Raw genomic sequence first — 72,089 nt, forward strand, 5'->3', positions numbered from 1 at the left:
TTATAGGAGTGTTATGAATGCAGGTTTGGTTCCCTGTTGAGTCCAAAACATACAGGCGAATCAACCTGTCGTTGAGTTGGTTAGGTGGACAGTGATATCCCCAACCTATCAGGGTTCAAATCCTGGTGCTCGCATTATTCCTGTATTTATTTCAGGATTTCCGGCGATGCGCTTACGACGGGAGGAGACGTTCCCGTCGACGACGAGGCGCCTACGGTGACTTCGTAAATCTCAAGATGATATGCCGGCTCGGTCTCTCGGAGGTGCTCATAGGGATAGGGTGTGCGTGTGTGTGTTCATAGGGGTGAGTGTATGCGCGTGTATATGAGCGCTTGTGTCTATACTGATGCTCAAAAAAAACACACAAGGGCGTACGAAGGTAATCTGCAAGTAGGGGCACACAATAATGCACGCACGGGCAGGGGAAGGGATCAAAGCCGGGCGCAAGACGGACAGAGATGCCGAAACGAAATTATTTGGTCGTCCAGGGAACAGTTTGACTTGAATTCCACATGACCGTGCGACCAGTTCCGTTCCGTTCAGCGTCAGCGTTCACATTGTGGAAACGTGGTCGGATGGCCCTACAGAGGCCACCGGATTAAAGATGGCGGGGGGCAGGTGCAATGCGATGCGATGCGTCCGACCGTAATGCCATTCCTCTTTGCCTTTCTTTGGTTAGTCGCATTCGGATCTTGAAAAGCGAGCGAACGAGCAGTGCAAAACCTGTACCCCGGATTGGAAAAGAAGAAGCAGAAACTGTGCAATTTTGTTGTAGCTTTGTGTGGGCTGTGGCATGGCACGGCCTCTGTTTTTGAAAGAAAAAAGAACTTCACGTAGCCGTGGGATCTGAAAACCACCAGATGAAGAAGCAAGCTCTGATCACATATAATGGGTCTGTGCACCTGAACCATTGCTTTTATTGCACTAGGCGCGAGATTAGGGCGGCCTCAGTGATGAATGATCTTCCACTTCCAGCTAACCATGATCGTCTCCAATACACTACTACTACACGTGCCGCCGATCACTCGCCGATATCAGCTCAAAAGCGCCGCACGGCACGAAAGAGCAAAAATTCCCCCTCCGCTTTATTCGCCGGGATCGGCCACTTGGGATGCCAAAAGAGCCTCTGCTTTCTAGTAATGTTTTTGTTAGCAAATTTGTGGATGATGTTGATGGCGTGGCCGCATGGCGGGACCGCGGAGGGAGGGCCCTTGCAGGAGGAGAAGACTTCGCCGCGAAGCACCTCGACCTCGGCTCAGGCGGGCACCCAGGTGTCGTTGCCTCGTGGCCATGGGGTGGGCTGGGGAGATTGCGCGCCCACCAGCCAATCAGCGCCTGTGGAAATGCCATGCCACCGGTAAAAATAGGAGCACGGGGATGACTTGTCAACGACGAACGCAGTCGATGCGGTGCAATGCAGGAGTAGTTGTTCATCGGTTGAACCCTGACACTGACGACCCGGGACGACGGATGATGCAGCCTCTGATTACCTTTTGCTGCTTGTTGTACCACAAGCTTGATAATTTGGTTTTGTTCATGGTGTTAGCTTTAATAACTTTGTTACTGCTGTTTCGTTATCCTGTGATACTGTAACCTCGCCAATCTTGAGTGAATGTACCATGTACTCTGCGACGGAGATGCAGAGAGCGGGCTTGTTCAATGAATGTACTCCGCGACGGAGATGCAGAGAAGAAATTCAAGTGCAGAAACCGGAGTACAGACCATAGACAGACAACACCAGAAAGACCAGAAATTCATGACAAGTTCATCACTCAATGGCAATTACGTACAGTAGCATATACAACACATACATACACCCACAACAAACGATCCAAATCACTGCGAGACTACGGACTCCACATGTTGGCCAAAAGCTGCTGCGGAATCACAACGGAATTCCATGCAGCCAGCAAAAAGGAAAATGTTATTCCCCTCCAACACCCCCTATCGTACCAGCGAACCCGACCACCAAATCGTCCACCCTCATCCCGCGTCCCAACAGAACGGCTTCCGGCTCAAGAACAAGAACCGGACCTGCAGCAGCAATTCTTGATTCTTTCTTTTCTTCAGAGATCATCAGATCCATCCCTCCTTCCCCAGGCACGGGCCGGGCCGGATCAACCACCGGGCGCGACGCGGCGGCCGCCGCTGCCTCCTTCCTTGGCCCTGGCCTTGCCCTCCTTCCGCTCGCCGCCGGCCGCCTTGCCGAAGAAGCACGGGAAGAGGCACGCGAATATGCCCGCCTTCACCTGCCCGCGCCTCGGCAGAGGCCGCCTCGAGTCGCCCTGCCGCTCCATTGCTGGCCGCCGGTGATGCTGCTGTTGCTGGCGCCTTCTTGCTCCGAAAGCCAGGAAGAAGGGTCGAGAGAAGGGCGTGTGAAGGAAGGTTGGCGTGTGGGCTTGTGCTTGTGTGCGATGTGAGGGGAGTGACCGCCAGAGTCGCGCCCTTTTATAGCCAAGCCAATGTACTGGGAAGAGTGAGGGCCAAGGTTCCTTGGGGTGCAAGCAGTTCGAACTCCGTCTTCTGGAAACTTTCGGGTCTGCGCCTCGGCAGCCCTGGCTCGAGTCTGAACCTTGAGATGTCACTGTACTGACTCTACTGCCTGCCTGGGGCAAAGCTTTCTGGATACGCTACCTTCAGAGGTGATGAAGATCTAAATCAGATACGCGCCAGCCTGGTGTGTTTATCCACTGTTACTAGTCAGCCCAGCACTCCAGCCCGGTAGTACATACATAACTCACCAGCAAGCAAGCCTGGGTAGAAAGAAAGAAAAAAATATAGTACTGTATGTGTTTTGTGTTGGCTCGCTGCAGGATTCTGTCTGAAAAATGGTGGTTCTGAAGTTCAACACTCCAGCTGGAATGATATAGAAAACTACGCCACTGCCTGCCTGCCTACGATGAGTGGATATAGTTTAAGCACTAACCTACCCATGACCATGGCACTAGAAGAAAATATAGAGATTTTCTCGATCACAACTTTCAGCATCGACCGTTCAGGCCGGGCTCTCCGTTGGCCATGGAGATTGCAAGTGCCCAAACACAGCACAGGGCATAAAATATGATAACCTGCAGGAAAAGCTGTACAATAATGCACTGGCAGCGAACTAAAATACAGCGGCAGATGTACGAGATGTTACAAGGAAAAACTATTTTGTACGCCCGGGGAGAAGTTGACTTGAATTCCACACTGACCAACCTATATATTCTGTTCGCATTGGGGAAAAAGTCTTCGCTCTCTCGGGATGGACAAATTTTCTCTTCACATTTCAGAAGTGTCTGGAATCTTTAAGGCAATGCACGGTAACAAAAGTAATAACGAGAGATAAGAGAAGCAGGAAAACATAACTACTTCAGTAATTAGCAATCAGTTACTCCTCTTGCTTTTTTGAAATGTAAGCAGCATATCTGAATATTTTCATTCTCGAAAATTCATTTATATCTACACAAAACCAAACTGTAGAAGCTCTGGAAATTTAATTGACTGTCTTGGGGAATGCTAATTTCTCAGTGTTAATTGTAGACCAGCATCGCCACAATCCACAGGAGAGCAAGACCTTGGCCATCACTCAATGTTTAAAGGATGAGAAGTCCAATTTTCAGAGGGAAAGATGGAAATGCCTTTGTCTGACCTGTTCCAAGATGCTGGATACAGATCTGACGACCGGGTCTTAAACGACAAGATGAGATGGTCCTCATCATGTTTATTTTTTATGCCGAATTCCGTCTAAGAGTCTAACTACAAGATGTAGACACCACTCTGTTTTGATGCCTCCAATGTAAGCGGCAAAGCCTAATTATTTAGGGGATATATAGGAAATAAGGTAAGTTGAATTGCTTTACATCTGAGCAAGATTCCTGCTTATCTGGTGCTTATTACTATATGAAGCTAGTGAACTGGCCTTTTGACTTGATTTGGCGCAATGAAAACGTGCTTCTCTTGGGTTCCATCAGATTACTAGATGCTTTGCACATGTCCACTTGCTCAAGCATTACCAACACTACAAGCTACCCATCACTAACTAATAAACTAACATTAGATGATCCGTTGGTCACACCTGATGACCTGAAGTTACTAGGAAGTGAGGACTATGAAAAATTCACATCGGGAGCATAATCATGGATGCTGATCAGCATATTATTCTAGGTGACCCAGTATTTCTTGGTTATAATGGAAGATAAAAGAGGATCCAATTGATGTACAAGTGAAGAAAATCACCAAAATGAAGGAGTACTCTATTATGATCTATTAGAATGTGCTTGAAGCAATACAGAACCATGATATATTTGGTATAGTACAAACTAAATGTACAATACAGACTTCCAAGTAGAATCTTCGGCCTACAGCTCACCTGTTATCTGTCACTTCAGCAGTTACTTGGGTGGGACAACCAATGTATAGATTAGCAATGCCGAAACGATGATAATAGCCCCTACCAAGGTAAACCTTGGGCTTGTCCACAACATCAAGTTAGACCTCTCAGCTCTTTTGATTGGATCGACTTCTTCTGACAATGGATACTCACTGCGCCGTGGGTTCCAGGTCACATATTTGTTCGGTGAGAACTCCGAGAATAGGGTCTTCTTCCCTTTCTTCTTAAAGGTAGACCAAGCCTTATCCCAGTCGGTTGACGATGAGTCACCTGAAAAGTAAGACAAAGAAATGATTCAACCTGCAAACATGTTTTCATCGTATACAAAATTCGGCAATCAAATGTGGATGTTTTCACCGGCAAACAGTGTGATGATTATATCTCTTTCAAATAAACTTTGCCGACCTACAATTTCCAGTTACGTCATACATCATCGCATATCAAATTCATATGTAGCTCAAGAAAATCCCCCAATCAAGTTGTTATATGGTGTTTGGTACTTAAAGAGGTTGAATGTTCAGGAGGTTCCTTTTCTTCAAGTGGCTTGGGAGTCTGCTTATGTTACGAAATATAACATGCTCTGAGAACGACTGAATACTAGGGTCATACTTCAACAAAGTATTGTTGCTCTTTATGACACAATGCAACAGAGGAATCACATATCTTTTTCTTTCATTTCTCTGCTGGATAATAGTACTGGAGTTCAATAAGGGAGCTTTACAATAATTGATTTACTCTTCAATTTTGTCAATCTAGTTGTACTGGATGTTTCGTCGATATTTTTTTTTAACTCTAGACATTAAATCGTGTAATTGACAAAAAAAGCAATGATTGGACCTGGAAAATTTCCCAATATATTGGCCTTCCAGGGAAAGGGCAGAGGGGGAAAACCTTAATGCATAGCAAACAGTTAGAGTATTAACTCTGGTGTTTGTTTCTTTGTATTTAGTTATGAAACCTTTTACATACTGTTTCACTGAGTACTTTTTTATCGAAGTGTTCTATTAATATCTTATAACAGTAGGATGTCATAGGTTACTGTTCCACTTCAAAATAATATTGAATGGAAGTGGTGGTCCACTATCTGTTCTGACATCTTCCTTTGGTGCCAAATTAATACCTATCACAAGGTGCACATATTATCAGTAACCTGTTATAACAAACTATGCGTAACAGGACCTTTTAAATCTAACCCAAAAAAGGAACTTCACAATCCACCAGTTATTATCCATCAAATCAAATATATAACCAAACAAGGGCAAATATCCAGTATTGACCAGTGAAAAGAAGAAGAATCTTTCATCATATTTGAATCTAAGAAACTAAGATCTCGTTCATATGGATTATGGATAGAAAAGATATGACAAAGTAAAAATTTATGAAAGAAGAACCACTGTGATCTCCACTTTGGTCTTGAAATCAGGGCACACGTTTGTACTTGGTAAAAGATATACCTAGTACGGTGAAGGAAAGCTGTGCCGTGGCAAAGACTGATGATGAAGCATAAATGACTTGATCAGAGAAATCAGGCATAACTGCAGGTTTGGTGTTGTTGGAGAAATCAATACAGTATTGTTCGCTGTCACTTGTTTGAAAAAGGAGGTAAATAGATGCCGACGAAGCGAGAACCTATTGCTAGATCAATAAACGACCTGTATAGAACACTAATGAGAGACAACCTTAACACCGGCCTTTATTGTAGACGCAGTTGTGAACATGCAGTGACCTGCGAGCGCACACATGAAGAGAGCACACCTTTCGGTTGAAATAAAGGAAGCAAACATTGCATTTCACTTCAAATCTTACTATGTTAGCACATGAAATGAGGCATTCAGACTGTTCTGCAATCTGTATGGTCCAGTAAGCAGATCATGTCTGAACGAGTAAAGTGAGCATCAGCAGCTTGAATTTCTGATGCAGTGATCGGGCTAATACTATGGTATTCTAGAGGGGTGACACTATCACTACAACACAACAACCGTGAGACTAGTGGCAGAGCTAAGCGGTAATTAAGTAATCAACAGCGGCATTTCATCAAACACCTACACGCTACAGGGAGCAACGAGAGACCCAACAGATGCTAGTATGGTGTGGTGTGCTGCTCATACCTTCGTCCCTGCCGCGCTTGTCCGGGGAGCCTCGGGAGCAGCGAGGGGCGAGCGCGAGGGCAGGCCGTCGAGCCAAGAATCTCCCGGAAACCAGTAGTATCCCCATGGCCCCTCCCCGTCCGAGATTCTACCGACCAGGAAGGATTCTTTCCCCGCGGCCTCTCTGCTTATCGCGGTGGGGGCGGGGCGAGGAGAGGAGGAGGCGTGGCTGAGAGAGCGCTTGGAGTCGCCTGGCTGCTTGCGTGGACGCAAGGAGGACGGCGACATGGCAACCGTGTGGCTCTCCCTGCACCAGAGAACCCTCACGTCTCCGGTACGGTGGCCGGCACGGGTGATGCAAAGAAAAGAAAATTTGCTATTCTAATTTGTTGTTTTCCGCAGTTGTTTTCCAATTCGAAACAACCTGCAAAGGTTTCTGAATTTTGACACCTCCACTATTTCTTCCTGCGATTTCTTCTGCTCCTTTTTCTCTTGTCCGTTTTTTTCGGAGGTTTTCTTCTGCTCCTGACTCATGAAAAAGGAAAAGTCTTTCTATCAACCGGCTGACCCCGCTCTGAAATAAACCGCTTCGCTTGCTCACCACGTGGTTATGTGGATCACGCACCGCTTTCTTTCCCTGACCTTATCCCTTCCTCAGCTACAAACGGACGGTCTCCTCTTTTCTCTCCGTCGTCTCCCACCTCCTGATCTCATGTCTCTTCTTCGCTTCCTTTTTTGCTGCAAGCTTGCAAGCCGCCGCGGCCTAAACCTGATTCTCGTCACTCCAACGCTACAAAGGAGCGGCGCCGCTCGCCATGTGCTGCTGCAAGCCGGAGGCACCTGTATTGCGCGGCCAGCAACCGTCCTGCAAGGTCGACACCGGCTTCTCTTTTGCTACCCCGAGTTTGCCGAAGACACAGGCGTTGTGCGTGACGCGTGATACTGCGATGGGACGCAGGGCCATGCTGTCCACGGCCGCCGGGTGGTTTGTGCGGAGATGGAGCCTCCGCTCGTGGCCGCCAGCGCTGAACATCGCGGGCGGCAGCCATGGCCGGCTAGGTGCTCCTTGGGTAGCTTGTGCTCGTGGCCGCCAGCGCTGAGCATCGCTTGCTGCCAGTGTCGGGCGCTGTAAGCGCGAGTGGCTTGTGCTGCAATGGTGCTTACATGTGTGGCCACAGGCGCCGTGATGGAGCATCGCATGCGTCCGTCGATGCTGTGATTAAGCATCGCAGGCTCTGCGACGACATCATGCTGCGACAGCGACCATGGCCATGCTGTCAGGCATGCTTCAGCCATCATGGGAATGCTTCAACGACGACGGACGGTGTAATGCTTCGACAACCACGGCCTGTTGCGACGGCATCGACGATGGCCATGTTGCAGGCGTGCTTCAATGGTCGTGGCAATGCTTTGACGACGACGACCGCAACAATTGCTTTGGTGCCCATGGCAAGGCGTCAACGATCACGACCATGCAACGAGACGTGCTTCAATGGTCGTGGCGATCCTTTGACAACGACGGCCGCAGCAATGCTTTGATACCCATGATGAGGCGTCAACGACCATGGCCATGCAACGAGACATGCTTCAATGGTCGTGGCGATGCTTCGATGACGACAGTCGCGTCAATGTTTCGACAGCCATGGCGACGAGGCATGGCATGATGGAGTCGACAATCGCGACATGCAACAAGGTATGCTTAAAAGGTCGTGCCGATGCTTTGATGGCCACGGCAATAAGGCATCGCGCGTCGACGACCTCAGCCATGCAACGAGGCGTGCTTCAATGTCATGGCGATGCTTCGACGACGACGGTCGCGACAATGCTTTAATGACCATGACGACAAGGCATGCCGTGATGGAGTCGACAACCATAGTCATGCAGCGAGGCGTGCTTCAATGGTCGTGGTGATGCTTCAACAGCGACGGTCGCGGCAATGCTTCGACGACCACGGCAACGAGGTGTGTCGTGCATCGACGACCGCGGCCATGCAATGAGGCGTGCTTCAATGGCGTAGCGATGCTTTGACGATGACGGCCGCTGTAATGCTTCGACGATAGAGGCGACGAGGCATCCGTGCATTGACAACCGCGGCCATGCAACGAGGCGTGCTTCAATGGCGTGGCGATGCTTCAACGTCGACGGTTACACCAATGCTTCGACGACCACGACAATGAGGCATGTCGTGAATCGATGACCGCGAGCATGCAACGAGGCGTGCTTCAATGGCGTGGCGATGCTTCGACGACGACGGTCGTGGCAATGCTTCGACGACCACAGTGACCAGGTGTGCCGTGCATCGACGACCGCAGCCATGCAAATAGGCTCTGTTTGGTATAAAGATAATGTAACATCCCAAATTTTCAATTTAAAATGTTATACATTAGATCATCATTGCATATCATATTTTATTTGCATTTTGGCTTGATCCTAGAAATCTTACGCAACTCAAGGACCCATGAAGAGAGTTGGGGATTTCGTTATTTTCATATTTGAGTTTTCTCAAATTTTTGAAAATAGGATCATTTGATTTAATTATTTTATCTTCAATACTTCCAATTATAAAAATAAGTGAGAGGGAATAAAATGACTTTCCCAAAATAAAGGAATATTGAGGATTTAATAAAAAAATCAAATAAGATTTTATTTCGGTGTTTTCTCTCTATTTTATTTGAATTAGGAAAAATGCGCGTTTTTTAAAATTGCATTTAGGCCCCAAATAAATGTTCACCTTGTCCGACTTGATTTCAGAAGTCGGGGAAAATTTATTTAGGAATTTTTGGAGTCCATTTAGTATTTCTTTTCTTTCCTTTTCTGCACGTCCAAATTTGTTAAAAAAACGCGCCACCGACCTAACCGGGCCATGTCCGTCTAGGACTCCTGGCCCGGCCGACCTTATAAGCCGGGGGAAGCCGCCCCTCAGCCCCCACCCCGCACCCCGCCGAAACCCTAGCCCGCCTGAGCCGCCGTCGCCGCAGGCTCGCCGCCCGCCCGCCGGAGCCGCCACCGTCGCCACCGCCGGTGGTTTTCTATGAAAAACCGATCGGTTTTTCGTTAGAACTCGCGGTTTATTTTTTTAGATTTGTTTTTTTCGGTTTATTTATTTAGAGGACATTCGTCCATACGTTCGTTTTAACGAATGATTTTCGTCGTTTAGCCACAGACAGCGAACGTTCGTTCGTTAGCCTGTTAGTCGTTTTTCTTTTTCTTGGATTATCCGCGATTATTTCTGATCCGATTTTCGTTTCAGTTTAACTTTTCGCTCGTTTGTCGGAATGAGGCGATTCAAGCGCCTAGAGTCTCGTTTCGAAACGCTCTTTCCGTTTAACCAAATCAAACAATTTTTTGCTTCTGTAAAATTTGACTTAGATCCAGATTAGTAGACGAAGCTCGTTTCTTTCGCCGTTTGACTTCCGTCGCTTCGTTTGATTTGTTTCCTTTTTGCAAACCGGAGTTCTTAAGTTGAACTTTCTGGTTAGATCTCTTATTTGAGTTTTACCTGTGCATTAATTGAGTACTTATTGTATGCTTGTTTGTTTGTTTGCGTTAGAGTACCCGGAGTGCGCCGCTTGCTACTTCGAATCTCTAGGATTCACGGATCATTAGCAAGGCAAGTAACACTTTGATCATACCTCTTACTACCCAGTTTTTATTGCATTAGATCAATCCTCAAACATTGCATGATTAGGATCTAATTAAATTGTGGGTTTTGGGAAAGTAGATGAGGTAGTACATATTACCTGTTTTATTATCAAACCCTTGGGAGTTACTTCTATGTTTGCATATATTGCCATGCTATGCTAGTAGACGTGGATTGGGTGAGTGTATCCATGACAGATGTGAGATTGATAATTAATGATTTATTTAAGGTGGCAACTTTAATACACATCTGGGTGGATTGAGGCACCTGGGTATTACAGCGATTGCCTGTTTTTCTTTATGGGCCGCCACCCAGGCTCAAAGGGATCATGAGGTTATTCATGCTAGAAACTTCCGTGTGCAGTCACAAGCTACTATGGGCTCTGGCATAGTTGATTAAGTCGTGCGAACTCTTACAGTGGTAGACTAGCAGATGTAGGGGAAAGTAGGTGTAACGGTCTACCTGATCGTAAGGTGCTAGCGCTTCTGAAAGACTATGTCTCGGTCATCCGTTTCTCAAACACCCTGTGGTGCGAGAATTCCAACGGAGGAGATCGAGTCTTGTGGGGAAAAGTGCGCAAACCTCTGCAGAGTGTATAAACTAATCACGGTTAGCCGTGGCCCCGGTTATGGACATCTTGAGTATCTAGTACTTGGATTATCATGTGAATCTCATCATGTGACTTTAATTAATTTTGTTGGGTTTTAATGATGATGCTTATTTGGGATTGAGAGGGTGTCTACATTCTCAATGTTTAACAACCACAATGATAGTTAAATAAAATTTATTCCTTTGCAGTAGAGAAAAATTGGCTTTACGCAAAACTGTAACCATAGAGTTTTCCACCAGCCATATATGCATGTAGTATAGCCTATTTCTGTTCATTGCTCTCTATGTGTTACATTGCCAGCATATTCCATGTGCTGACCCATTTTCGGGCTGCAACGTTCATGTTGCAGCCTTTTCAGACGACGAGTAAAGAGCTTTAGGTCGTGGTTCTATACTCAGTGATGCCGTTGGAGTTGATGGACTCACTTATCTTCCAAGCCTTCCGTTGTTATCGTTATTAGATGGCCTTAAGCCATATTATTTGTAATAAGTTCTCTTTTGAGACACTCGTTGTAATAAGTGTGTGATTGCTAATCTGTTATAAATCCTGCAAGTACTGTGCGTGTCAGCATTACTGATCCAGGGATGACACTGAAGCATAGAGATCGGACCGTTTGAGGTCTGGTCGCTACAAGATGGTATCAGAGCACACACTGACTGTAGGACACGATCACTAAGATAAAGACCTAGATCACTACTCACTCTTCTCATTTCTGACTTCTCATATTTTCTACTCTTTTAGGATGGCGGATGCAAGGAACAAGTTCATGCAACCGGATGAAGATACACCCTTTGGATGCCACCTGAAGGAAGTCACTAAGTACCTGAACATCGGAGTACCAAGCTTCACTGGGACCTACAACGCCACTTTACCCGAGGAGGAGCGCTGGATGATTGAAGTTCAAGTTCCAGGAAGGACATTCATGCCAGTCACCGAGCCCATAGAGTTTTCCTTTGATGCACCAACCTGGAGTCTAGAAAAGAGCATGGCAGCCCACATCACCATGGGACGTATTGGAGAAGTTTACCGCGATGATCTCAAGGATACTATCTACCAGATTTTTGGGCGCCGAGATGAGCATTTGGAGATGATCAGCACCAGGAAGGATAGATCAATCACAGCTTTTATCCAGAAATTAAACTAGCACATTCGACGTCAGGAGAACCAGATGTGCGCAGACATGATAGATCTGAAGAAGGCGATGACAAGAATCACGGAGCTGGAGGAAGAACTCAAGGCTACACGTGAAGATTATGAGGAGGAAATCGTCGTACTAGTGGTGAAGAATGACGACCTGATTAAGAAGATCGGAATATTCATAGGAGACCCTACACCAGTAGAAGAAGACGAAGAACCCAAGGAGATTCGCCCGGAAGACTACATCATCATCGACGACACCGACTCTGACCTGAGCGATGATTACTATGTTGACGAAGCTGGAGCAGATATCATGGAGTCTGCAACCGAGAATATTTCTAGTAGACCACCACATCAGTAGTAGTATTCCACCATGTAAATAGAGTAGTCCGAGCACTTTCGCGATAGTTCTAGATCGATTGTATGCCTTGATTGATTGAGTGAAATGCTTGTGATTGTCTCATGTGCATATGGGTAGTGTTTTCTCTCTAGACCTCTCTTTATTCTTAAATCTCATCTTTTCTAAACCCATCAGATGCCTCCGAGACGTGACAATGGATTTGCATTTCCACCGGAGCTCACTCAGTTGATCTAGCAGCAGAATGCGTTGATGCAGTTGCTAGTCCAAAATCAGAATTAGGGGAACAACAACAACAACAACAACCCACCACCACCTGTTGATCACTTAACCCGTTTCCTTAGACTGAATCCGCCGGTGTTCTCTAGTAGCACCGAGCCTATAGTAGCAGATGATTGGCTCCGCAAGATTGGAAGGGAGTTAACCACTACAGGATGTACTGATACTGAGAAGGTGCGGTTTGCCGCACATCAGTTGGATGGACCAGCAACATCATGGTGGGAGAATTACATTGTCACTACCCTATAGCCACGGTGACATGGGACCAATTTCAGCAGGCTTTCCGTACCGCCCATGTTTCAGCAGGAGCTATGGCCATGAAGAAGCGTGAGTTTCGCAATTTGCGCCAAGGAGGACGGACAGTTGGCCAATACGTGGATGACTTTAGTAAGTTAGCACGTTATGCCCCGGATGACGTTGTTACGGATGCAGCTAAGCAGGAGAAGTTTCTGGAAGGACTGAATGATGAGTTAAGCATGCAGTTGATGGTAGCAACTTTCAACAACTACCAGGAACTGGTAGATCGTGCTCTTATGATTGAAGGGAAGCAGCAGCAGATTGAGAACCGCAAGAGGAAGTATAGACAAGGGAAGTACAATTCAGGAGCTCAGCAGAAGCCACGTTTTACCCCGAAAACGGGAGGACATTTTCAGCATACCCATGGAGGAGGAAGTTCGCATAATCATAATGACCCCAAGAATGGTAATGGGAATGGGGGAAGCAACGGTCAGAACCATACCAACCCATCAACCCCAGCCAAGAGAGACCTGAGCCAAGTCACTTGCTATAAGTGTCAGAAGACCGGACATTATGCCAATGAATGTCCTGAAACCCAGAATGGTAATGGCAATGGAAGATCTGGGAAGAAGCCAAACCCTTTCAACAGGGGACAGGTGAACCACGTTAACGTGGAGGAGGTTGAAGCCCAGCCAGATGCAGTAATAGGTAAGTTTTTGGTTAAGTCATTTACTGCAATCGTTCTTTTCGATACTGGTGCATCGCATTCATACATATCAAGGGGATTCGTGGATAAGTATAAACTGCCCACCAAGGTTCTTAGAACACCCACGTTAGTAAGCTCACCAGGAGCGGAGTATATGGCCAGTAAAGGATGTTTTCAAGTGCCATTGAGTATAGGTAGGCATGTGTTTCCCTCGGATTTAATCATTTTGGAATCACAAGGTTTGGATGTAATTCTGGGTATGGATTGGCTATCGATGTATGGAGGAAACATCAATTGCGCCAGTAAGTCGATTTTGCTTACCACCCCAGAAGGGAGAAGGATCAAGTATGTATCACGACATGTGCCGAATAGGACTCAAGTAAATTCCCTAACATGAGTTGTACAGGAGGAAGTACAGGTGGTAAAGGATTTTCCGTATGTGTTTCCAGAAGAGTTGCCAGACATGCCACCGGATAGAGACATTGAGTTTTTGATTGAGTTTTTGCCAGGCACATGACCAATATCTAAGAGACCGTATAGAATGCCTGCAAATGATTTGGAGGAGATTAAGAAGCAGATTAAGGAGTTACTGGATAAGGGATATATTCGCCCAAGTTCGTCACCTTGGGGATCACCAGTACTTCTAGTGAAAAAGAAGGATGGATCGTTAAGGATGGTTGTTGATTATCGAGGATTGAATGAAGTGACGATCAAGAATAAGTACCCACTGTCGTTGATCAATGATCTGTTTGACCAATTGCAAGGAGCAAAGGTATTTTCCAAGATCGATTTGCGATCAGGATACCACCAGTTGAAGATTCGAGAGCAGGACATACCTAAGACAACTTTTACTACGAGGTACGGGTTGTATGAGTATACCGTTATGTCATTTGGTCTGACTAACGCACCTGCTTATTTTATGAACATGATGAACAAAGTGTTTATGGAGTTTTTGGATAAGTTCGTCGTAGTGTTCATTGATGATATTCTAGTTTACTCGAAGAATGAAGAAGAACATAAGGAACATTTGTGTTTGGTACTTGGTAAGCTCAGAGAACATCAGTTATACGCCAAGTTCAGCAAATGTGAGTTTTGGTTGAAGGAACTTGGATTCCTCGGACATGTTATATCCGGAGAAGGAATAACAGTAGATCCCACCAAATTTGTCACTGTGACAAATTGGGAAGCCCCAACAACACTTGGAGAGATCCGGAGTTTTCTTGGACTCACAGGATACTACCAGAGATTCATTGAAAATTTCTCGAAGATTGCAAAACCTATGACAGAGTTGTTGAAGAAGGATACCAAGTTCAACTGGACTGAGGAATGTGAGTCCAGTTTCCAGGAGTTGAAGAAACATTTGGTTACCTCGCTAGTGTTGATTCTACCAGATCAGCGCAAGGATTATGAGGTGTATTGCGACGCTTCACGTCGAGGACTTGGAGCAGTGCTTATGCAGGAGGGAAGAGTTGTTTCGTATGCTTCATGACAGCTTAAGCCCCATGAGTTGAATTATGCTACACATGATTTGGAGTTAGCACCCGTAGTGCACGCCTTAAAGACGTGGAGACATTTTCTCATCGGAAACCATTATGAGGTGTACACGGATCACAAGAGTTTGAAGTACATCTTCACACAGAAGGAGTTGAATCTCAGGCAAAGAAGATGGTTGGAGCTCATCAAGGATTATGACATGAGATTGCATTATCATCCCAGAAAGGCTAACATAGTAGCCGATGCGTTGAGCCACAAGAGCCAGGTCAACACACTAATGACTGGAGAGTTACCAAAGGAGTTAGCCGAGGATCTTCGTGAGCTATGTTTGGAGATAGTTCCGAGAGGCTATGTAGCAGCATTGGAAATTCAGTCTACTCTGATGGATAAGATCAGAGAAGTTCAGAAGACCGACAAGGAGATTGCCACCCTAAAGGAGAAGATGGGCAAGGGAAAAGTTAAAGGTTTTCGTGAGGATGAACACGATACCTTATGGTTTGAGGACCGTGTTTATGTGCCTAATGACCTAGAGATTAGGAAGTTGATTCTGCAAGAGGCCCATGACTCACCATACTCGATTCACCCAGGAAATACTAAGATGTATTTGGATTTGAAGGATACTTTCTGGTGGATCGGAATGAAGAAAGATATTGCGGAGTATGTAGCAGTTTGTGATGTATGTCAGAGAGTAAAGGTAGAGCATCAGAAGCCAGCAGGATTGCTACAATCATTGCCGATACCCGAATGGAAGTGGGATAAGCTAGGCATGGATTTTATCACGGGTTTACCCAGGACCCGTTCAGGCTATGACTCAATATGGGTTGTAGTCGATCGTTTGACGAAGGTAGCTCATTTAATCCCAGTGAAGACTACTTACAGCAGTGCCAAGTTGGCTAAGATATACATGGCCAGGATCGTATGTCTGCATGGAGTTCCGAGGAGCATTGTATCAAATAGAGGAACCCAGTTTACCTCAAAGTTCTGGAATCAGTTGCATGAAATTTTGGGTACCAGGATAGAGTTTAGTACAACTTTTCATCCTCAGACAGATGGACAGACCGAGAGAGTCAATCAGATTTTGGAGGACATGCTGAGAGCTTGTGCGCTAGATTATGGATCTAGTTGGGACGACAATTTGCCATACGCGGAGTTCTCTTACAACAATAGTTATCAATCCAGTTTGAAGATGGCCCCTTTTGAAGCCTTGTACGGAAGAAGGTGCAGAACACCATTGTCGTGGGATGAAGTTGGAGACCGCCAGTTGTTTGGACCGGATTTGATTAAGAAGTCTGAACAGAAGGTGAAGTTGATTCGCGATAGGCTCAAGGTAGCCCAGTCCAGGCAAAAGAGCTATGCAGATTCTAAACGCAAGGAGACAGTTTACGAAGTCGGAGACAGAGTTTATCTTCGTGTATCCCCGCTTTGAGGAGTTAAGCGCTTTGGAGTTAAGGGAAAATTAGCGCCACATTTTGTGGGACCATACAAAGTTTTGGAGCGTATGGGAGAAGTTGCTTACAAGTTGGAGTTGCCCGAAGGATTGTCAGGAGTTCACGATGTGTTCCACATTTCCCAGTTGAAAAAGTGCCACACAGAGATGGCTAATATACCGCTAAGAGATACAGTGCCGCTGGAAGCGATTCAGTTGGATAGTGATTTGACCTATGAGGAGAAACCAATTAAGATTCTCGAATATGCCAGCCGAGCCACCCGCAGCAAGGTTATCAAGTTTTGTAAAGTTCAGTGGAGCCACCACAGCGAGAATTAAGCCACCTGGGAGCGAGAGGAAGATCTGCTGAAGGACCACCCTCACCTATTTTCTAGCTAACCCGAATCTCGAGGGCGAGATTCATCAGAGGGGTAGGTTTGTAACATCCCAAATTTTCAATTTGGAATGTTATACATTAGATCATCATTTCATATCATATTTTATTTGCATTTTGGCTTGATCCTAGAAATCCTACGCAACTCAAGGACCCATGGAGAGAGTTGGGGATTTCGTTATTTTCATATTTGAGTTTTCTCAAATTTTTGAAAAATAGGATCATTTGATTTAATTATTTTATCTTCAATAATTCTAATTATAAAAATAAGTGAGAGGGAATAAAATGACTTTCCCAAAATAAAGGAATATTGAGGATTTAATAAAAAATCAAATAAGATTTTATTTCGGTGTTTTCTCGCTATTTTATTTGAATTAGGAAAAATGCGCATTTTTCAAAATTGCATTTAGGCCCCAAATAAATGTTCACCTTGTCTGGCTTGATTTTATAAGTCGAGGAAAACTTATTTCAGGATTTTTGGAGTCTGTTTAGTATTTCTTTTCTTTCTTTTTCTGCACGTCCGAATTTGTTAAAAAATGCGCCACCGACCTAATCGGGCCGTGTCCGCCTAGGACTCCTGGCCCGGCCGGCCTTATAGGCCGTGGGAAGCCGCCCCTCAGCCCACCCCGCACCCCGCCGAAACCCTAGCCCGCCCGAGCCGCCGCCGCCCGCCCGCCCGAGCCGCCACCGTCGCCGGTAACCGCCGCCACCGCCGTTGGTTTTCTACGGAAAACCGATCGGTTTTTCGTTAGAACTCGCGGTTTATTTTTTTAGATTGGTTTTTTCGGTTTATTTATTTAGAGGACGTTCGTCCGTACGTTCGTTTTAACGAACGATTTTCGTCGTTTAGCCACAGACAGCGAACGTTCGTTCGTTAGCCTGTTCGTCGTTTTTCTTTTTCTCGGATTATCCACGATTATTTCTGATCGCGATTTCTGATCCGATTTTCGTTTTAGTTTAACTTTTCACTCGTTTGTCGGAATGAGGCGATTCAAGCGCCTAGAGTCTCGTCTTGAAACGCTCTTTCCGTTTAACCAAATCAAACAATTTTTTGCTTCTGTAAAATTTGACTTAGATCCAGATTAGTAGACGAAGCTCATTTCTTTCGCCGTTTGACTTCCGTCGCTTCGTTTGATTTGTTTCCTTTTTGCAAACCGGAGTTCTTAAGTTGAACTTTCTGGTTAGATCTCTTATTTGAGTTTTACCTGTGCATTAATTGAGTACTTATTGTATGCTTGTTTGTTTGTTTGCGTTAGAGTACCCGGAGTGCGCCGCTTGCTACTTCGAATCTCTAGGATTCACGGATCATTAGCAAGGCAAGTAACACTTTGATCATACCTCTTACTACCCAGTTTTTATTGCATTAGATCAATCCTCAAACATTGCATGATTAGGATCTAATTAAATTGTGGGTTTTGGGAAAGTAGATGAGGTAGTACATATTACCTGTTTTATTATCAAACCCTTGGGAGTTACTTCTATGTTTGCATATATTGCCATGCTATGCTAGTAGACGTGGATTGGGTGAGTGTATCCATGACAGATGTGAGATTGATAATTAATGATTTATTTAAGGTGGCAACTTTAATACACATCTGGGTGGATTGAGGCACCTGGGTATTACAGCGATTGCCTGTTTTTCTTTATGGGCCGCCACCCAGGCTCAAAGAGATCATGAGGTTATTCATGCTAGAAACTTTCGTGTGCAGCCACAAGCTACTATGGGCTCTGGCATAGTTGATTAAGTCGTGCGAACTCTTACAGTGGTAGACTAGCAGATGTAGGGAAAGTAGGTGTAACGGTCTACCTGATCGTAAGGTGCTAGCTCTTCTGAAAGACTATGTCTCGGTCATCCGTTTCTCAAACACCCTGTAGTGCGAGAATTCCAACGAAGGAGATCGAGTCTTGTGGGGAAAAGTGCACAAACCTCTGCAGAGTGTATAAACTAATCATGGTTAGTCGTGTCCCCGGTTATGGACATCTTGAGTATCTAGTACTTGGATTATCATGTGAATCTCGTCATGTGACTTTAATTAATTTTGTTGGGTTTTAATGATGATGCTTATTTGGGATTGAAAGGGTGTCGTTTAACAACCACCATGATAGTTAAATAAAATTTATTCCTTTGCAGTAGGGAAAAATTGGCTTTACGCAAAACTGTAACCATAGAGCTTTCCACCAGCCATATATGCATGTAGTATAGCCTATTTCTGTTCATTGCTCTCTATGTGTTACATTGCCAGCATATTCCATGTGCTGGCCCGTTTTCGGGCTGCAACGTTCATGTTGCAGACTTTTCAGACGACGAGTAAAGAGCTTTAGGTCGTGGTTCTATACTCAATGATGCCATTGGAGTTGATGGACTCACTTATCTTCCAAGCCTTCCGCTGTTATCGTTATTAGATGGCCTTAAGGCATATTATTTGTAATAAGTTCTCTTTTGAGACACTCGTTGTAATAAGTGTGTGATTGCTACTCTGTTATAAATCCTTCAAGTACTGTGCGTTTCAGCATTACTGATCCAAGGATGACACTGAAGCACAGAGATCGGACCGTTTGTGGTCTGGTCGCTACAGATAGGTTCCGTTTTAAAACCAAAATGCTACTCCTACGTAAAATGTTACATAAAGCTATGTTTCTTTCCTTCTTATAAACTAATGACCCCCTAATTTAATCAAATCAGGCCAAGATCGTATGTAAATTTCATACAAGAGTTTTTGGTCGGTGTAACAAAGCTCTTTTTAAACCATCCCATTGTGTAGGTTGTTTTTAGAAGAAAAAAAATCTCATTGTGTAGGTTGAAAGATCATTACCTTGGATATCGTCATAATTTTGGGCTTTTTTATCAATTGCTCGACAGTAAGTTGTTCACCCACCGTATTATTTTCCTCCAAGAGAAAGCCTCTAGTGAAACCTATGGCCCCCGGGTCTATTTTCCATCATATATTTTCAGATCTATAAACCAAAAAACCCAAAAATATCTCGCTGCAATTTATTTACTTTTATTTTGTTTTACGTTTTAGTAATATTTTATATCTATCTCTATCAGATCTCACCTTTGCAAGTGATCATGAAAGGATTGACAACCACTTTATCGTGTTGGGTGCAAGTATTTGATTGTTTGTGCAGGTGCATAGATTGGGAACTTGCATGTATCTCCTACTGGATTGATACCTTGGTTCTTAACTGAGGAAAATACTTAACTCTAATTTGATGCATCAACCTTTTCTCTTCAAGGGAAAAACCAACGCAAGCTCAAGAAGTAGCAGGAAGAATTTTTGGCGTCATTTCTAGGGAAATCTACATCAAGCCTACCAAGTACCCATCATAAACTCTCATATCTTGCATTACTTTATTTGTCATTTGCCTCTTGTTTTCCTCTCCCCCACTTCTAAAACATTTTCAGAAAAATACAAAATGATCTGCCTTTTTATTCTCCCTTCTTTCGTTCGTCTTTTCTTTTGCCTTTTCGTTTGCTCGTGTGCTGGATCGGTTTGTTGCCACTATGTCTGAATCTGGGGAGGTTATCGTTGAAAATTTTGAAAATAGTGCTGCCATGAACATTGAGGAAAAATTTGATGCTTGTTCTTTAGATCATGGAGCTGGAACCCCTCCAAATTATAAAGCAGAAACTTTTCATGTGGGGGACGGTAATATTATTGGGAAGAGTGTTATTCAAGAATCATTTGATTGTATGGGAACAATGCCTATTAATAAGAGTTATGTTCTTCTTGATACAAATTGTTATGTGGATGCTATTGTCATGCTCATTGATAAATTAGAGAGAAAAATTGTGCACATCCATCCCGCTTTGCAAAAGGTGTTTTATGAACTCCCCAATATTAATCATCCTAAAGCCAAAAAGATTGCCACTATTATCCTTATGCGGGAATTTGATTTTATAATACAAGAGGCCAGGGAATTTTTTGCTTTCTATAATAAAGATATTGAACATCCTCCTATTGAATAAATTCTCCATGATAAAGAAACTTTGCGTAGCTTGGAATCTAGAGATTATCAATCTTATAGTGACAATCTTGACACGAGAGTTCCCTACTCAGAAATTACCCAAATTTCACACCCAATATGCGACTCTATCCTAAAGGAACTCGAAGGTCCACCAAGGATAGAAGCGCATATTGGAGACGCTTTTGCAAGGTGGATATCATTACATCGTACCATTACATAATAATTTGGGATACATACAAAGACATACAAATGCCACATGAGTACATCAAACATCATACATAAGAACAACATCCGGCTACGGATGAAGCACAAACAGAAACTCAAACGACATCCACCCTGCTAGCCTAGGCTGCCAACCAGGAACCTATCCCAAGATCGACAAAGAAGAATAAGAACTCCAAAACAAGTAAACATCGCTCTCGCATCATGATCATCGCATTACTTGTACCTGCAACTATTGGTGTAGTAATATGGGAGCCACGAGGACTCAGCAATCCCATTACCATGGGTATCAAGACTAGCAAAGCTTAATGGGTATGGAAAGGATAAGTGGTGAGGTTGCAGCAAGCGGCTAAGCATTGTATGGTGGCTAACTTACGATTACAAGAGTAAGATGAGAAACTACGCAAACGGTCGCGAACTAGTAATGATCAAGAAGTGATCCTGAACTATTTACGTTCAAACATAACCCAACCGTGTTCTCTTCTTGACTCACTCAAAAAGAGACAGTCACGGTTACACACGCGGTTGGTGTATTTTATTTTGAATCTGGTGTCAAGTTCTCTACAACCGGATATTAACAAATTCCCATCTGCCACATAACCAAGGGCACGACTCTCGAAAGTTTAAACCCTCCAGGGGTGTCCCAACTTAGCCCATGACAAGCTCACGATCCGCGGAGACAATCCTCCATCGCGGGACCCTCCATTCAGACTTGGACTCCCGATGCACAAGACATTTCGACAATGGTAAAACAAAACAGCAAGACCACCAGGTGTGTCAAAACCCCGATAGGAGCCACACGTATCTTGTTCTTAGGACAACACCGTCTATGCTAAGTGTACGGTAGCCAAAATACCATCGAGTTTCCCCGAGGCGGCACCGCCGACTGCTAGGTAGGTGGACCAACACTCATGAGGAGCACTGGCTCGGGGGGTTGATTAAGAGACCTCAGATGCCAGCGGGTCCCTATGCAAGTTTTAGTTGTTATTTGGCAAATGGTAAAACCAATGTTGGGCCTTGCTGGAAGAGTTTTATTCAAAGCGAACTGTCAAGAGGGGCCCATAAACCCTCACCGTGTTAGGGACGCAAAATCAAGGAACATAACACCGGTATGACGGAAACTAAGGCGGCAAGAGTGGAATAGAACACCAGGCAAAAGGCCGAGCCTTCCACCCATTACCAAGTATATAGATGCATTAATTAAATAAGAGATATTGTGATATCCCATGATATCCATGTCCCAACATGGAACAACCAGCAACTGCACCTGCAACTAGCAACGCTATAAGAGGGGCTGAGCAAAGCGGTAACATAGCCAAACAACGGTTTGCGGGGATGGTTGAAAAGGTTAGAGGCTGACATGGCAATTTGGGAGGCTTGATAAACAAGCGCTAGGTAGCACGACATAGCGATAGCATCGAGACAACTAGCATAGCAAAGATAGTAGTGAGATTCAAGGTGACGGTCATCTTGCCTGAAATCCCGCTAGGAAGAAGACTGAATCCATGAAGTAGACGAACCAACATAGTCGAACGGATCCTCACAATCACAACGTTACCGAAACTATCGAGATAAAGCACAACCGGAAAGAAGCAAACAACATAGTAAACAAACAATCATAAACATGTCACGGTGCACAATCAAGTATGATGCATGTCCGGTTTAACGAGGCATGACATGGCAAAGTGCAACAAACAACACTACAAATTAAATGGAGCTTGAAGTCTACTACACAACCTTCTTCTTGTAGACGTGGTTGGGCCTCCAAGTGCATAGGTTTGTAGGACAGTAGCAAATTTCCCTCAAGTGGATGACCTAAGGTTTATCAATCTGTGGGAGGCGTAGGATGAAGATGGTCTCTCTCAAACAACCCTGCAACCAAATAATAAAGAGTCTCTTGTGTCCCCAACATACTCAATACAATGGTAAATTGTATAGGTGCACTAGTTCGGCGAAGAGATGGTGATACAAGTGCAATATGGATGGTAGATATAGGTTTTTGTAATCTGAAAATATAAAAACAGCAAGGTAACTAATGATAAAAGTGAGCGAAAACGGTATTGCAATGCGTTGAAACAAAGGCTAGGGTTCATACTTTCACTAGTGCAAGTTCTCTCAACAATAATAACATAATTGGATCATATAACAGTCCCTCAACATGCAACAAAGAGTTACTCCAAAGTCACTAATAGCGGAGAACAAACGAAGAGATTATTGTAGGGTACGAAACCACCTCAAAGTTATCCTTTCTGATTGATCTATTCAAGAGTCCGTAGTAAAATAACACGAAGCTATTCTTTCCGTTCGATCTATCCTAGAGTTCGTACTAGAATAACACCTTAAGACACAAATCAACCAAAGCCCTAATGTCACCTAGATACTCCAATGTCACCTCAAGTATCCGCGGGTATGATTATACGATATGCATCACACAATCTCAGATTCATCTATTCAACCAACACAAAGAACTTCAAAGAGTGCCCCAAAGTTTCTACCGAAGAGTCAAGACGAAAATGTGTGCCAATCCCTATGCATAAGTTCACGAGGTCACAAAACTCGCAAGTTGATCACCAAAACATACATCAAGTGGATCACGTGAATATCCCATTGTCACCACAGATAAGCACATGCAAGACATACATCAAGTGTTCTCAAATCCTTAAAGACTCAATCCGATAAGATAACTTCAAAGGGAAAACTCAATCCAATACAAGAGAGTAGAGGGGGAGAAACATCATAAGATCCAACTATAATAGCAAAGCTCGCGATACATCAAGATCGTGCTGAATCAAGAACACGAGAGAGAGAGAGAGATCAAACACATAGCTACTGGTACATACCCTCAACCCTGAGGGTGAACTACTCCCTCCTCGTCATGGAGAGCGCCGGGATGATGAAGATGGCCACCGGAGAGGGATTCCCCCCTCCGGTAGGGTACCAGAACGGGTCTAGATTGGTTTTCAGTGGCTACGGAGGCTTGCGGCGGCGGAACTCCCGATCTAGGTTTCTTTTTGGAAGTTTAGGGATATATAAGAGGCGTTGGCGTCGGGAACAAGTCAGGGGGGTCCACGAGGCGGCCACGATGTAGGGGGCACGCCCAGGGGGTAGGGCACACCCCCACCCTCGTGGTGGCCTCGGGACTCTTCTGGTCCATCTCCAGTACTCCGTGGGCTTCTTTTGGTCCAAAAACAATCTCCTTAAATTTTCAGGTCAATTGGACTCCGTTTGATATTCCTTTTCTGCGATACTCATAAACAAGGAAAAAACAGAAATTGGCACTGGGCTCTAGGTTAATAGGTTAGTCCCAAAAATCATATAAAATAGCATATAAATGCATGTAAAACATCCTAGATGGATAATATAATAGCATGGAACCATAAAAAATTATAGATACGTTGGAGACGTATCAAGCATCCCCAAGCTTAATTCTTGCTCGTCCTCGAGTAGGTAAATGATAAAAACAAAAATTTTGATGTGGAATGCTACCTAACATATTCATCAATGTAATCTTCTCTATTGTGGCAAGAATATTCAGATCCATAAGATTCAAGACAAAAGTTTAATATTAACATAAAAACAATAATACTTCAAGCATACTAACAACATAATTATGTCTTCTCAAAATAACATGGCCAAAGAAAGTTTATCCCTACAAAATCATATAGTCTGGCTATGCTCCATCTTCATCACACAAAATATTCAAATCATGCACAACCCGATGACAAGCCAAGCAATTGTTTCATACATTAGTATTCTCAAACTTTTTCAACTTTAACGCAATACATGAGTGTGAGCCATGGACATATCACTATAGGTGGAATAGAGTGGTGGTTGTGGAGAAGACAAAAAGGAGGAAGATGGTCTTTGATGACCCACAAGTATAGGGGATCTATCGTAGTCCTTTCGATAAGTAAGAGTGTCGAACCCAACGGGGAGCAGAAGGAAATGATAAGCGTTTTCCAGCAAGGTATTCTCTGCAAGTACTGAAATAAGTGGTAACAGATAGTTTTGTGATAAGATAATTTGTAACGAGCAACAAGTAACAAAAGTAAATAAAGTGCAGCAAGGTGTCCCAATCCTTTTTGTAGCAAAGGACAAGCCTGGAAAAACTCTAATATAGAGAAAAGCGCTCCCGAGGACACATGGGAATATCATCAAGCTAGTTTTCATCATGTTCATATGATTCGCGTTTGGTACTTTGATAATTTGGTATGTGGGTGGACCGGTGCTTGGGTATTGTCCTTACTTGGACAAGCATCCCACTTATGATTAACCTCTATTGCAAGCATCCACAACTACAACAAAAGTATTAAGGTAAACCTAACCATAGCATGAAACATATGGATCCAAATCAGCCCCTTACGAAGCAACGCATAAACTAGGGTTTAAGCTTCTGTCACTCTAGCAACCCATCATCTACTTATTACTTCCAAATGCCTTCCTCTAGGCCCAAATCATGGTGAAGTGTTATGTAGTCGGCGTTCACATAACACCACTAGAGGAGAGACAACATACATCTCATCAAAATATCGAACGAATACCAAATTCACATGACTACTAATAGCAAGACTTCTCCCATGTCCTCGGGAACAAACGTAACTACTCACAAAGAATAATCATGTTCATAATCAGAGGGGTATTAATATGCATATAGGATCTGAACATATGATCTTCCACCAAATAAACCAACTAGCATCAACTACAAGGAGTAATTAACACTACTAGCAACCTACTAGCACCAATCCCGGACTTGGAGACAAGAATTGGATACAAGAGATGAACTAGGGTTTTGAGAGGAGATGGTGCTGATGAAGATGTTGATGGAGATTGCCCTCTCCCGATGAGAGGAGCGTTGGTGATGACGATGGCGATGATTTCCCCCTCCCGGAGGGAAGTTTCCCCGACAGAACAGCTCCGCCAGAGCCCTAGATTGGTTCCGCCAAGGTTCCGCCTCGTGGCGGCGGATTTTCGTCCGAGAAGATGGCTTATGATTTTTTTCCTCATCGAAAGACTCCATATAGCAGAAGATGGACATCGGAGGGCCATCAGGGGGCCCATGAGGTAGGGCGCGCGCCAAGGGGGGTAGGGCGCGGCCCCCACCCTCGTGGGCAGGGTGTGCCCCCCCTGGTGAACTTCTTGCGCTCAATATTTTTTATATATTCTGAAAACGTCTTCCGTGAAGTTTCAGGACTTTTGGAGCTGTGTAGAATAGGTCTCTAATATTTGCTCCTTTTCCAGCCCAGAATCCCAGCTGCCGGCATTCTCCTTCTTTATGTAAATCTTGTAAAATAAGAGAGAATAGGCATAAGTATTGTGACATAATGTGTAATAACAGCCCATAATGCAATAAATATCAATATAAAAGCATGATGCAAAATGGACGTATCAACTCCCCCAAGCTTAGGCCTCGCTTGTCCTCAAGCGAAAGCCGAAATCGAAAAATATGTCCACATGTTTAGAGATAGAGGCGTTGATAAAAATAAAATACGGACATGAGGGCATCATGATCATTCTTAGAACAACAACTTATATAATTCTTGTCATATGATTTCTTATGCTTGAGTAATAATTCAATCATAATTTCAAGTATGAATCGTAAACTTCATTGAAAACTAACAAACTACAATCTCAGTCATTGGAGCAATTGTAATTTATCATAACATAGGAAAGATTCAATGTATAAGAGCTTTTCAGCAAGTCCACATACTCAAGTATCATATAGTCTTTCACAATTGCTGACACTCACGCAATATTTATGGGTATGGATTTTTAATCGGACACAGAGAAAGATAGGGGCTTATAGTTTTGCCTCCCAACGTTTTACCTCAAGGGTAATGTCAACGGTAATAGTTCATGAAAACTCACATCCAATTAGCCATATATACCAGGATCTTTCCAACATATTGTGCTTGCCAAAGGATAAAATGTAAAAAAAAGGAAGGGTGAAGATCACCATGACTCTTATGCAAGGTAGGAGATAAAAGTAAAAGATAGGCCCTTCGCAGAGGGAAACAGAGGTTGTCATGCGCTTTTATGGTTGGATGCACAAAATCTTAATGCGAAAGAACGTCACTTTATATTGCCACTTGTGATATGGACCTTTATTATGCAGTCTGTCGCTTTTATTTCTTCCGTATCACATGACCGTATAAAGCTTATTTTCTCCCACACTAATAAGTCATACATATTTAGAGAGCAATTTTTATTGCTTGCACCTATGACAACTTACTTGGAGGATCTTGCTCAATCCATAGGTAGGTATGGTGTACTCTCATGGCAAAACTGGTTTAAGGGTATTTGGAAGCATAAGTAGTATCTCTACTTGGTGCGATGCATTTGGCTAGCATGAGGGGGAAAGGCAAGCTCAACCATGTTGGATGATCCATGACAATATAATTTATCTCAGATGTAAGAAAACATAACCCACTACGTTGTCTTCCTTGTCCAATGTCAACTCTTTAGCATGTCATATTTTAATGAGTGCTCACAATCATGAAATATGTCCAAGATAGTATATTTATATGTGAAGACCTCTCTTTCTTTATTACTTCCTATTAATTGCAACGATGACCAAAACTATGCTTGTCAACTCTCAACAACTTTTATTCATCATACTTTTTCTATGTGAGCTCATTACTCCCCATAAGATCCATATGATCTCTTTGTTTCCTTTTATTTCTTTCTCTTTTCTTTTATTCCCTTAGGATCATGGCAAAATAATCAAGCCCTTGACTCAACACTAATCTTTATTATATAGCTCACGAACTCGATTACATAGAGGAATCATAAAGCAAAACTCACAACTAGATCATACTAAGAACCTTTATTCTACTAGATCAAGATATTACCAAAAGGATCAAACTAAGAAAAACGATAAAGATAAAAGTGATGGTGATACGATACCGGGGCACTCCCCCAAGCTTGGCAGTTGCCAAGGGGAGTGCCCATACCCATGTGATTATGTCTCCTTTGTTGGTGAAGAAGGTGGAGTTGTTGATGATGGATAGTCGCACATCGAGCGTAGGAGGTCTTCTAACTTGCGGACAATGCCTTTGAGTGCGATGATATGCTCCTTCAACAAAATATTTTCACGTGTGAGATACTTATTTTGTATACGGGCTAACTCAATCATCTTGAAAGCTTCGATCTCAGTTGGGGTAAGAAGATTGTGATCAAGTTGAAGGATGTCTTCTGTTGCCGGAGCTTGGTCCTCCGTGGCCTTCTTGATCCCTTCATCCTTGTTGATCTCCATGGGTTCTTCTCTCTTCAGCTCTATCTTCATTAGCCAAGCATCATTGCCCTCATTGTTGGAGGAGGAGGGAGACGACATGATGCTTAGCTTCGACAACCCTGGCAGAAAACAGCTCGAAATAAGAACAAGAGATTTTTGCGTGATACGGTAGTCAAAACCCCCGGGAGATTATATAATGAATTTTTACCGACCAAAATATGTGTCGTGTACGAAAGCGAAGTCCGGAGAGCGCCCTCTACCCTCGTGGAGGCCTCGTGTCCTTCCCGGACTGCTTCTTATTTTTCTAAATATTCCAAAACAGAGAAATTTTGCCTTAAAAACCGTTTTGGAGTCAGTTTACTTACCGTACCACATACCTATTCCTTTTCGAGGTCTGAAACGTTCCGGAAAGTGTCCCTTATGTATTCCTCCGGGGTTACGGTTTCAATAACATTGGTTTCAACATTTATGGGATCATGTGAGATATAATGTTTGATTCTTTGACCGTTCACCACCTTCGGATTTGTGCCTTCGAAGTTGTTGATTTTTATGGCACCGGAACGATAGACCTCCTCGATAACGTAAGGACCTTCCCATTTAGAGAGAAGTTTTCCTGCAAAAAATCTTAAACGAGAGTTGTATAGCAATACATAATCACCTACATTAAACTCACGCTTTTGTATCCTTTTATCATGCCATCTTTTAACTTTTTCTTTAAACAACTTGGCAATTTCGTAGGCTTGGGTTCTCCATTCATCAAGTGAGCTAATATCAAATAACCTCTTCTCACCGGCAAGTTTAAAATCATAATTCAGCTCTTTAATATCCCAATATGCCTTGTGTTCTAGTTCGAGAGGTAAGTGACATGCTTTTCCATAAACCATTTCATACAGAGACATACCCATTGGATTTTTATATGCAATTCTATAGGCCCATAATGCATCATCAAGTTTCTTGGACCAATTCTTTCTATATCTATTAACAGTCTTTTGCAAAATTAATTTGAGCTCTCTATTACTCAATTTTACTTGACCACTAGACTGAGGGTGATAAGGGGATGCAATTCTATGATTAACATCATACTTAGCAAGCATTTTACGGAAAGCACCATGAATAAAATGTGAACCACCATCAGTCATTAAATATCTAGGGACTCCAAATCTTGGAAAAATAACTTCTTTAAGCATTTTAATAGAAGTGTTATGATCAGCACTACTAGTTGGAATAGCTTCTACCCACTTAGTAACGTAATCAATAGCAACTAAAATATGTGTATATCCATTAGAGGAAGGAAAAGGTCCCATATAGTCAAAGCCCCAAACATCAAATGGTTCAATAACGAGTGAATAGTTCATAGGCATTTCTTGATGTCTACTAATATTACCAAATCTTTGACATTCATCACAAGATAAGACAAACTTACGGGCATCCTTGAAGAGAGTATGCCAATAAAAACCAGATTGCAATACCTTATGTGCAGTTCTATCTCTAGCATGGTGTCTTCCATAAGCTTCGGAGTGACACTTGCGTAGGATCTGTTCCTGTTCATGCTCAGGTACACAACGTCTAATAACACTATCTACTCATTCTTTATAAAGATGTGGGTCATCCTAAAAGTAATGCCTCAAATCATAGAAGAACCTTTTCTTTTGCTGGTATGTGAAACTAGGTGGTATAAACTTAGCAACAATGTAATTAGCATAATCAGCATACCATGGAGCAGTATGAGAAGCATTTATGACATTTAATTGATCATCAGGAAAGCTATCATCAGTAGGAAGTGGGTCATCAAGCACAGTTTCTAACCTAGACAAGTTGTCTGCAACGGGGTTCTCAGCTCCCTTTCTATCAACAATATGTAAGTCAAATTCTTGTAGCAAGAGAACCCATCTAATAAGTCTAGGTTTAGCATCTTTCTTTTCCATAAGATATTTAATAGCAGCATGATCAGTGTGAATAGTTACTTTAGAATCAACAATATAAGGTCTGAACTTATCACAAGCAAATACAACTGCTAAGAATTCTTTTTCAGTAGTAGCATAACTTCTTTGAGCATTGTCTAGGGTTTTACTAGCATATTGAATAATGTTTAATTTCTTATCAACTCTTTGCCCTAGAACAACACCTACAGCATAATCACTAGCATCACACATAATTTCAAAGGGTAAATTCCAATCAGGTGGCTGAACAATAGGTGCAGAGATCAATGCTTTCTTAAGTATTTCAAATGCTTCTACACAATCATCATCAAAGACAAATGGTATATCTTTTTGTAATAAATTAGTCAGAGGCCGAGAAATTTTTGAGAAGTCCTTAATGAACCTCCTATAAAATCCGGCGTGACCAAGGAAACTTCTTATACCTTTGATGTCCTTGGGGCATGGCATCTTTTCAATAGCATCAGCCTTGGCTTTATCAACTTCAATACCTCTTTCAGAAACTTTATGCCCCAAGACAATACCTTCATTAACCATAAAGTGGCACTTTTACCAATTCAAGACAAGATTAGTTTCTTCACATCTCTGCAAAACTCGATCAAGGTTGCTCAAGCAATCATCAAAAGAAGATCCATAGACAGAGAAATCATCCATGAAAACCTCACAAATCTTTTCACAAAAGTCAGAGAATATAGCCATCATGCATCTTTGAAAGGTAGCAGGTGCATTACGTAAACCAAAAGGCATACGTCTATAAGCAAAAGTACCAAAAGGGCAAGTAAAAGTAGTCTTTGATTGATCTTTGGCTGACACAGGTATTTGGGAGAAACCAGAATAACCATCTAGAAAGAAAAAATGTGTATGTTTGGATAATCTTTCTAGCATTTGATCGATAAAAGGTAAGGGGTAATGATCCTTTTTAGTGGCCATATTTAATTTGCGGAAATCAATTACCATCCTATAACCTGTAATGATTCTTTGAGGAATCAATTCATCTTTATCATTAGGAACGACAGTAATACCTGCCTTCTTAGGGACACAATGGACATGACTTACCCACTGACTATCAGCAACGGGATAGATTATACTTGCCTCAAGGAGCTTTAGTATTTCCTTTCTTACCACTTCTTTCATTTTAGGATTCAGCCGTCGTTGATGATCACGAACTGGTTTAGCATCTTCTTCCAAATTTATTTTATGTTGACATAGAGTGGGACTAATGCCCTTAAGATCATCAAGAGTATACCCAATAGCAGCACGGTGCTTCTTCAGAGTTTTCTATAATCTCTCTTCCTCATGCTCTAAAAAGTTAGCACTAATAATAATAGGATATATCCTTTTCTCATCAAGATAAGCATATTTAAGAGTATCAGGCAACGGTTTAAGCTCAAACACGGGATCGCCCTTGGGTGGAGGAGGACCCCCTAGGATTTCAACAGGCAAATTGTGTTTTAGAATGGGTTCCTGTTTAAAGAATACTTCATCTATTTCCCTTCTTTCATTCATAAACATATCATTTTCATGGTCTAGCAAATATTGTTCTAAAGGATCACTAGGAGGTACGGCAATAGAAGCAAGACCAATAATTTCATCCTTACTAGGTAATTCTTCTTCACGATGTTGTCTACTAAATTTAGAGAAATTAAATTCGTGATACATATCATCTAAACCGATAGTAACATCCTTTTTGCAATCTATCTTAGCATTAACAGTGTTTAAGAAGGGTCTACCAAATATAATGGGACAAAAGCTATCTTGTGGGGAACCAAGAACAAGAAAATCAGCATGATATCTAGTTTTCCCACACAAGACTTCAACATCCCTAACAATTCCCATTGGTGAAATAGTATCTCTATTGGCAAGTTTAATTGTGACATCAATATCTTCTAACTCAACAGGTGCAATATCATGCATAATTTATCTATATAGGCTAATAGGTATTGCACTAGCACTGGCAACCATATCACATAAACCAAGATAACAATGATCTCCTATTTTAACAGAAATAACAGACATGCCTACCACAAGTCTAGGTTTATCTTCAGCACAAGGTTTAGCAATTCTAGCAGTTTCATCACAGAAATAAATAACATGCCCGTCAATATTATCAGCCAAGAGATCTTTAACAATAGCAATATCAGGTTCAACTTTAATTTGCTTAGAAGGTGTATAAGTTTTAATATTGCTTTTACGAACCACAGTTGAAGCTTTAGCATGATCCTTTATCCTGACAGGGAAAGGTGGTTTCTCAACATAAGAAGAAGGAACAATAGGATCATTATAAGTGATAGTCTTTTCTTCAACTTTAATAGGAGCAGCTACTTTTACTTCTATGGGAGGATGATATTTAAACCACTTCTCCTTGGGGAGATCAACATAAGTAGCAAAATATTCACAAAAAGAAGCTACTATCTCAGAGTCAAGTCCATATTTAGTGCTAAATTTACGGAAAACATCGGTATCCATAAAAGATTTAACACAATCAAACCTAGGTGTCATACCTGACTCCTTACCTTTGTCGAGGTCCCAATCTTCAGAGTTGCGTTTAATTCTTTCCAATAAATCCCATTTGAATTCAATAGTCTTCATCATAAAAGAGCCAGCACAAGAAGTATCAAGCATGGTGCGATTGCTATCAGAAAGCCAAGCATAAAAATTTTGAATAATCATTTCTCTTGAGAGCTCATGATTGGGGCATGAATATAACATTGATTTAAGCCTCCCCCAAGCTTGAGCGATGCTTTCTCCATCGCGAGGCCAAAAATTATATATATAATTGCGATCACGATGAACAAGATGCATATGATAAAACTTCTGATGAAATTCCAATTTCAATCGTTTGTAGTTCCATGACCCTGTATCATCACATAGCCTATACCATGTCGATGCATCTCCCTTCAAAGATAAAGGGAAGACCTTCTTCTTAACAACATCTCCGGGTACACCTGCAAGCTTAAATAATCCACAAACTTCATCCACATATATTAGATGTTCATTAGGATGCTTTGTTCCATCTCCTACAAAAGGATTAGCTAGCAGTTTTTCTATCATACCCGAATGAATTTCAAAGCAGACATTTTCATTTGGTTCAATAGGTTGAGGAGCAACTCTTTGCTCTACTGGTCGGTGTGAAGATACCCCAAACAAGCCCCTCAGAGGATTACTTTCCATAGTAACAAGTTGTAGCGACCCGACCCGAATGGATGAAGTCTCTGTGCTTAAGTGTCATCCCTGGATCGGTATGCTGACACACACAGTACTCGATGATTTATAACAGAGGTAAATCACATGTATAAAGTAACGTAAATACTATTTCCTTATCCAAATAGCGGAAGTAACATGGTTGTGGATTCCCATCAACACCAACGGCAAAGTTGAGTGTAGAAATCGTAACCCTAACGTATCACTTACTCGTCGTAAGATTCCTGCAACATGAGACGTTGCAGCCACAAAGGGTCAGTACATTGAATGTACTGGCAAATTCACACCATAGAGAGAAATGATGAACAATGGCTATCACTACATGCATATATGGCTGGTGGAAAAGCTCTATGGTTATAAGGTTTTTGCGAAAAGCCAATTTTTCCATACTGGAAAGGAATAAATTTTATTTAACTATCATGGTGGTTGTTAAACACTAAGAATGGTTGACAGCATTCTCAATCCCAATTAAGTAACATCATTAAACCCAACAAACTTAATTTAAAGTAACATGATGAGATTCACATGATAATCCAGGTACTAGATACTCAATATGTCCATAACCGGGGACACGGCTAACCATGATTAGTTTATACACTCTGCAGAGGTTTGTGCACTTTTCCCCACAAGACTCGATCTCCTTCGTTGGATTTCTCGCACTGCATGGTGTTTGAGAAACGGATGACCGAGACACAGTCTTTCAGAAGCGCTAGCACCTTACGATCGGGTAGACCGTTACACCTACTTTCCCCTACATCTGCTAGTCTACCACTGTAAGAGTTCACACGACTTACTCAACTATGCTAGAGCCCATAATAGCTTGTGGCTGCATACGGAAGTTTCTAGTATGAATAATCTCATGATCCCTTTGAGTCTGGGTGGCGGTTCATAAAAAAACAGGCAATCCTGGAATACCCAGGTGCCTAGACAAGCAATCGCTGGAATACCCAGGTGCCTCAATCCACCCAGATGTGTGTTAAAGTTGCCACCTTAAGTTAAACCATTAATTAACAATCCCACATCTGTCATGAATACTCTCAAACCCAATCCACGTCTACGAGCATAGCATGGCAATATAAGCATAACGTAATAGTAACTCCCAAGGTTTGAATGCAGGGCAATAGGTTCCTACCTCATCACCTACTTCCCAATACCCACATGTTATCAATCCTATTCATGCAATGTTTGAGGTTGAAACTAATGCATAAAAACTGGGTATGAAAGGAATATGATCAAAGTGTGAACTTTCCTGCAATGTTGATGAAGATGATTCGCACTCATAACTCTTGATAGTTCTACTCGTCACACTTCGATCAATCTACCGTAAGCAAGCAATAGTAACCACACATAAGCAATTACTCAAAATGTCAGAAAGATCGAAGAAGACGGTTCGAAAAACTTCAAAACCAAGAAAATAACTCTTGCAACATAAAACAATTTCTAACAGTACCAAAATTATGTGAATTTGGCATTATCAGAAAGTTTAGGTCAAGAGCTTCGATTTGAAAAAAGAATCAACTCAAACGGAGCTACGAAACTCAAGTTATGATCAAACGAAGTTTGAATACAAATCTGGTCTAATTCAAATTTTAAAATTTCAAAAACATGTTTGGGTTGGATTACTGGATAAAGGGGATCATAACGAAGAAGTGGGCGTTGGTTTCGTTGGATTTGGACAAACGAGTAAAAAGTTATGGTTATTTGAAAAATCAGGGCCAAGCTATTTTACGGAAAAAAAAATAGCTACGGGCTAGGGTCTAATGTATAAATACGTAGACTAATTGATAATCTAACTGTTTTATCGTATTAGTCTAAAAATAATAAACTACGGAAGTATAAGAAGAAAAAAAACAAAGAAAGATACCTTTATTATAAGGCAGAGAAAAGACGACTTTGGAGGGAAGAGAAAAATTTTAGAAGTCGCGCCGGACAGAAGAAATATATTTTTCTTAAATGAATCTAGTCAAACCAAAATATTGATTTACCCCGAATCGGATGATTTTTGGAGGCTCTATAGGTCTATATTTATTGGTGGGAAAAAGGCTTAAAGGTCAAAGGCTAGGCAATGTGGGACTATACGTAGACGAAAATATACGAAACAGAGATGAAAAAAGTGAGCGGCTCGCATGGGCCTAAAGGCCTTCGGCCGGCCGCGTGCAAGCTGCGGCTGCAGTTTTTTTTACAAAATTCGGCCTAAAAAAGAAATAAAAAATGAAAAGGCTGGCTGGGCCTGACCTATTTAAGAGAGAAAAAACATTGGGGCCCGAGAAGCTACTATACTGCGCATGTAGGCGATAAATAAATATGGGCCGCACATACAGTTTTTTTAATAGAAATAGAAGGAAAACCGAATAACAAAAATAAAATAAAAATTTTATATAGGCATATTATATATCAAAATTTTCAGAAAAAGATTTTCGAGGACATGAACATTTTTCTAGCATTAAATAAAATACACATGAATTCTAATAATTCCAACAGTGCTCCTGCTCTAATAAGATCCAACAAAATCATTTTAAAAATACCAAAATGAAATCAAATTTATTTCTCTCCAATTTTTTGTTGTAGGGAATCATGTTACCCTATTTTCCATGTATTTTATTTTTGGAGAAAAATGATTTGAATAAAATGCAAATAACTCCAAATTGAAAAATAATTCCAAAAGACTTTGAATTTGATCCTTTGAAACTCCCAACTCATATTTCATATAATTTGAAGAAGTCATTTTATCTCCTCTCGTGAAAATCATTGAGTTGCATAAAGTTTCAGAATTGGAAATATTTTCCAAATGAAATTCAAATATTTTCAACACCCCTTGTCATTTAAATAAATGGAAGAAGTCATGTCATCTTCTCTCGAGTGTTTCGTGGTGAAAATAATTTGAATTCACGGAGATCACAAATACAAAATGAAAGTTTGGGAAAGTCCTTTTATTCCCTCTCATTTAACTTTCAAAAAGGTTTCGAATTTCACTCAATTTCACACAATCAATCAAACAATCAATCAAATCTATCTATTTATTATAACATTCCAAAATTTAGAATTTTGTGATGTTACAAACCTACCACCCTTAAAAGGAATCTCGTCCTCGAGATTTGGAGAGGTGAGAAAGAAATAGGTTAGGTTCGAGGTCTCTTCAAAATTTCATCAATCGTCTCCGGGGTCTGGGGTGCTACCACCCTTAGAAGCATGGTTACGGTTCCATCAAAACTCATATACTCCATTTTTATTGTTGACGGGGCCGGTCTTCTCAAATTCTCGTGATAATTCCTTCTCTGGGCTCTTTCGGTAGTGGCATAACCTTTACCGCAATTCTTCTGTCCTTTCATCTTGGTAAGGTTCTTCTATGACTGGGTCTTCTTAGCTGATGGGTCTGGCGCCAAAACTAAACAACTATCGATATCTCATGGCGGTAATCCAATTATGGTTTCTCCTGCAGGAAATGGGTATGGGTTGATCCTCACCGTATAACCTACGGTTGGCAAAAGCTTCCTTGTACAAGGGAAAATACTTATACCATTCTAAGGTTTAAACAAGGTTTAATATCGTCGTCTCTCTACTATAGGTAAGTGACTCAGATTTACCATCCCATATAGCAAGGAGAATAATAAGAGTAAGTCGGTATGGTGATCAATTCATCCCGCACCCAAATCATTACCCTGTATACGGTTTAGTGAATCTCGCATTCTAACACTCGGTCATCCTCACAACATTGCAGAATTTCTCTTGTCCATGAAATGCGTTCGGAATAATCCATTGATTCTGCAAGCCAAACAAACATCTATCATTCCTTCACAACTCTCAGGTTTTGCGTTACTCCTATAAAATTGTCTGCAGAAAAACGTAACTTCTTCCAGGGTTTTTCCTTCAGCAAGAATGTGCCTACTTCTTGATAGGTCCTGGGGCCTGTGGGTTATGGCCCATCTCATCACTTATAAACCTTGAAATTATCCTCTGGGCAACTTATCGTTATTCCAACATCCAACTTCCAGCTTCCTAGTATACTTAAAATCCATCCAATTGTATTGTCTCCCTTCCTTCTATTTGTACAAGACTAAGACGTGATTACTCAAACTCATCATGGGGTTATAATCGTTCCATAATACCAACATCATACCTCCTTTATATCCAATAGTAATTCATCTCTTCATCCTATCCCACATACCGAGATAAAAACTTACCTATGAAGTCCATATTCCACTTCGTGGAACATCATTATCCTTTCCAGGGTCAAGCGTCCTTACAGGGGACCTGACAGTCCTTCGGGTGACTCCAACTTGTTGGCCACTTCTCCCATACGCTCCAAAACTCAGTATGGTCCTACAAATCTCGGGGCTAACTTTCCCTTAACTCCAAATCATTTAACTCCTCGTAGAGGGGACGAAGACGTGCTCTGTCTCCAATCTCATAGACTACCTCCTTGAGTTTTTGAGTCTGCATATCTCCTCTGCCTGTACTAAGCTACCTTCAGTCTATCTCGAATCAACTTAACATTCTCTTTTGACTCCTTCATCACATTTGGTCCAAACAACTGACGGTCTCCAACTTCATCCCACATAGTCTTGGGGTATCACACATATCGAGACAAAACTCATATTCATTTTGTCTGAAATCCACTCAGTGGAGTATCCTTATCTTTTCCAGGGGTCAAGGGTTCTTACAGGGTACTACCACCCTTAAAATGCACAAATCTTCCATAGACCATATTTCTCATATCCTCAGAAATGGTCAAAATCCTTCTTCATAGAGTAACAACTCATAAAATTCATATCAGTACCAACGATGCTACTTTATTCACTCTCAATTGATTACAATCTCTCGCTTTTCCATTACATGTCTCAACTCAACACCTCAATATAGAAAATGTTCTCACTTCTACTACTCCATTTCTTTTGTTGCAAACTCAACTATCTAGCACAAGTTTCCTTCTCCTTTGGGCATTCTCTGGCAAAGTGCCCTACTCTATTACAACGAAACCATATTACTTCTGACAAGTCTCAAGGTTTCCTTTTTGGGCAACTGCTGAGGTAGTGCCCTGACTCCTTGCACCTGTAATAGGTGATATGACTCAAGTCCTTTCTGGTATCCAATCTACTTCTCTTCTTGGACTGTTCTGTTCCAATCATGGATTCTATTTCTTGTGGGTCATACTCTACTTCCTCCGTCGGGAATTCTACTAGATTCCCCATTCAAACAATTTTAGGAGATGTGTCCTTCTTCTCCACATGAATAGCTAGACTTAGTGCAGGGTTTACTCGGGTCCTCTTTAGGTGTGTCCTCCACCTCTTCCCTCATCACAATTTCTTCTAAAATTCCCATAAGGGCTCCTTTCTTTACTTCTTTCTTGTGCTGGATGGTTCATTGTACCATGGGGTAAATGTGACACTGAGTAGGATAGTGGCTAGTCCCTTCACACAAGAAACAAGTAATCTGCCTAGTTGGGCATTCTTCAACTGGGTGACTTCCTTCACAATTAGGGCATTCATCCTTGTGTTCTTTATGGGTGTGTCCTATTTCTCCACAAATCTTGCATGCACAAGGTTTTCTCATATCCTTTCCATAAGGCTTCAACTTCTGGGACACAAGCCGAGACTTTGGCAGAGTCAACTTAAATTATTTCCAAGTGGTTACTCCTTGCCATCCATTGATGGTTTGGTACATCCTCCACCAAGTAGCAGCACCTCTTTCAAAGCACTGAAGAGCATGATGGGTTATATCCTTTCCGAATATAGGGTTATTCTTCATGCGATCCTCCATGTTCTGAATCCATTGGTCCGTCTCCAATTGACTCATCGGTCCAGAAAATATAAGCTCATCTTCATTCATCCTCTATTGGGTCCATGGGTTTGGGGTGAGATAAGAGAGATAGAGAGGGATACACACAATACAAACAAAAGTTTTGAAAAGACAGATTTTATTTGTGGCTGTCGGGAAAAACATCAAACAAATGACAGCTCACAAACGTCGCATCTAACGTAGGTATATAACAGGGGTTTGGTCTTCTAAAGGTCAATAAATCTTCAACGTCTCCAAACTCTTCAAGCCTTGTTCATGCCTCTAATGGATTCTTCCGATCATGCTTGTCTTTCTCAAGTTCTTTTGCCAGATCAACTCTGTTGACGCGAAGTCTCTCGTGACGTCCTTTAATATTCTGGAGTTGCGTTCCAAACTTCTGGTTTCAACATCCTTCGCATGAACCATGGTACTACCGTCCTTCAGTTCCTGACGAATCTCCGGTATCTCGAGGTTTTGCTCCTCCAGCTTGGCTACTTCAGCTTCTTGGACCTAAGTTCTTGAGGAAATGCTTCCTTGTCAAAATACGGCTTCCTGCGGGTTCGTCTTAAAATTCCTGATGTAATTCTCCAGATCCTGGTGATACACCAGCTAAGGTTAAAACTGCATCCTTTGCTGATAGATGCTCCATTAGCCTTCTACCATCAAATCCATTCTGAAGAAAGCATCCTTAACTCAGCACGGTGACAATAGCATCAGCGGGCGATGACATCACGGATAACCGTGTTTCTGCCCTTGATATTGCCATGAGCTATCTTCCATAGTTGATATCTCCTGCCTTAGGGTTTTCTTCACAAAACTTTGAGGTTTCTAACTCTCCATGCTCGGTCCTTCTCCGATACACCTTGATCTCAGGTATTGGCGGCTTCCTTAGTCTGCCAAGTTCCATAAGGGGTGCCTTCCTAGGTCATACAAATCTGGAAAATTCTACAGGGCCTTCAAATTCCCCTAGTCTTCGGAGTCTTCAACCGTTGTAGTTTCCATCATTATAATATACGGTAAAATCCTCTTCATTCCGATGTGGTCTTAGTGGTCCCATATCTTGTACTTCTTGGAGTGGCCTCATCAGTCGAATCTTCGAGTGGTCAAAAGGGGAAAAGGGTATAGTCTCACTAAAAAGGAATTTTTGAACAAGCTCAGAAGAGAAGAGAAGTAAAAGATCTTTTGAAAATGAAGTTGTAGAGAAAATCTTTCCTATGGGCTTGCCAGTTTCTAGCGGTCACGTCCTACAGTCAACATGTGCTCTAATACCATCTTGTAGCGACCCGACCCAAATGGATCAAGTCTCTATGCTTAAGTGTCATCCCTGGATCGGTATGCTGACACACACAGTACTCGAGGATTTATAACAGAGGTAAATCACATGTATAAAGTAACATAAATACTATTACCTCATCCAAATAGCGGAAGTAACAAGGTTGTGGATTCCCATCAACACCAACGGCAAAGTTGAGTGTAGAAATCGTAACCCTAACGTATCACTTACTCGTCGTAAGATTCCTGCAACATGAGACGTTGCAGCCACAAAGGGTCAGTACATTGAATGTACTGGCAAATTCACACCATAGAGAGAAATGATGAACAATGGCTATCACTACATGCATATATGGCTGGTGGAAAAGCTCTATGGTTATAAGGTTTTTGCGAAAAGCCAATTTTCCCATACTGCAAAGGAATAAATTTTATTTAACTATCATGGTGGTTGTTAAACATTGAGAATGGTTGACAGCATTCTCAATCCCAATTAAGTAACATCATTAAACCCAACAAACTTAATTTAAAGTAACATGATGAGATTCACATGATAATCCAGGTACTAGATACTCAATATGTCCATAACCGGGGACACGGCTAACCATGATTAGTTTATACACTCTGCAGAGGTTTGCGCACTTTTCCCCACAAGACTCGATCTCCTCCGTTGGATTTCTCGCACTGCATGGTGTTTGAGAAACGGATGACCGAGACACAGTCTTTCAGAAGCGCTAGCACCTTACGATCGGTTAGACCGTTACACCTACTTTCCCCTACATCTGCTAGTCTACCACTTTAAGAGTTCACACGACTTACTCAACTATGCTAGAGCCCATAATAGCTTGTGGCTGCACACGGAAGTCTCTAGTATGAATAATCTCATGATCCCTTTGAGTCTGGGTGGCGGTCCATAAAAAACAGGCAATCCTGGAATACTCAGGTGCCTAGACATGCAATCGCTGGAATACCCAGGTGTCTCAATCCACCCAGATGTGTGTTAAAGTTGCCACCTTAAGTTAAACCATTAATTAACAATCTCACATCTGTCATGAATACTCTCAAACCCAATCCACGTCTACGAGCATAGCATGGCAATATAAGCATAACGTAATAGTAACTCCCAAGGTTTGAATGTAGGGCAATGGGTTCCTACCTCATCAACTACTTCCCAATACCCACATGTTATCAATCCAATTCATGCAATGTTTGAGGTTGAAACTAATGCATAAAAAATGGGTATGAAAGGAATATGATCAAAGTGTGAACTTGCCTACAATGTTGATGAAGATGATTCGCACTCATAACTCTTGATAGTTCTACTCGTCACACTCCGGTCAATCTATCATAAGCAAGCAATAGTAACCACACACAAGCAATCACTCAAAATATCAGAAAGATCGAAGAAGACGATTCGAAAAACTTCAAAACCAAGCAAATAACGCTTGCAACATAAAACAATTTCTATCAGTACCAAAATTATGTGAATTTGGCCTTATCAGAAAGTTTAGGTCAAGAGCTTCGATTTGCAAAAACAACTCAAACGGAGCTACGAAACTCAAGTTATGATCAAACGAAGTTTGAATACAAATCTGGTCTAATTCAAATTTTAAAATTTCAAAAACATGTTTGAGTTGGATTACTGGATAGAGGGGATCATAACGAAGAAGTGGGCGTTGGTTTCGTTGGATTTGGACAAACGAGTAAAAAGTTATGGCTATTTGAAAAATCAGGGCCAAGCTGTGTTACGGGAAAAAAATTAGCTACGGGCTAGGGTCTAATGTATATATACGTAGACTAATTGATAATATAATTATTTTATCATATTAGTCTAAAAATAATAAACTACGGAAGTATAAGAAGAAAAAGAAACAAAGAAAGATATCTTTATAAGGCAGAGAAAAGACGACTTTGGAGAGAAGAGAAAATTTCTAGAAGTCGCGCCGGATAAGAGAAATATATTTTTCTTAAATGAATCTAGTTAAACCAAAATATTAATTTAATCCGAATCGGATGATTTTTGGAGGCTCTATGGGTCTATATTTATTGGTGGAAAAGAGGCTTAAAGGTCAAAGGCTAGGCAATGTGGGACTAAACGTAGACGAAAATATACGAAACAGAGATGAAAAGAGGTGAGCGGCTCGCATGGGCCTAAAGGCCTTCGGCCGGCCGCGTGCAAGCTGCGGCTGCAGTTTTTTTTACAAAATTCAGCCTAAAAGAGAAATAAAAAAATGAAAAGGCTGGCTGGGCCTGACCTATTTAAGAGAGAAAAAAACATTGGGGCGCGAGAAGCTACTATACTGTGCATGTAGGCGATAAATAAATATGGGCCGCACATATAGTTTTTTTTAATATAAACAGAAGGAAAACCGAATAACAAAAATAAAATAAAAATTTTATATAGGCATATTATATATCAAAATTTTCAGAAAAAGATTTTCGAGGACATGAACATTTTTCTAGCATTAAATAAAATACACATGAATTCTAATAATTCCAACAGTGCTCCTTCTCTAATAAGATCCAACAAAATCATTTTAAGAATACCAAAATGAAATCAAATTTATTTCTCTCCAGTTTTCTGTTGTAGGGAATCATGTTACCCTATTTTCCATGTATTTTATTTTTGGAGAAAAATGATTTGAATAAAATCCAAATAACTCCAAATTGAAAAATAATTCCAAAAGACTTTGAATTTGATCCTTTGAAACTCCCAACTCATATTTCATATAATTTGAAGAAGTCATTTTATCTTCTCTCGTGAAAATCATTGAGTTGCATAAAGTTTCAGAATTGGAAATATTTTCCAAATGAAATTCAAATATTTTCAACACCCCTTGTCATTTAAATAAATGGAAGAAGTCATGTCATCTTCTCTCCACGGTTTCGTGATGAAAATAATTTGAATTCACGGAGATCACAAATACAAAATGAAAGTTTGGGAAAGTCCTTTTATTCCCTCTCATTTAACTTTCAAAAAGGTTTCGAATTTCACTCAATTTCACACAATCAATCAAACAATCAATCAAATCTATCTATTTATTATAACATTCCAAAATTTAGAATTTTGTGATGTTACAAACCTACCACCCTTAAAAGGAATCTCGTCCTCGAGATTCGGAGAGGTGAGAAAGAAATAGGTTAGGTTCGAGGTCTCTTCAAAATTTCATCAATCGTCTTCGGGGTCTGGGGTGCTACCACCCTTAGAAGCATGGTTACGGTTCCATCAAAACTCATATACTCCATTTTTATTGTTGACGGGGCCGGTCTTCTCAAATTCTCATGATAATTCCTTCTCTGGGCTCTTCCGATAGTGGCATAACCTTTACCGCAATTCTTTTGTCCTTTCATCTTGGTAAGGTTCTTCTATGACTGGGTCTTCTTAGCTGACGGGTCTGGCGCCAAAACTAAACAACTATCGATATCTCATGGCGGTAATCCAATTATGGTTTCTCCTGCAGGAAATGGGTATGGGTTGATCCTCACCATATAACCTACGGTTGGCAAAAGCTTCCTTGTACAAGGGAAAATACTTATACCATTCTAAGGTTTAAACAAGGTTTAATATCGTCGTCTCTCTACTATAGGTAAGTGACTCAGATTTACCATCCCATATATCAAGGCGAATAATAAGAGTAAGTCGGTATGGTGATCAATCCATCCCGCACCCAAATCATTACCCTGTATACGGTTTAGTGAATCTCGCATTCTAACACTTGGTAATCCTCACAACATTGCAGAATTTCTCTTGTCCATGAACTGCGTTCGGAATAATCCATTGATTCTGCAAGCCAAACAAACATCTATCGTTCCTTCACAACTCTCAGGTTTTGCGTTACTCCTATAAAATTGTCTGCAGAAAAACGTAACTTCTTACAGGGTTTTTCCTTCGGCAAGAATGTGCCTGCTTCTTGGTAGGTCCTGGGGCCTGTGGGTTATGGCCCATCTCATCACTTATAAACCTTGAACTTATCCTCTGGGCAACTTATCGTTATTCCAACATCCAACTTCCAGCTTCCTAGTATACTTAAAATCCATTCAATTGTATTGTCTCCCTTCCTTCTATTTGTACAAGACTAAGACATGATTACTCAAACTCATCATGGGGTTATAATCGTTCCATAATACCAACATCATACCTCCTTTATATCCAATAGTAATTCATCTCTTCATCCTATCCCACATACCGAGATAAAAACTTACCTGTGAAGTCCATATTCCACTCTGTGGAACATCATTATCCTTTCCAGGGTCAAGCGTCCTTACAGGTGACCTGACAGTCCTTCGGGTGACTCCAACTTGTTGGCCACTTCTCCCATACGCTCCAAAAATCGGTATGGTCCTACAAATCTCGGGGCTAACTTTCCCTTAACTCCAAATCGTTTAACTCCTCGTAGAGGGGACGAAGATGTACTCTGTCTCCAATCTCATAGACTACCTCCTTGAGTTTTTGAGTCTGCATATCTCCTCTGCCTGGACTAAGCTACCTTCAGTCTATCTCGAATCAACTTAACATTCTCTTCTGACTCCTTGATCACATTTGGTCCAAACAACTGACGGTCTCCAACTTCATCCCACATAGTCTTGGGGTATCACACATATCGAGACAAAACTCTTATTCATTTTGTCTGAAATCCACTCAGTGGAGTATCCTTATATTTTCCAGGGGTCAAGGGTTCTTACAGGGTACTACTATGACGCCCCCGGTTTGACCGTACACTAATCATGCACGCAAATGTGTACGATCAAGATTAAGGACTCACGGGAAGATATCACAACACAACTCTATAAATAAAATAAGTCATACAAGCATCACATTACAAGCCAGGGGCCTCGAGGGCTCGAATACAAGAGCTCGATCATAGACGAGTCAGCGGAAGCAACAATATCTGAGTACAGACATAAGTTAAACAAGTTTGCCTTAAGAAGGCTAGCATAAACTAGGATACAGATCGAAAGAGGCGCAGGCCTCCTGCCTGGGATCCTCCTAACTACTCCTGGTCGTCGTCAGCGGGCAGCACGTAGCAGTAGGCACCTCCGGTGCAGTAGGAGTCATCGTCGACGGTGGCGTCTGGATCCTGGGCTCCAACATCTGGTTGCGACAACCAGGTAGAAGGGATAGGGGGAAAAGAGGGAGAAAGCAACCGTGAGTACTCATCCAAAGTACTCGCAAGCAATGAGCTACACTACATATGCATGGGTAAATGTGTAAAGGGCGATATCGGTGGACTGAACTGCAGAAAGCCAGAATAAGAGGGGGATAGCTAATCCTGTCAAAGACTACGCTTCTGGCCACCTCCATCTTGCAGCATGTAGAAGAGAGTAGACTGAAGTCCTCCAAGTAGCATCGCATAGCATAACCCTAACCAATTATCCTCCCCTCGTCGCCCTGTGAGAGAGCGATCACCAGTTGTATCTGGCACTTGGAAGGGTGTGTTTTATTAAGTATCCGGTTCTAGTTGTCATAAGGTCAAGGTACAACTCCAAGTCGTCCTGTTACCGAAGATCACGGCTATTCGAATAGTTTAACTTCCCCGCAGGGGTGCACCACATAACCCAACACGCTCGATCCCATTTGGCCGGACACACTTTTCGCGGTCATGCCCGGCCTCGGAAGATCAACACGTCGCAGCCCTACCTAAGCACAACAGAGAGGTCAGCACGCCGGTCTAAATCCTATGGCGCAGGGGTCTGGGCCCATCGCCCTTTGCACACCTGCACGTTGCGAACGCGGCCGGAAGCAGAACTAGCCCCCTTAATACAAGAGCAGGCTTACGGTCCAATCTGGCGCGCGCCACTCAGTCGCTGACGTCACGAAGGCTTCGGCTGATACCACGACGTCGAGTGCCCATAGCCGTCCCCGCGTAGATGGTTAGTGCGTATAGGCCAGTGGCCAGACTCAGATCAAATACCAAGATCTCGTTAAATGTGTTATCTTGAGATAACCGTGAACGCCGACTAGGGCCAGGCCCACCTCTCTCCTAGGTGGTCTCAACCTGCCCTGTCGCTTCGCCACAAAGATCCACTCGCGGGTACTCCTACGAGCCGACCCGTCTTTTAGTCATCACATGTATCATGTATAAAGTAAATAGTATATACCCGTGATCACCTCCCGAGTGATCACGGCCCGATAGTATAGCATGGCAGACGGACAAGAATGTAGGGCCACTGATGATAACTAGCATCCTATACTAAGCATTAAGATTGCAGGTAAAAGTAACAACAGTAGTAGCAAGGACAGGCTATGCATCAGGATAGGATTAACGGAAAGCAGTAACATGCTACACTACTCTAATGCAAGCAATATAGAGAGTAGAGTAGGCGATATCTGGTGATCAAGGGGGGGGGGGGCTTGCCTGGTTGCTCTGGCAAGAGAGAGGGGTCGTCAACACCGTAGTCGTACTGGGTAGCAGCGGCGTCGATCTCGGTGTCTAGCGAGAGAAGAGGGGGAAGAAACAATAAATATAATGCAAACAAATGCATGACGATGCATGACATGGCAAAGCGTGATGCTAGTTGTGCCCTAACGCGGTACGAGGTGTTACCGGTGAAGGGGGAACATCCGGGAAATTATCCCCGGTGTTTCGCGTTTTCGGGCACAGGAGCCAGAGAGGGAAAGTTGCGTGTTCGCTATGCTAGGGATGCGTGTCGGACGAACGGGCTGCGTAACCGGATTCGCCTCGTCGTTCTGAGCAACTTTCATGTAGAATGTATTTTCATCTGAGCTACGGTTTATTTTATATGACTTTCCAAAGTTTTATTGCATTTACTGAATTTATTAACAAATTGGTAATAATAGCAAAATGCTATATGCACCCAGCAGAGTGCACACAGGAGGGTCATCGGAGGTTGACAGTGGTTCCAAGGGTCCCTGTTGGCTCAGTCAACAGTGCAGTCAATAGTCAACTGTTTGACTATTGACTGGTCAAAACTGTAGATGAGGCCTAGGTGTCATTCACACATATCTTGTAATTCCTTTTAAGTGGATATTTAGAGGCGGGTCCACCTATCATTTGCACTAATCCTAACCACTGATTAGACTAACTAGTAGGAATACTAATTAGCTACCGGAGAGCTGGCCGGCCACCACACACACAGGATACACACGCACACACAGTGCTAGTGATTAGTTCTATTTTCTGTTGAGAAAAGATAGCATTTTGTGATTTTCATAGGAATTAAATCATGCATCAAAATGATTTGGTCCAATGGAAACATTTGGACCATGTCAAGTGTACTATCTCCCCATAATTCTTTTAGTCCGATTAGTAGTTGTTTAGCCGCAGTTTAGGGGCAGTCAAAGGGGTTACTCGATGTAGAAATTAAAAAGCTAGCAAGCATTAGCTACAGTACTAGCAAGTATAGCAAGTAGCGGCGGAAGCAAGCGGGCGAGGCGTAGCAGTAGCCACAAGTAGAGCAGCGGTAGCACGCGGCCACGGTGACGTGCAGCACGGCGCGACGGCGTGCGGCAGCGGTGGATGCAGTGCGCGCCACGGAGCAGAGCAGGTGCGGCAGCGATGTCGTCGGGCAGCTACAGCTGTTGTAGGCCGCAGCGCAGCACGCAGCTGCGGGCGGCAGGGCCACGCGTGGGCGTGGTGATGCGCGTGTGGCGGGTCGTCGAGCGCCGTGCGGGGCGGCGTTGGAGTAGTAGCAGCGCTGGGCGGAGGCGAGCCGGGAGGCAGTGGTGAGGCTTCGTGAAGGCCAGCAGGCGGGCGCGGGTCTGCGCAGACACCGGAGCTGCATAACACGGTCAGGGCGGAGGAGACGACCGACGAGCGTCGGCGTTGCGGAGCAGCGGGGTGCGACGCGGGCAACCGCGGCATGGAGGCCTCGGGATCGAGCCCAGAGACTCGTCCGAGTCGAACTGGGGCATGCATGCGCCACCCTGGCGTCCGGGAGCATGACGACAGGCAACGGGTGCGAGCTAGGCTTCGGTAGCCGCGGCATCGAAGCAAACGGCGGCGACAGCTTCGGGCGTGACGGGGACCGACGCTAGAAGGGGCGAGGGAGCTAGCTAACAGAGGGAAAAGAGATGGGGCTCACGTAGGAGGCACAAGGGGGCCTGGCGGAAGCTTAGTAGCAGCAGGGCAGCCGGAGTCGGAGGAGATCGCCGACGGGCAGAGGAAGAAGATGACGATGACGCGCTCGTCGTTGGGGATCCCAACTCAACCTAGTGGGCGTAGACGATGTAGCAGACGGTGCCAATTCTTCTGGCCAAGGTCCTAGGGCCCGGGGTCGATAGTGGGCGCATGAATCGACGACGGCCATGGTGACGGTGGCGCGGTCATTGTGGATCTGGGAGAGAGATAGCGACCAGGGAGGAGGAGAGGGAAGAAAATATCTCTGGGAGGCAGGGGGGCTGACGAGGCCAAGGGGGCTCATCCTTATCTAGGCGCTGCCGCGGTGCGGGAACGGTGAGCCGGTCGGGCGGCGACCACGGGCGCGGGTGCTCGGTCGCCCGCACAGTGAAGACGATGCAGGAGGGGGAGCTGGGTCGCTGGGCCGGCTGGGGGAATAAGGCCCAGGGGCAGGGGGACCGTGTCTCTTTTCCCCCTTTTCATCTCTTTAGGTTTTTCCTTTTTAAAACCTCTATTTCTTTTACTTTAGCTAGCAAAATAGTTTTACCAAAATATAAAAGTGGCTCAACAAGTAGAGTTGCAAAATAAGCCTCTGTCACAAAATTTTTTGGCACTTAAGTAAAATAGTTTGTACTTTTTTATAATTGAAAAAGCATTTAAATTATTTTTTTTGGACCATGTTTTTAAATAATTTAGGGCATTTAAACACTTTACAAAAATGTTGGCTCACCACCATAATTGGTTATGGAATATTTGGCACACTTTGAATATTTTACTTTCCATGTTTGAAAACTTTGAGTTTTGGACTTCAATTTGAATTTGAAAATTGAACCGATTTGAATCTAAACGAGATCAGCAACAGTAACAGTGGTGATGTGGCATCATTAGCAGAGGATTACTATAGCTTAAATATCCGGGCGTTACAACTACCACCCTTAAAATGCACAAATCTTCCATAGACCATATTTCTCATATCCTCGGAAATGGTCAAAATCCTTCTTCATAGAGTAACAACTCATAAAATCCATATCAGTACCAACGATACTAAATTTATTCACTCTCAATTGATTACAATCTCTCGTTTTTCCATTACATGTCTCAACTCAACACCTCAATATAAAAGAAAATGTTCTCACTTCTACTACTCCATTTCTTTTGTTGCAAACTCAACTATCTAGCACAAGTTTCCTTCTCCTTGGGGCATTCTCTGGCAAAGTGCCCTGCTCTATTACAACGAAAACATATTACTTCTGACAAGTCTCGAGGTTTCCTTTTTGGGCAACTGCTGAGGTAGTGCCCTGACTCCTTGCACCTGTAATAGGTGATATGACTCAAGTCCTTTCTGGTATCCAATCTACTTCTCTTCCTGGACTGTTCCGTTCCAATCATGGATTCTATTTCTTGTGGGTCATACTCTACTTCCTCCGTTGGGAATTCTACTAGATCCCCATTCAAACAATTTTGGGAGATGTGTCCTTCTTATCCACATGAATAGCAAGACTTAGTGCAAGATTTACCCGGGTCCTCTTTAGGTGTGTCCTCCACCTCTTCCTTCATCACAATTTCTTCTAAAATTCCCATAAGGGCTCGTTTCTTTACTTCTTTCTTATGCTGGATGGTTCGCTGTACCATGGGGTAAATGTGACACTCAGCAGGATAGTGGGTAGTCCCTTCACACAAGAAACAAATAATCTGCCTAGTTGGGCATTCTTCAACTGGGTGACTTCCTTCACAATTAGGGCATTCATCCTTGTGTTCTTTATGTGTGTGTCCTATTTCTCCACAAATCTTGCATGCACAAGGTTTCTTCATATCCTTTCCATAAGGCTTCAACTTCTGAGACACAAGCCGAGACTTTGGCAGAGTCAACTTAAATGCTTCCTTGTCAAAATACGGCTTCCTGCGGGTCCGTCTTAAAATTCCTGATGTAATTCTCCAGATCCTGGTGATACACCAGCTAAGGTTAAAACTGCATCCTTTGCTGATAGATGCTCCATTAGCCTTCTACCATCAAATCCATTCTGAAGAAAGCATCCTTAACTTAGCACGGTGACAATAGCATCAGCGGGTGATGACATCACGGATAACCGTGTTTCTGCCCTTGATATTGTCATGAGCTATCTTCCATAATTGATATCTCCTGCCTTAGGGTTTTCTTCACAAAACTTTGAGGTTTCTAACTCTCCATGATCGGTCCTTCTCCGATACACCTTGATCTCAGGTATTGGCGGCTTCCTTAGTCTGCCAAGTTCCATAAGGGGTGCCTTCCTAGGTCATACAAATCTGGAAAATTCCACAGGGCCTTCAAATTCCCCTAGTCTTCGGAGTCTTCAACCGTTGTAGTTTCCATCATTATAATATACGGTAAATCCTCTTCATTCCGATGTGGTCTTAGTGGTCCCATATCTTGTACTTCTTGGAGTGGCCTCATCAGTCAAATCTTCGAGTGGTCAAAAGGGGAAAAGGGTATAGTCTCACTAAAAAGGAATTTTTGAACAAGCGCAGAAGAGAAGAGAAGTAAAAGATCTTTTGAAAATGAAGTTGTAGAGAAAATCTTTCCTATGGGCTTGCCAGTTTCTAGGGGTCACGTCCTACAGTCAACATGTGCTCTAATACCATCTTGTAGCGACCCGACCCGAATGGATCAAGTCTCTATGCTTAAGTGTCATCCCTGGATCGGTATGCTGACACACACAGTACTCAAGGATTTATAACAGAGGTAAATCACATGTATAAAATAACGTAAATACTATTAGCTAATCCAAATAGCGGAAGTAACAAGGTTGTGGATTCCCATCAACACCAACAGCAAAGTTGAGTGTAGAAATCGTAACCCTAACGTATCACTTACTCGTCGTAAGATTCCTGCAACATGAGACGTTGCAGCCACAAAGGGTCAGTACATTGAATGTACTAGCAAATTCACACCATAGAGAGAAATGATGAACAATGGCTATCACTACATGCATATATGGCTGGTGGAAAAGCTCTATGGTTATAAGGTTTTTGCGAAAAGCCAATTTTTCCATACTGCAAAGGAATAAATTTTATTTAACTATCATGGTGGTTGTTAAACATTGAGAATGGTTGACAGCATTCTCAATCCCAATTAAGTAACATCATTAAACCCAACAAACTTAATTTAAAGTAACATGATGAGATTCACATGATAATCCAGGTACTAGATACTCAATATGTCCATAACCGGGGACACGGCTAACCATAATTAGTTTATACACTCTGCAGAGGTTTGCACACTTTTCCCCACAAGACTCGATCTCCTCCGTTGGATTTCTCGCACTTCATGGTGTTTGAGAAACGGATAACCGAGACACAGTCTTTCAGAAGCTTTAGCACCTTACGACCGGGTAGACCGTTACACCTACTTTCCCCTACATCTGCTAGTCTACCACTGTAAGAGTTCACACGACTTACTCAACTATGCTAGAGCCCATAATAGCTTGTGGCTGCACACGGAAGTTTCTAGTATGAATAATCTCATGATCCCTTTGAGTTTGGGTGGCGGTCCATAAAAAAAAGGCAATCCTGGAATACCCAGGTGCCTAGACAGGCAATCGCTGGAATACCCAGGTGCCTCAATCCACCCAGATGTGTGTTAAAGTTTCCACCTTAAGTTGAACCATTAATTAACAATCTCACATCTGTCATGAATACTCTCAAACCCAATCCATGTCTACGAGCATAGCATGGCAATATAAGCATAACGTAATAGTAACTCCCAAGGTTTGAATGCAAGGCAATAGGTTCCTACCTCATCAACTACTTCCCAATACCCACATGTTATCAATCCAATTCATGCAATGTTTGAGGTTGAAACTAATGCATAAAAACTAGGTATGAAAGGAATATGATCAAAGTGTGAACTTGCCTGCAATGTTGATGAAGATGATTCGCACTCATAACTCTTGATAGTTCTACTCGTCACACTCCGGTCAATCTATCGTAAGCAAGCAATAGTAACCACACATAAGCAATCACTCAAAATATCAGAAAGATCGAAGAAAACGATTCGAAAAATTTCAAAACCAAGCAAATAACGCTTGCAACATAAAACAATTTCTAACAGTACCAAAATTATGTGAATTTGGCCTTATCAGAAAGTTTAGGTCAGGAGCTTCGATTTGCAAAAAGAATCAACTCAAACGGAGCTACGAAACTCAAGTTATGATCAAACAAAGTTTGAATACAAATCTGGTCTAATTCAAATTTTAAAATTTCAAAAACATGTTTGGGTTGGATTACTGGATAGAGGGGATCATAACGAAGAAGTGGGCGTTGGTATCGTTGGATTTGGACAAACGAGTAAAAAGTTATGGCTATTTGAAAAATCAGGGCCAAGCTGTTTTATGGGGGGAAAAATAGCTACAGGCTAGGGTCTAATGTATAAATATGTAGACTAATTAATAATCTAATTATTTTATCGTATTAGTCTAAAAATAATAAACTACGGAAGTATAAGAAGAAAAAAACAAAGAAAGATACCTTTATAAGGCAGAGAAAAAACAACTTTGGAGAGAAGAGAAAATTTCTGGAAGTCGCGCCGGACAGAAGAAATATATTTTTCTTAAATGAATCTAGTCAAACCAAAATATTGATTTAATCCGAACCGGATGATTTTTGGAGGCTCTATGGGTCTATATTTATTGATGGAAAAGAGGCTTAAAGGTCAAACGCTAGGCAATGTGGGACTAAACGTAGATAAAAATATACGAAATAGAGATGAAAAAAGGTGAGCGGCTTGCATGGGCCTAAAGGCCTTCGGCCGGCCTCGCATGGGCCTAAAGGCCTTCGGCCGGCCGCGTGCACGCTGCGGCTGTAGTTTTTTTTTTTTACAAAATTTGGCCTAAGAATAAGAAAAGAAATAAAAAAATAAAAAGGCTGGCTGGGCCTGACCTATTTAAGATAGAAAAAAACAATGGAACGCCAGAAGCTACTATACTGCGCATGTAGGCGATAAATAAATATGGGCCGCACGTACAGTTTTTTTTAAATAATAGAAACAGAAGGAAAACCGAATAACAAAAATAAAATAAAAATTTTATATAGGCACATTATATGTCAAATTTTTCAGAAAAAGATTTTCTACGACATCAACATTTTTCTAGCATTAAATAAAATACACACAAATTCTAATAATTTCAACAGTGCTCCTGCTCTAATAAGATCCAACAAAATCATTTTAAAAATACCAAAATGAAATCAAATTTATTTCTCTCCAATTTTTTGTTGTAGGGAATCATGTTACCCTATTTTCCATGTATTTTAGTTTTGGATAAAAATGATTTGAATAAAATCAAAATAACTCCAAATTGAAAAATAATTCCAAAAGACTTTGAATTTGATCCTTTGAAACTCCCAACTCATATTTCATATAATTTGAAGAAGTCATTTTATCTCCTCTCGTGAAAATCATTGAGTTGCATAAAGTTTCAGAATTGGAAATATTTTCCAAATGAAATTCAAACATTTTCAACACCCCTTGTCATTTAAATAAATGGAAGAAGTCATGTCATCTTCTCTCCAGGGTTTCATGGTGAAAAGAATTTGAATTCACGGAGATCACGAATACAAAATGAAAGTTTGGGAAAGTCCTTTTATTCTCTCTCATTTAACTTTCAAAAAGGTTTCGAATTTCACTCAATTTCACACAATCAATCAAATCTATCTATTTATTATAACATTCCAAAATTTAGAATTTTGGGATGTTACAAACGTACCACCCTTAAAAGGAATCTCATCCTCGAGATTCGGAGAGGCTTGAAAGAAATAGGTTAGGTTCGGGGTCTCTTCAAAATTTCATCAATCGTCTCCGGGGTCTGGGTTGCTACCACCCTTAGAAGCATGGTTACGGTTCCATCAAAACTCATATACTCCATTTTTATTGTTGACGGGGCCGGTCTTTCAAATTCTCGTGAAAATTCCTTCTCTGGGCTCTTCCGGTAGTGGCATAACCTTTACCGCAATTCTTCTGTCCTTTCATGTTGGTAAGGTTCTTCCATGACTGTGTCTTCTTAGCTGACGGGTCTGGCGCCAAAACTAAACAACTATCGACATCTCATGGCGGTAATCCAATTATGGTTTCTCCCGCAGGAAATGGGTCTGGGTTGATCCTCACCGTATAACCTACGGTTGGCAAAAGCTTCCTTGTACAAGGGAAAATACTTATACCATTCTAAGGTTTAAACAAGGTTTAATATCGTCGTCTCTCTACTATAGGTAAGTCACTCAGATTTACCATCCCATATAGCAAGGAGAATAATAAGAGTAAGTCGGTATGGTGATCAATCCATCCCGCACCCAAATCATTACCCTGTATACGGTTTAGTGAATCTCGCATTCTAACACTCGGTCATCCTCACAATCATTGGAGAATTTCTCTTGTCCATGAACTGCGTTCGGAATAATCCATTGATTCTGCAAGCCAAACAAACATCTATCGTTCCTTCACAACTCTCAGGTTTTGCGTTACTCCTATAAAATTGTCTGCCGAAAAACGTAACTTCTTCCAGGATTTTTCCTTCAGCAAGAATGTGCTTGCTTCTTGGCAGGTCCTGGGGCCTGTGGGTTATGGCCCATCTCATCACTTGTAAACCTTGAACTTATCCTCTGGGCAACTTATCGTTATACCAACATCCAACTTCCAGCTTCCTAGTATACTTAAAATCCATCCAATTGTATTGTCTCCCTTCCTTCTATTTGTACAAGACTAAGACATGATTACTCAAACTCATCATGGGGTTATAATCGTTCCATAATACCAACATCATACCTCCTTTATATCCAATAGTAATTCATCTCTTCATCCTATCCCACATACCGAGATAAAAACTTACCTATGAAGTCCATATTCCACTTCGTGGAACATCATTATCCTTTCCAGGGTCAAGCGTCCTTACAGGGGACCTGACAGTCCTTCGGGTGACTCCAACTTGTTGGCCACTTCTCCCATACGCTCCAAAACTCAGTATGGTCCTACAAATCTCGGGGCTAACTTTCCCTTAACTCCAAATCATTTAACTCCTCGTAGAGGGGACGAAGACGTGCTCTGTCTCCAATCTCATAGACTACCTCCTTGAGTTTTTGAGTCTGCATATCTCCTCTGCCTGTACTAAGCTACCTTCAGTCTATCTTGAATCAACTTAACATTCTCTTCTGACTCCTTCATCACATTTGGTCCAAACAACTGACGGTCTCCAACTTCATCCCACATAGTCTTGGGGTATCACACATATCGAGACAAAACTCATATTCATTTTGTCTGAAATCCACTCAGTGGAGTATCCTTATCTTTTCCAGGGGTCAAGGGTTCTTACAGGGTACTACCACCCTTAGAATGCACAAATCTTCCATAGACCATATTTCTCATATCCTCAGAAATGGTCAAAATCCTTCTTCATAGAGTAACAACTCATAAAATTCATATCAGTACCAACGATGCTAACTTTATTCACTCTCAATTGATTACAATCTCTCGCTTTTCCATTACATGTCTCAACTCAACACCTCAATATAAAAGAAAATGTTCTCACTTCTACTACTCCATTTCTTTTGTTGCAAACTCAACTATCTAGCACAAGTTTCCTTCTCCTTTGGGCATTCTCTGGCAAAGTGCCCTACTCTATTACAACGAAAACATATTACTTCTGACAAGTCTCAAGGTTTCCTTTTTGGGCAACTGCTGAGGTAGTGCCCTGACTCCTTGCACCTGTAATAGGTGATATGACTGAAGTCCTTTCTGGTATCCAATCTACTTCTCTTCTTGGACTGTTCTGTTCCAATCATGGATTCTATTTCTTGTGGGTCATACTCTACTTCCTCCGTCGGGAATTCTACTAGATTCCCCATTCAAACAATTTTAGGAGATGTGTCCTTCTTCTCCACATGAATAGCTAGACTTAGTGCAGGGTTTACTCGGGTCCTCTTTAGGTGTGTCCTCCACCTCTTCCCTCATCACAATTTCTTCTAAAATTCCCATAAGGGCTCCTTTCTACCAAAGCATAATCATGTTCATAATCAGAGGGGTATTAATATGCATATAGGATCTGAACATATGATCTTCCACCAAATAAACCAACTAGCATCAACTACAAGGAGTAATTAACACTACTAGCAACCTACTAGCACCAATCCCGGACTTGGAGACAAGAATTGGATACAAGAGATGAACTAGGGTTTTGAGAGGAGATGGTGCTGATGAAGATGTTGATGGAGATTTCCCTCTCCCGATGAGAGGAGCGTTGGTGATGACGATGGCGATGGTTTCCCCCTCCCGGAGGGAAGTTTCCCCGGCAGAACAGCTCCGCCAGAGCCCTAGATTGGTTCCGCCAAGGTTCCGCCTTGTGGCAGCGGAGTTTCGTCCGAGAAGATGGCTTATGATTTTTTCCTCATCGAAAGACTCCATATAGCATAAGATGGACATCGGAGGGCCACCAGGGGGCCCACGAGGTAGGGGGCGCGCCCAGGGGGGTAGGGCACGCACCCACCCTCGTGGGCAGGGTGTGGCCCCCTGGTGAACTTCTTGCGCTCAGTATTTTTTATATATTCTAAAAACGTCTTCCGTGAAGTTTCAGGACTTTTGGAGCTGTGCAGAATAGGTCTCTAATATTTGCTCCTTTTCCAGCCTAGAATCCCAGCTGTCGGCATTCTCCCTCTTTATGTAAACCTTGTAAAATAAGAGAGAATAGGCATAAGTATTGTGACATAATGTGTAATAACAACACATAATGCAATAAATATCGATATAAAAGTATGATGCAAAATGGACGTATCAGTCTCACATCAACTAGGCGTATTAATGGACTATGGAGATGCCCATCAATATATATCAATGTGAGTGAGTAGGGATTGCCATGCAACAGATGCACTAGAGCTATAAGTTTATGAAAGCTCAAAAAGAAACTAAGTGGTTGTGCATCCAACTTGCTTGCTCATGAAGACCTAGGGCATTTGAGGAAGCCTATCGTTGGAATATACAAGCCAAGTTCTAATTCCCACTAGTATATGAAAGTGACAACATAGGAGACTCTCTATCATGAAGATCATGGTGCTACTTTGAAGCACAAGTGTGGTAAAAGGATAGTAGCATTGCCCCTTCTCTCTTTTTCTCTCAGTTTTTTGTTTTTTGGGCCTTCTCTTTTTTGGCATTTCTCTTTTTTTTCTCACATGGGACAATGCTCTAATAATGAAGATCATCATACTTTTATTTACTGACAACTCAAGAATTACAACTCGATACTTAGAACAAAATATGACTCTATATGAATGCCTCCGGTGGTGTACCGGAATGTGCAATGAATCAAGAGTGACATGTATGAAAGAATTATGAAAGGTGGCTTTGCCACAAATACAATGTCAACTACATGATCATGCAAAGCAATATGACAATGATGAAGCGTGTCATAATAAACGAAACGGTGGAAAGTTGCATGCAATATATCTCAGAATGGCTATGGAAATGCCATAATAGGTAGGTATGGTGACTGTTTTGAGGAAGGTATATGGTGGGTTTATGGTACCGACGAAAGTTGCACGGTACTAGAGAGGCTAGCAATGGTGGAAGGATGAGAGTGCATATAATCCATGGACTCAACATTAGTCATAAAGAACTCACATACTTATTGCAAAAGTCCATTAGCTATCAAAACAAAGTACTACGCGCATGCTCCTAGGGGGATAGATTGGTAGGAAAAGACCATCGCTCGTCCCCGACCGCCACTCATAAGGAAGACAATCAAACAATATCTCATGCTCCAACTTCGTTACATAACAGTTCACCATACGTGCATGCTACGGGAATCACAAACTTTAACACAAGTATCTCTCAAATTAACAACTACTCCACCATCATGACTCTAATATCACCATCTTCATATCTCAAAACAATCATAAGGAATCAAACTTCACATAGTATTCAATGCACTTTATATGAAAGTTTTTATTATATCCCTCTTGGATGCCTATCATATTAGGACTAAATTCATAACCAAAGCAAATTATCATGCTGTTTAAAGACTCTCAAAATGATATAAGTGAAGCATGAGAGTTCAACAATTTCTTCAAAATAAAACTATCGTCGTGCTCTAAAAAGATATAAGTGAAGCACTAGAGCAAATAACAAACCACTCCAAAAGATATAAGTGAAGATTAATGAGTAGTCGGATAATTATACAACTATGTGAAGACTCCTTCTCATAAATAAAACTTCAGATCTTAAGTAATTTATCCAAACAGCAAGCAAAACAAAATAAAATGACATTGCAAGGATAGCACATATCATGTGAAGAAGCAAAAACTTAGGCTCAACCAAAACTGACCGATAGTTGTTGAAGAAGAAAGGTAGGATGCCAACCGGGGCATCCCCAAGCTTAGATGCTTTAGACTTCTTGAAATATTGACTAGGGATGCCTTGGGCATCCCCAAGCTTGAGCTTTTGTGTCTCATTAATTCCTTTCATATCGCGGTTTCCCTAAATCTTAAAAACTTCATCCACACCAAACTCAACAAGAACTCGTGAGATAATTAGTATAAATCCATGCTAAACCTTATCATTCTCTACTGTATAAAATCACTAAAATTATAATTTGACATTGCGTACTAAATGCCTCTGCATATTTAAGAGTCCTATCCTTAAATAGAATCATTAAACAAGCAAACATATGCAAACAATGCAAACATAACAGCAATCTGTCTAAACAGGATAGTCTGTAAGGAATGCAAGAGGAATCATACTTCTCTAACTCCAAAAATTCTGAAAAATTACCACACTGTAGATAATTTGTTGTTGCTGATTGTCTAAAAATTTCAAGATTTTATCATGTTCTGATTATTCACAAATATTCAAAACATAACAACAAACTTTCTGTTTTTAAAACAGCAACATATGGACTTGCAAAATAAGCATGGTAAAGGCTATACTTGACCTTTTTATTGAAGTAAAAGATGCAAAATATTACTCTAAATAAAAGCAAGAAAATCCTAATAAAATAAAATTACGTTCCAAGCAAAACACATATCATGTGGTGAATAAAAATATAGCTCCAAGTAAGGTTACCGATGAACGAAGGCGAAAGAGGGGATGCCATCCGGGGCATCCCCAAGCTTAGGCTCTTGGTTGTCCTTGAATATTACCTTGGTGGTGCCTCGGGCATCCCCAAGCTTAGGCTCTTGGCACTCCTTATTCTGTAGTCCATCAAAACTTTACCCAAAACTTGAAAACTTCACAACACAAAACTCAACAGAAAACTCGTGAGCTCCGTTAGTATAAGAAAGCAAATCACCACTTAGGTACTGTCAAGACAAGATCTATAAGTTTTCTCACATGATGCCTACTGTACCATATCATTTCTACAATTTATATTAAGCAATACAAGCCAAAGAAACTAGAAAACAAGCAAACTATGCATCGAAAATAGAATCTGTCAAAAACAGAACAGTCTGTAGTAATCTGGTGATTTCGAATACTTCTATAACTCCAAAAATCCTAATAAATTAGGAAGTCCTAGGAAATTTATTTATTAATCCTCTGCAAAAAGAATAAGTATTTTATCGCGCTTCTGTTAAAAATGAAACTAATCTCCTGGGCGCAAAAGTTTCTGTTTTTCAGCTGGATCAAATCAACTATCACCGTAAGCCATCCCATAGGTCTTACTTAGCACTTTATTGAAACAAAAGGTATGAAACATGATTACTACAGTAGTTTAATCATGTGAACACACAAAAACAGTAGGGGTAAATATTGGATTGTCTCCCAACAAGCGCTTTTCTTTAATGCCTTTTTAGCTAGGCATGATGATTTCAATGATGCTCACATAAAAGATAAGAATTGATACATAAAGAGAGCATCATGAAGAATATGACTAGCACATTTAAGTCTAACCCACTTCCTATGCATAGGGATTTTGTGAGCAAACAACTTATGGGAACAAGAATCAACTAGCATAGGAAAGCAAAACAAGCATAGCTTCAAGATTTTTGACACATAGAGAGGAAACTTGATATTATTGCAATTCCTACAAGCATATATTCCTCCCTCATAAAAAATTTCAGTAGCATCATGAATGAATTCAATAATATAACCATCACATAAAGCATTCTTTTCATGATCTACAAGTATTGAATTTTTATTACTCTCCACATAAGCAAATTTCTTCTCATGAATAGTAGTGGGAGCAAACTCAACAAAATAACTATCATGTGAGGCACAATCCAATTGAAAGTTAAAATCATGATGACAAGTTTCATGGATATCATTATTCTTTATAGCATACGTGTCATCACAATAATCATCATAGATAGGAGGGATGCTTTCATCATAATAAATTTGCTCATCAAAACTTGGGGGACAAAAATATCATCTTCATCAAACATAGCATCCCCAAGCTTGTGGCTTTGCATATCATTAGCATCATGTATATTCAAATAATTCATAGTAACAACATGCAATCATGCTCAACATCCAAAGATTTAGTGCCAAACATTTTAATACATTCTTCTTCTAACACGTTGGCACAATTATCGGAATCCTTATTTTCACGAAAGACATTAAAAAGATGAAGCATATGAGGCAACCTTAATTCCATTTTTTGTAGTTTTCTTTTATAAACTAAACTAGTGATAAAACAAGAAACTAGAAGATTCAATTGCAAGACCTAAAGATATACCTTCAAGTGCTAACCTCCCCGGCAACGGCGCCAGAAAAGAGCTTGATGTCTACTACACAACCTTCTTCTTGTAGACGTGGTTGGGCCTTCAAGTGCAGAAGTTTGCAGGACAGTAGCAAATTTCCCTCAAGTGGATGACCTAAGGTTTATCAATCCGTGGGACGCGTAGGATGAATATGGTCTCTCTCAAACAACCCTGCAACCAAATAACATAGAGTCTCTTGTGTCCCCAACACACACAATACAATGATAAATTGTATAGGTGCACTAGTTCGGCGAAGAGATGGTGATACAAGTGCAATATGGATGGTAGATATAGGTTTTTGTAATCTGAAAATATAAAAACAGCAAGGTAACTAATGATAAAAGTGAGCGAAAACGGTATTGCAATGCGTTGAAACAAGGCCTAGGGTTCATACTTTCACTAGTGCAAGTTCTCTCAACAATAATAACATAATTGGATCATATAATAGTCCCTCAACATGCAACAAAGAGTCACTCCAAAGTCACTAATAGCAGAGAACAAACGAAGAGGGTATGAAACCACCTCAAAGTTATCCTTTATGATCGATCTATTCAAGAGTCCGTAGTAAAATAACATGAAGCTATTATTTCCGTTCGATCTATCCTAGAGTTCGTACAAGAATAACACCTTAAGACACAAATCAACCAAAACCCTAACGTCACCTAGATACTCCAATGTCACCTCAAGTATCTGCGGGTATGATTATACGATATGCATCACACAATCTTAGATTCATCTATTCAACCAACACAAATAACTTCAAAGAGTGCCCCAAAGTTACTACCGGAGAGTCAAGACGAAAACATGTGCCAACCCCTATGCATAAGTTCACGAGGTCACGGAACTCGCAAGTTGATCACCAAAACATACATCAAGTGGATCACGTGAATATCCCATTGTCACCATAGATAAGCACATGCAAGACATACATCAAGTGTTCTCAAATCCTTAAAGACTCAATCCGATAAGATAACTTCAAAGGGAAAACTCAATCCATTACAAGAGAGGAGAGGGGGAGAAACATCATAAGATCCAACTATAATAGCAAAGCTCGCGATACATTAAGATCGCGCCGAATCAAGAACACAAGAGAGAGAGAGAGAGATCGAACACATAGCTACTAGTACATATCCTCAGCCCTGAGGGGGAACTACTCCCTCCTCGTCATGGAGAGCGCCGAGATGATGAAGATGTCCACCGGAGAGGGATTCCTCCCTTTGGTAGGGTGCCGGAACGGGTCTAGATTGGTTTTTAGTGGCTACGGAGGCTTGCGGCGGAGGAACTCCCGATCTAGGTTTCTTTTTGGAAGTTTGGGGATATATAAGAGGCATTGGCGTCGGGAACAAGTCAGGGGGGTCCACGAGGCGGCCACAAGGTAGGGGGCACGCCCAGGGGGGTAGGGCGTGCCCCCACCCTCGTGGTGGCCTCGGGACTCTTCTGGTCCATCTCTCGTACTCCGTGGGCTTCTTCTGGTCCAACAATCTCCTTAAATTTTCAGGTCAATTGGATTCCGTTTGATATTCTTTTTCTGCGATACTCAAAAACAAGAAAAAAATAGAAACTGGCACTCGGCTCTAGGTTAATAGGTTAGTCCCAAAAATCATATAAAATAGCATATAAATGCAGATAAAACATCCTAGATGGATAATATAATAGCATGGAACAATAAAAAATTATAGATACGTTGGAGACGTATCAGAGCTCAATATGCAACGAGTTGCATATTGATGAAACACCACATTCAAATATTTAGTTCACTCTCGTTTATGAACAAGACAAGATTAAATGTTGGTTGGCATGGCAAGAGGTGAAGCATAATAAAACTACCTATCTAGGCAAGTTTAAATGAGGCCGGAAACAACAAACAACAATTCCGGAAAATCCCCATATGCATATTTTGAATTTGGTACTGTTCTGCCCTATACACAATTTTTTAGTTGTTAATCATGCAAAGTAATGCCACCATGTTAATCTATGCATTTTTCTACCCCATTTACATATAAAGTTTATTTAATTCGGAGCTACGGTTATTTAGTTATGAAATAAATCATTTTAACATGACATTTATGCAAATTAATGCAAACAACAAGTTAAACAATTTTAACATGGATGAAAGCAACATATTATGAAACTAGATGAAATTCTAAGCATTTTACATGTTTAAATTATTTTAATCCGATGCACGGTTTGTGAGATATTAATGCATGAACATGGAGGGTTTTTTCTGCAAAACTGTTAACTCTGGATAAATGCTACAATCGCAGCAACAAGGAAAAACATGATGGGCCGAATCTGGCAGGCTAGCCCAACAAGAGGGGAAGGAGCAGTCACCTAGTGGGCCCTGGCCCATTCGGTGGAGAGGTTGGCTGGAGCCGTGTGAGCGAAGCAGGGGAGGCAGGCGCGGGACGACGAGGAGGGGCGCGGTCAACGCGTTCGAGACAGGGGTCGAGAGCTGATCGACCTAAAGCAGGGGACGCAGGGAAGCAGGGGCGCGAGACTTGGCGCGATGCAGGGAGATGGAGGTCGACGGCTGCACTTGGCGGCAGGGACGGCTGGATCCGAGCGATGGGCGTCGAGGGCGGGTGGTTCTGGCTGGAGACAAGGCCATGACGAGGCGACCTCCTGTAGTAGAAGGCGGCAGCAACGATAGGGTCAAAACAGGTACGCGAGGAAGAGTAGAGGTCCGACGCAAGTGGCAAGGTGGCTACCTGGAGCGGTGCCTCAACCTCAAGCAGAGATCACGGTTTGGCGGAGTCCCGACGAGGCAGGGGTCGAACATAGGAGGCCGACCATGGCATCTTGGTTGGGGACGAGGAGGTCCTCGAGGCAGAGGCGCATGAGGCTCGGGCGGCCGGCGGCTTGGCTCCGGTGACGCGGGGCTGATGAAGAGTTCGGGCACAAGGGCGCCATGTGAGGGGCTCGGTCAGGATCGTCATGGGCTCCTACGGGAGAGAGAACGAGAGGTAACAGAGAGATGTGAGGCACGGGAAGAAGAAAGGAAGAGAAAGGCAGGGGCACGAGGTCCGGCCTGGTCTGTCGGCAGCGGTCCCCGGAGGAGGACGATAGCTAGCTACGGCCAGAGAAAGGAGGAAGTCATTGGGCGGCCGTGCGGTTGGCCTCCGATGGATTGAGGCAGAGGGCTCGGGCGAGGAACATGAGGAAAGTGGGTGGATTTTTGGATCAGGAGGGGATCCCGAGGTGGATGAGGAGCGGCGGCGGGGAGGGACAAACCTCCTAGGTTTTAGGGTTAGGCTAGATTAGGTATGAGGTTGGTTTATATATAGGATAATGAGTGTGGGTTTAGTCCGTCCGATCATAATCGGGCGGTCAAGAATAAATAGGCTAGGGGGTCCAATGGAGAAACCGAAGATATTTGAGGGATGTTTGAGGTTGATCCGGACCCAATGGTGACGACTGAGCGGTTCGGGTCCGGGGCAGTTTCGAAAGCGCATGCGAGGTTGCGAAGGGGGGGCATGGCTGTGCAGATAGGTAAGGTGGTCAAACAAGAGGGAAACGAGAACCCGGTTGGTCTAAGAAAAGTCAACTGAGACAAGGGGAACACGACAACTATGAACGGATGCAAGCTTTATGAAAACATGCAGATGCAATGCGCATGATGCGATGATGAAATGCAACGAACAAAATGAAATGCATGACAACAACGAAATAACTGGAAGGCTTCTGGAGCGTCGTGTGGTCGTTATTACTCTCCTCCACTTACAAGAGATCTCACCCCGAGATGTAGGGATGGCAACCGGAAGAGGAAGAGAAGAGGTAAAACTAAGTTGCTTCTTTGACAAATGAGTGAAACCACGAACCTTGAGAGGCTGAACAATTTGAAGGAAAGAATACAACGACGATGAATGAGATTGCAAACACTCTGTTAGCAAAGAGGAACAAGGAACATTACGAGAACCTTGTAGGTTGAAAGACATGAAACAAGAACTTAACGAACCAAAGAGAATATGAAACCACACCGGTAAAATGCGATAGCCAAGGAATAAGAATGATAGAATTTGGACAGCACTCCAGTAAAAAAAGAGAAGGAAAACTTGATAAGATAAAACGAACTTGAAAATAGAACACCACACTTCGGTGAAAAGGATAAGCAAGGAAAAGAACATGCTCTTTAAAAAACAAGGTGATGGGTGAAGAGAGCAACATCACAATGCCTCCGGAACGAAAGAATAGAAGCTAGATTGTTGGGATAAAGGGACAGAGAAGAAAATGACAACTTCTGCCCCAAATGAGCTTAGAAAGAAGGATAGAATGGAGTTGTTTGAGAAAATCAACAACAAAAGAATAAGCTTGTTGTGGGCTTATGGAAAACATCTCAAAATTATGAGGTGAAGACCAACCACTAATGGAATCAATTGATTTGATTGAGAGCACCAAAGAGATGAAAAACTTCCTTCGCCAAGAGGATAGGAGAAAACTTGGATCATTGATAAGCACCACAGTAGCAACAATCCTTAGGGAAAAGCTTTTAGGTGGAATACAACCCAAGATAACTCCAACAAATAAATTGAAGGGTTGAAAAGATGTCCTGAACAAAGAAAAAGATGGGTTTAAATATATCATTCTGACAAGTTTTGAATCATGAACACAATGGGAAATTGCCAACGATGACATATCACCATCTCAAAAGATAAGGTAGAAAGAATTGCACTTTGAAATGCAAGAAGAAGAATACTTAAACTCCTCAGAACAAAACATGTGTTGAGCACCATGTTTAGTTTTGAGTATAGCTTGGCGGATCATAACTTTGAGAGAAATCTTGAAGAACAATTGAAGAATGAAAGGAATCCTTGACGAACCACCATGTAGAGCCTCCATGAAGAACAACTATAATAAAAGGATGATAGAAAGAAAGAGAAGTTGAAAACACAAGGTGAAGCCTTGCACTGATTTAGATGGATCTTCACGATGATATAATTGAAAGCTTGAGACTCTTGAAAGAAAAGGATGAAACAGTTGATCCGGGAATTTTGATGAGCCTCCGGGATAAGGAATTAAATCACCTCAATGATAAGAATCATGTCATGTTGATTTGATCTTGCTGAAAAACAGAAACTTTTGCGCCCAGTAAAGTAATTTTCTTTTTTACAGAAGTGTGATAAAATCCCGATTCATTTTGAACAAGATTTATATACAAATTGCCCAGGTTGTCCTAATGTTTCAGAATTTTTGGAGTTATAGAAGTATTCCAAATTTCCAGATTGCTACATATTGTTCTATTTTTGACAGATTCTATTTTCTTTGTGTTGTTTGCTTATTTTGATGAATCTATGGGTAGTATCAGGGGGTATGAACCATGGAGAAGTTACAATACAACATATATTACACCAATATAAATAAAGAATGAGTTCACAATAGTACCAAAAGTGCAGATTTATTTTCTTATACTAACAGATCTCATGAGTTTTTTGCTGAGTTTTGTGTTGTGAAGTTTTCAAGTTTTGGGTAAAGATTTGATGGACTATGGAATAAGGAGTGGCAAGAGCCTAAGCTTGGGGATGCCCAAGGCACCCCAAGTAATATTCAAGGACAATCAAGCATCTAAACTTGGGGATGCCCAAGGCACCACAAGTAAATATTCAAGGACAACCAAGCATCTAAGCTTGGGGATGCCCCGGATGGCATCCCCTCTTTTGTCTTCGTCTATCGGTAAATTTACTTGAGGCTGTATTTTTATTCACCACATGATATGGGTTTTGCTTGGAGCGTCTTGTATGATATGAGTCTTTGCTTTTTAGTTTTCCACAATCATCCTTGCTGTACACACCTTTTGAGAGGGGCACGCATGAATCGTGAATTTATTAGAATACTCTATGTGCTTCACTTATGTCTTTTGAGCTAGGCAATTTGCTCTAGTGCTTCACTTATATCTTTTTAGAGCACGTTGGTGGCTTTATTTTATAGAAATTGTTGGACTCTCATGCTTCACTTATATTATTTTGAGAGTCTCTCTAAACATCATGGTAATTTGCTTAGGTTATGAATTTAGTCCTAATGTGATGGGCATCCAAGAGGGATATAATAAAAACTTTCATATAAAGAGCATTGAATACTATGAGAAGTTTGATTCCTTATGATTGTTTTGAGATATAAAGATGGTGATATTAGAGTCACGCTAGTGAGTAATTGTGGATTGGTAGAAATACTTGTGTTAAAGTTCTTGATTTCCGTAGCATGCACGTATGGTGAATCGTTATGTGATGAAGTCGGATTATGATTTATTTATTGATTGTCTTCCTTATGAGTGGCGGTCGGGGACGAGCGATGGTCTTTTCCTACCAATCTATCCCCCTAGGAGCATGCACGTAGTACTTTGTTTTGATAACTAATAAATTTTTGCAATAAGTATGTGAGTTCTTTATTACTAATGTCGAGTCCATGGATTATACGCACGCTCGACCTTCCCCCATTGCTAGCCTATCTAGTACCGCACAACTTTTGCCAGTACATCAAACCCACCATTTACCCTTCCTCAAAACAGCCACCATACCTACCTATTATGGCATTTCCATAGCCATTCCGAGATATATTGCCATCCAACTTCCACCGTTTCGTTTATTATGACACACACCATCATTGTCATATTGCTTTGCATGATCGTAAGAGAGCTAGCATGATGTTTTCATGGATTGTCCATTTTTTATGTCATTTGCTACGCTAGATCATTGCACATCCCGGTACACCGCCAGAGGCATTCATATATAGTCATATTTTGTTCTAAGTATCGAGTCGTAATCCTTGAGTTGTAAGTAAAAAAAGTGTGATGGTCATCATTATTAGAGCATTGTCCCATGTGTGGAAAGGATAATGGAAGCTATGATTCCCTCACAAGTTGGGATGAGTCTCTGAACTTTACAAAAATAAAAGAGGCCAAAGAAGCCCACCAAAAAATGAGAGAAAAGAGAGAAGGGGCACTGCTACTATCCTTTTTCCACACTTGTGCTTCAAAGTAGCACCATAATAGTGCATTCATTGCATGGCAATCCCTACTCACTCGCATTGATATCTATTTATGGGCATCTCCATAGCCCGTTGATACACCTAGTTGATGTGAGACTATCTCCTTTTTGTCTTCTCCACAACCACTATATTCTATTCCACCTATAGTGATATATCCATGGCTCACGCTCATATATTGCGTGAAGGTTGAAAAAGTTTGAGAACATCAAAAGTATGAAATAATTGATTGGCTTGTCATCGGGGTTGTGCATGATTTGATACTTTGTGTGATGAAGATGGAGCATAGCCAGACTATATGATTTTGTAGGGATAGCTTTCCTTGGCCATGTTATTTTGAGAAGACATGATTGCTTTATTAGTATGCTTGAAGTATTATTGTTTTTATGTCAATATTAAACTTTTGTTTTGAATCTTATGGATCTGAATATTCATGCCACAATAAACAAAATTACATGGATAAATATGTTAGGTAGCATTCCACATCAAAAATTCTGTTTTTATCATTTACCTACTCGAGGACGAGCAGGAATTAAGCTTGGGGATGCTTGATACATCTCCAACGTATCTATAATTTTTTATTGTTCCATGATATTATATTATATGTTTTGGATGTTTTATATACGTTAATATGCTATTTTATATTATTCTTGGGACTAACTTATTACCCCAGAGCCCAGTGCCAGTTTCTGTTTATTCCTTGTTTTTGAGTTTTACAGAAAAGGAATATCAACCGGCGTCCAAACGGAATAAAACTTTACGATGATTTTTCTTGGACCAGAAGACACACGTAGGACTTGGAGACAAAGTCAGAAGAGTCCTGAGGGCTCCACAAGCCCTCAGGGCACGCCCTAGGGGGGCGCCCCCTAGCTTGTGGGCCCCACGGGACTCCTCCAACCCCAATCTTTGGCCTATAAATTCACATATATTCTAGAACCACCAGAAAGAGCCACGAAACCACTTTTCCACCACCGCAACCTTCTCTTCCAGTGATATCCCATCTTGGGACCTTTTCTAGCACCGTGCCGGAGGGGGATTCGATCACAGAGGGCTTCTACACCAACTCTATTGCCCTTCCGATGAAGCGTGAGTAGTTTACCACAGACCTATGGGTCCATAGAAAGTAGCTAGATGGATTCTTCTCTCTCTTTGATCCTCAATACCATGTTCTCCTCGATGTTCTTGCAGATCTATCCGATGTAATCTTCTTTTGCGGTGTGTTTGTCGAGATATGATGAATTGTGGATTTATGATCAGCTTATCTATGAATATTATTTGAATCTTCTCTGAGTTCTTATATGCATGATTTGATATCTTTGTATTTCTCTTCGAATTATTGGTTTGGTATGGCACTAGATTTGTTTTTCTTGCAATGGGAGAGGTGCTTAGCTTTGGGTTCAATCTTGCCTTATTTCACCCGGTGACAGTAGGGGTAGCGAGGCACGTATTGAATTGTTGCCATCGAGGATAAAGAGATGGGGTTTTCATCATATTGCTTGAGTTTATTCCTCTACATGATGTCATCTTACTTAAGGCGTTACTCTGTTCTCTTGACCTTAATACTCTAGATGCAGGCAGGAGTCAATCGATGTGTGAAGTAATAGTAGTAGATGCAGGGAGGAGTCGGTCTACTTGACATGGACGTGATGCCTATATTGCAGAATCATTGTGTTGGATATCGTCATAACTTTGCGCTTTTCTATCAATTGCCCGACAATAATTTGTTCACCCACCATATTATTTGCCTTCATGAGAGAAGCCTCTAGTGAAAACTATGGCCCCCGGGTCTATTTTCCATCATATATTAGTTTCCGATTTACTATTCTTGCAATCTTTTATTTTTCATATCTATAAACCAAAAAACCCAAAAATATTTTATCTTTTGTTTAGTTCTATTTATCTCTATCAAATCTCACCTTTGCAAGTGATCGTGAAGGGATTGACAACCCCTTTATCGCGTTGGGTGCAAGTGTTTGATTGTTTGTGCAGGCACATCTATTGGGGACTTGCGCGTTTCTCCTACTGGATTGATACCTTGGTTCTTAACTGACGGAAATACTTATCTCTAATATGCTGCATCACCCTTTTCTCTTCAAGGGAAAAACCAACACAGGCTCAAGAAGTAGCAGGAAGAATTTCTGGTGCCGTTGTCGGGGAGATCTATGTCAAGCCTACCAAGTACCCATCATAAACTCTCATCTCGTGCATTACATTATTATCCATTCGCCTCTTGTTTTCCTCTTCCCCACTTCTAAATTGATTTTAAGAAGACTTGCCTTTTTATTCGCCCTTCTTCCGTTCGTCCTTCTGTTTGGTCGTGTTGCCATATGCCTTCTATTTTCTTGCATCTTCAATTGATAAAAATCTATTGATATGGATCCTCATCCTCTTGCTAATCATTTTAAAAGATCCAATTATGACGAACCAATAGCTAGTGATTTGAGTGCACTAGATTATCTTTATGAGGTTTTGCTTGAAATTCATGAATCTGAAAATTCTGATGAAGTGTTGAAAGAGGAAATTTATGAAGTGATTCATGATAGCTCCTTGAATGAAAAGCATGATTGCAATGATGTTATTATAAATTCTATTAATGAAAATTGTGCAAATGATATGCAAAACCCCAAGCTTGGGGATGCTAGTTTTGCTATGTCCTCTACTTATTGCAATGATCATGATTGGGGTGATAATGTTTCTTATGATCTTCAAAATTTATTTAAGCCCCATGATGAATATGAGATTGATAATAATGTTTGCAATAATATTGAAAGTGGGTTTGGAAGAGTGTCAAATCTAGGTAATAATGATCCCAGTACTTTGGACTATGATCAATCTTATGAAATTTTTGGTAAAAGTGGGTTCGGAGATGCCATGACTTTAATTTATGATAATCCCACTATTTTGGAGGAGTGTAAACTTTGCATACATGTGGATCATGTTGATAATATTTTATGTGATAGTTATATTGTTTAATTTGATTATGATCCCACATGTAATTATTATGTGAGAGGAAAATATGGTCGTAGAAATTTTCATGATACAAAATTACCTCTCGTTATGTTGAGATTACTATTGTTTCTTTCTTCTTCCTTGCATATGGTGGTTTTTGCTTGTCTTGATAATTTTTTGGCTTATAAAATCCCTATGCATAGGAAGCATGTTAGACCTAAACTTGTCTGTCACATGTTTCATGATGCTCTCTTCATGTTTCAATTGCTATCGTTCATGTGAGCATCATCAAAATTATCAATGCCTAGCTAAAAGGATTTAAAGAAAAGTGCTTGTTGGGAGACAACCAAATATTTTTATTTTTTGTTTTTAATAAATAATTCATCTAGCCTCTGGTTAGATGTGTTTTTGTGTTTTAATTAGTGTTTGTGCCAAGTAAGACCTTTGGGATGGCTTACAGTGATAGTTGATTTGATCTTGCTGAAAACAGAAACCTTTACGCCCGGGAAAACAATTCTCATGTTCAACAGAAGCCCGATAAAATACTGATTATTTTTGAAGAAGATTAATATACAAATTGCCCAGGTTTTCCTAATTTTCAGAATTTTTGGAGTTGCAGAAGTATACGAGAGTTACAGATTGCTACAGACTATTCTGTTTTTGACAGATTCTGTTTTCTTTGTGTCGTTTGCTTATTTTGCTGAATCCATGGGTAGTAGCAGGGGATATCAACCATGGATAAATTGGAATATAGTATATATTACACCAATATAAATAAAGAATGAGTTCACAACAGTACCAAAACTGGTGATTTATTTTCTTATACTAACGGATCTCATGAGATTTTTTGTTGAGTTTTGTGTTGTGAAGTTTTCAAGTTTTGGGTAAAGATTTGATGGACTATGGAGTAAGGAGTGGCAAGATCCTAATATTGGGGATGCCCAAGGCACCCCAAGGTAATATTCAAGGATAGCCAAGAGCCTAAGCTTGGGTATGCCCCGAAGGCATCCCCTCTTTCGTCTTTGTCTATCGGTAAAT

The 72,089-nt window shown here is 41.7% G+C and overlaps 1 protein-coding gene and 1 long non-coding RNA gene across 5 annotated transcripts; both read right to left on the bottom strand.

The window, feature by feature from the left end:
* Positions 1 to 4,214: 4,214 nt before the first annotated feature.
* Positions 4,215 to 6,842, bottom strand: LOC125508550 (2,3-bisphosphoglycerate-independent phosphoglycerate mutase). Of its 3 annotated transcripts, none has more exons than XM_048673283.2 (3): positions 6,481 to 6,842; positions 5,827 to 5,907; positions 4,215 to 4,642 (listed from the first exon to the last, which is right to left on the bottom strand). In XM_048673283.2, exons 1-3 carry the CDS (start codon positions 6,584 to 6,586, stop codon positions 4,374 to 4,376), a joined length of 456 nt encoding a protein of 151 aa, XP_048529240.2. In that variant the 5' UTR covers positions 6,587 to 6,842; the 3' UTR covers positions 4,215 to 4,373. The 3 variants fall into 3 exon arrangements, with proteins under 3 accessions (XP_048529240.2, XP_087374699.1, XP_048529242.1); XM_087518573.1 differs by lacking the exon at positions 6,481 to 6,842 and adding an exon at positions 6,052 to 6,067; XM_048673285.2 differs by lacking the exon at positions 5,827 to 5,907 and having other exon boundaries at positions 6,481 to 6,828.
* An 18,752-nt stretch (positions 6,843 to 25,594) lies between these two features.
* On the bottom strand, positions 25,595 to 48,819 carry LOC147976151 (uncharacterized). Of its 2 annotated transcripts, XR_015601343.1 has the most exons (4): positions 48,388 to 48,819; positions 46,701 to 46,775; positions 28,375 to 45,436; positions 25,595 to 28,281 (listed from the first exon to the last, which is right to left on the bottom strand). It is a non-coding gene; the product is annotated as an uncharacterized LOC147976151 (long non-coding RNA). The 2 variants fall into 2 exon arrangements; XR_015601342.1 differs by lacking the exon at positions 46,701 to 46,775 and having other exon boundaries at positions 48,388 to 48,817.
* Between the last annotated feature and the right edge of the window lie 23,270 nt (positions 48,820 to 72,089).

The sequence above is a fragment of the Triticum urartu genome, chromosome 4A, assembly GCF_056163025.1.
Source record: "Triticum urartu cultivar PI428250 chromosome 4A, HENAU_Tu73, whole genome shotgun sequence".
Classification (NCBI taxonomy): Eukaryota; Viridiplantae; Streptophyta; class Magnoliopsida; order Poales; family Poaceae; genus Triticum; species Triticum urartu.

Coding starts and splice junctions, on each gene's coding strand:
- LOC125508550 (XM_048673283.2), bottom strand. CDS start 6,586: ATGGGGATACTACTGGTTTCCGGGAGATTCTTGGCTCGACGGCCTGCC. Junction 5,908..6,480: donor CAAGCGCGGCAGGGACGAAG/GTATGAGCAGCA, acceptor CCAAACCTGCAG/TTATGCCTGATTTCTCTGAT. Junction 4,643..5,826: donor GCTTTCCTTCACCGTACTAG/GTATATCTTTTA, acceptor CTTACTTTTCAG/GTGACTCATCGTCAACCGAC.